Source organism: Jaculus jaculus, chromosome 1 (assembly GCF_020740685.1).
Source record: "Jaculus jaculus isolate mJacJac1 chromosome 1, mJacJac1.mat.Y.cur, whole genome shotgun sequence".
In the NCBI taxonomy this organism is placed as follows: domain Eukaryota; kingdom Metazoa; phylum Chordata; class Mammalia; order Rodentia; family Dipodidae; genus Jaculus; species Jaculus jaculus.
In genome coordinates this window covers 320,257,629-320,329,717 of record NC_059102.1, presented here as the reverse complement: position 1 = coordinate 320,329,717, position 72,089 = coordinate 320,257,629, and the positions used below count along the sequence as shown (strand labels likewise).

The window sequence follows — 72,089 nt, the reverse complement described above, 5'->3', positions numbered from 1 at the left end:
ACATGTTGGAACATGGAATTAGCACAACCTAAGTCTATGCTCTTGGGCCATGATCACTATATTTGGCTCCAAAATAAACTATATCCTTGTTTTTTCTTTTTTTAATCATTAGTTATGGACATACTCAGTGTGTATTCAGCCATGTTGGCACCATCCTTACCCTCATCCCTGTCCCTCCCTCCAAAGGGACCCAATTCATTGGGGATGCCAGTTATCCCTGTAGGGATTGTGGGTCATGTGCATTGTGGGGGTAGCAATCAGTTATGGGTAAGATGCAATGCCTCTGTGCATAATGTCCCAACTTGTGGCTTTAACAATCTTTCTGCCCCCTCTTCTGCAAATTTTCCTGAGTCATGTTGGGTTTGTTTTAGGTCTACTTCAGTGATGGGCTCTTAGGAGCCTCTGGATCTCTGGTTTGGTAGGAGTTGAGTGTCTTCAGTGTCTATCTCCATCAACCTTGTACTGATATCAAGTTCACCAAGAAAGCAGCACTCTTGCTTATTTCTCTAATTACTCCATGGTATCAGCTGGGGCCCTGGTGAAGTGCAACAGACTGATTGTCTCCTCAGGTTCTGTGTCTGTCTGAAAAAGAGAAGCAGATTTTCCAATGGAGATTGCAGTCAGCACTGGTTAAATGGGGTAACCATTGTTAGTTTAGAGAGAATTTAATAGGTGTAGGCCATATTGTAATCCCAAATTAGTGGGAGCTTAATATTGGATTTTGGATTCTGCCTCGTTTCCCAGTTTCCAGCTATGGGTTCCTTTCCACTGAGATTTGTTAGCCAGTCCAAAGCAATTGGTTACTTACCATGGCTGTGTACCACTATTGCAATTTGGTGAGCATCACATCAGGTTGTCTGCTGCTGAGTAGCTTAGATCTTAAGTTGCTGAGACAGATATTGGCCACTTTCCCCCAGTAGCTCATGTAATACCTTCTAGCACTAGATGGGCTATCTGGAGACTAGCTCTCTTCTAGATTCCAGCCAGATTTCTCCATGTTTTATACTGACAGCATATGGTATCTTTGGCAGTAGGGTCTTACCATTAACCTTTGGTGGGAAATCAAGTGTTCTGACAGAAGTCTGTCTTCTTTTGGGAAATCTTGTAGGTCTTTCTGATCAGCAGTTCATTGTGGATGTTAACCACATCCTGGTACTGGGAATTATATATTAGTGCCAAGGGACAAAAAGGAAGATTAAGATAGGCAATATAAAAGAGAAAGGAAGACACACACACACACACACACACACACACACACACAGAGAGAGAGAGAGAGAGAGAGAGAGAGAGAAGAGGAGAAGGAGGGAGGAGAAAATTAAAGTTAGGTTTCATCTTATCTTCTACAGGGCCCTTTATTCAGGTTTTCATTCTAAGGTCCTGATGAGGGTTTAACCTTTTAGTCTGTCTTCCAGGTATAGGATTTTATGGTACCAGTTCCACTTGGGTACAGTTTTTTGTCCCCCCCCACACCTTACCCTCCCCTCCAGCCCCGCCCTCCCCATTGTCCAGAGCATGAGATGCCTATTAGGTATGTCAGCATATTGGGTTGATCCAGGTTAGGAACCACAGATGAGTGAGACCATGTTACAGCTGTCTTTCTGTGACTGGATGAGTTTGTTGAGAATGATCTGTTCTAAGTTCAACCATTTTTCTACAAATTTCATTGTCATTGAGTACAATTTCATCATATAGATATACTACATCTTGGTAATCAATTTGTCCAGTGATGGACATCTGGGTTGATTACAGTTCTTAGCTATTACGAATTGAGGAGCTATAAAAATGGCTGAGCAAGCCGGGTGTGGTGGCGCACGCCTTTAATCCCAGCACTAGGGAGGTAGAGGTAGGAGGATCGCCGTGTGTTCGAGGCCACCCTGAGCTACATAGTGAATTCCAGGTCAGCCTGGACCAGAGTGAGACCCTACCTCAAAAAAACCAAAAAAAAAAAAAAAAAAAAAAAAAAAGGCTGAGCAAATATCTCTGAACTGAGACATGAAGCTTTTAGGGTAAATGCCCAGTAAGAGAATAACTGGTTCTGTTGGTAACTCTATAGTCAACCATTTTAGGAGCCTCCATATTGCTTTCCATAGTGGTTGTAACATCTTAAATTCCTGCCAATAATGAATGAGGGTTCCTAGTTCTTTACATCCTCTCCAACATTTGTTTTCATTTGGCTTTTTAATGTTTGCTATCCTTACTGGGGTAAGGTGGAATCTCATTGTTGTTTTAATTTGCATTTCCCTGATGATTGGGGATGTTGAACATTTTCTTTCTTTCTTTTTTTTCTTTCTTTCTTTTTTTTTACATTTTCTTAAGTGTGTGTTTGCTATATGCATTTCTTCCTCCAAGAACTCCTTGTCCAGTTCTCTGTCCCACTTTGTGAGTGGGTTGCTTTTTTTTTATGGCATAGGTTTTTGAGTTCTTTGTAGATTCTAGAAATTAGACTTCTGTCAGTTGTATAGCCTGCAAAATTTTTCTCCCATTCTGTGGGTAGTCTATTGGCTCTGCTTATTATAAATTTGTCTGTGAAAAAACTTCAGCTTCCTGAGTTCCCAGTGGTTGGGTGATTGTTTACATTCCTAAGCTACGGGGGTTTTGTCAAGGAAGTCTATTCCCACTCCTATATTGTGGAAAGTTCCTCCTATTTTTTTTCTTCCAATAGTAGCAGAATTTCCAGTCTTATATTGAGGTCTTTAATCCATTTGGATTTGATTTTTGTGCATGGTGAAATTTGTGGGTCTAGTTTCATTTTCCTGCATATGGTTATCCACTTTATCTAGCATGATTTGCTGAAGATGTTGCCCCCCCTCCCCCAGTCTACAGTGTTAGGGCCTTTGTTGAAGATCAAGTATCTATAGTTGACCTAAAGTCCGATCCTTTATTCTGTTCCATTGGTCTATACTCCTGTTTTTATGCCTGTACCATGCTGTTTTTATTACTATGGCTTTGTAATATAGCTTTGGATTAGGCATAGTGATTCCTCCAGAGGTGTTTATTTTTCTGAGGATATGCTTAGATATTCGAGGACTGCTGCCATTCCATATGAATTTTGAGATCATTTTTCTACGTCTGTGAAGAAAAATTCTTGAGTTTTTATTGATACTGCATTAAATCTGTATATAGCTTTTGGTAAGGTTGCCACTTTCACAATGCTAATTTGGCCTATCCAGGAGCATGGGTGGTCATTCCATTTTCTCAAGTCTTCCTCAATTTATTTCTTGAGTGTTTTTATGTTTTCATTCTAAAAGTATTTCACATCCTTGGTTAGTGTTATTCCAAGGTTTATTTATTTTTTTATGTGTGTGTTGCTAGTGAAAGTGGGACAATGTCACTGATTTCTTTCTCTGTATTTTTGTCCTTTGAGTATAGAAAGGCTACTGATTTTTGTGCATTGATTTTGTATCCTGCTTCTTTGCCAAAGGAATTAATCAGCTTTAAGAGTTTTGAGATGGAGGTTCTCAGGTCACTTATGTATAGAAACATGTCATCTGCTAATAGGGTTAACTTCACTTTTTCCTTTCCAATTTGTATCCCTTTTATTTCTTTCTCCTTTCTTATTGCTTGGGCTAGGGCTTCTAGTATTATGTTGAAGAGCAGAGGTGCGAGTGGGCACCCCTGTCTTGTTCCTGATGTCAGTGGGAATTCCTTCAGTTTCTCTGAATTAATTATTATTTGGGCTTTAGGTACTTAATGTATAGCCTTTATTATGTTGATATATAAACTATCCATGCCTATTTTCTCCAACGTTTTGATCATGATGTGATGTTGTGTTTTGTTGAAGGCCATTTCTGCATCTATTGAGATGATCATGTGGGTTTTGTGTTTAAGCTTATTTATATAGGATATTACATTGACAGTTTTCTATATGTTGAACCAACACTGTGTTCCTGGGATAAAGCCTTCTTGATCAAGGTGGATAATGCTTTTGATGTGTTGTTGAATTCAGTTAGTGAGGATTTTGTTTAAGGTCTTTGCATCTAAATTCATAAGGGAAATATGCTTTCAATTATTTTTTCTTGTTGTATTTCTGTCTGGTTTTGGTATTAGGGTGACACTAGCTTCATAAAAGGAGTTGGGAAGCTTTCCTTGTTCTCCAATTATGTGGTACAGTTTGAGAAAAGTTGAATGGGGTTTAGTTCTTTCATGAAGGTTTCATGGAATTCAGTTGAGAAACCATCTGGTCCTGGACTCTTCTTTTTGGGGAGGTATTTGATTACCTTTATAATATCAATGAGCATGATAGGTTTGTTTAGGAGATTAGTCTGCTCTGAGTTTAGTTTTGGTAGGTGGTATGTTTCCAGGAATTCATCCATTTCCTCTAGATTATCCAATTTTGTGGAGTACAGGTTTTGGAAATAAGTTGTGATTATTCCTCCAATTTCACTTATGTCTGTTGTCATCTCGCATTTTTCATTTCTAATTTTGTTAATTTGAAGTGTCACTTTTTTTGCTTGGTCAAATTGGCCAGGGGTTTGTCAACATTATTTTTTCAAAGAACCAGCTATTTGTTTCATCAATTTTCTTAATTGTTTTCTTAGTCTCCAATTCATTAATTTCTGCTCAGGTCTTGATTATTTCTTTCTGTCTGGAGCTTTTTGGGTCAGATTCTTCTTGTTTTTCCAGTGCCTTTAGGTGGATGATTAGGCTATTGATTTGGGATCTCTCTGTCTTTGTTATGAAAGTATTTAGTGCTATGAATTTCCCCCCTAAGGACTGCCTTCATTATATCCTCTAAGTTTTGGTATGATGTGTTCTCACTGTCATTCAATTCTAAAAATTTTGTAATTTCACTTTTTATTTCATCTGCTACCCATTTATTGTTTAAAAGTGTGTTCTTCAGTCTCCAGGAGATGATGGAATTCCTGGCACATCTTTTGTTGTTAATTTCTAGTATTACAGCATTGTGATATGATATCATGCAGGAAATTATGTTGGTTTACCTAAATATATGGAGGCAGGGTTTATGGCCCAGTATACGATCTATTTTAGAGAAGGTTTCATGGGCTGCTGAGAAGAATGTGTATTCTATAGATTTTGGGTAGAAGGTTCTGTAGATGTCTGTTAGGTCTATATGAGCTATGGTGTTGAGCTCTTACTTCCCTGTTGATTTTCAACTTAGAAGATCTATGTATTGCTGATAGTGGAGTACTGAAGGAAGTACCTGACTCTGATGGTATTGGTATTTATTTATTTATTTTTGTTGTTAAGTAGGTTTTGATTTATGAATTGTGGTGCACCTGTGTTTGGTGCATAAATATTGATGATTATGATATCCTCTTGTTGGATTAGTCCCTTGATACATAAGAAGTGGTCTTCTTTGTCTTTTTTGATTAGTTTTGGTTTGAAGTTCATTTTATCTGATATTAGTATAGCATATAGCGATGCCCACTTGTTCCTCATTTCTGTCCACTTGGAATATCATTTTCCACCCTTTCACCCAAGAAGGTGTCTGTCTTTAGTGGTGAAGGGGTTTCTTGAAGACAGCAGAATGAAGGGTCTATTTTTCTGATCCACCATGTTAGCTTATTTCTCTTAATAGGTGAATTAAGGCCATTAATGTTTAGTGTAACAACTTGAGTCTTGATTTAGACCCTGCCATATTGTGGTGGTTTATGTGGTTTGGTGCTTTATTGGGCTTTGTAGTTTTTTGCACCTTCTCTGAGTTTGGCTACTGTGATCTGCTTCTTGTAGGTACTTGAGATTGGTTGGTTGACTCTTCTGTGTGGAGAATTCCCTGAAGTACTCCCTGTAGGTTTGGCTTTGTGTTCATATAGTTGTAGAGCTGACTTTTATCATGGAAGGGATTTGTTTCACCATCAATTATGAGGGATACTTTTGTTGGGTGGAGTATTTTGGGTTGGAAGCCATAGGTTCTTATACTTTGCAGTGTTACATTCCAGGCCCTTCTGGCTTTCAGGGTTTCCAGTAATTTCAAGTAATTCTGATGAAGTTACCTTTATATGTAAGGTGTTGTTTCTCCATAGCTGCTTTTTGGACTTTGTTTTCAATGTTTAGAGTCTTTTTTTTCAAAAATTAGTTTTGTTTGCTTTTATTTATTTGAGTGTGACAGACAGACCAAGAGAGATAGAGGAGGAAGAGGAAGAGGAGGAGGAGGAGAGAGAGAGAGAGAGAGAGAGAGAGAGAATGAATGGGCACACCAGGGCATCTAGCCACTGAAAACAAACTCTAGATGTGTGCACCACTTTGTGAATCTGGCTTAAGTGGGTACTGGGGAAATGAGCCTCAAACCAGGGACCTTAGGATTCACAAGCAAGCGCTTAACTGTTAAGCCATCTCTCTAGCCTCAATGTTTAGAGTCTTAATGATAATATGTCTTAGAGAATTTCTCCTTTGGTCCAGTCTGTTCGGAGTTTTGTTAGCTTCTTGTATTTTGATGGGACTCTTTTTTGAGAGGGTGGGAAAGTTTTCTTTGATAATTTTGTTGAATAAGTTCTTCACGCCTTTAGTCTGAATTTCTTCCCCTTCTGGTGCATCCATGATCCAAATGTTGGATGCTGGGATGTTTAAGGGTATCCTACAGTTCCCTTATGTTCTGTTCACAAAAAATTTTGAACTTATTCAAATTTTTGGACCCATGAACTGTTCCTACTGTCTTGTCTTCCAGTTCTGAGGTTCTGCCCTCCACATGACTGACTCTGTTCCTGAGAGCTTCTATAAAGGTTTGGACTTGTTCAATTTGGTTTGTATTTTCTACTGCCTTTTTTTTTTAAAAAAAAATTATTTATTTATTTATTTGAGAGTGACAGACACAGAGAGAAAGACAGATAGAGGGAGAGAGAGAGAATGGGCGCGCCGGGCTTCCAGCCTCTGCAAACGAACTCCAGACGCGTGCGCCCCCTTGTGCATCTGGCTAACATGGGACCTGGGGAACCGAGCCTTGAACCGGGGTCCTTAGGCTTCACAGGCAAGCGCTTAACTGCTACGCCATCTCTCCAGCCCTCTACTGCCTTTTTATGTATAGTATCCATCCTCCTATCAAGTTCCCTTTTCATGTCAATTTTCTGATTTTCTTAATGCTTTTTGAAATGCATCCTTGCATTTATTTGTGTCTTCATTGAGCTTATCCAGTTGATTATTGAAGTCCACTTTTTTTTGTTTTCCGCTCTCCTTCAGATCACTTAACTTTCTTTGGAAGACTTCCTAGTTTTTTTGTTTTTTTTTTCTATTAGGTCTAGTCTAGCGAGGATAGCATTTATACTATTGTTGTACCTTTGTTGATTTTCTGCAAGTTCTACTAATTGCTTAGCCATGGTCATATAGCTTGTGTCTTCATTTTGGGGTTCTGATCCTGTTGTCTCTTCTATGGTTTGATTAGAGACTTCCATTATGCAACTGGACAACATTGTTGGATTTACTTCCATTTGATTTTTCATGTTATTCCTTTTGCACTGTGGCCTGTCCATTACAGTTTGGAAATCCTATTTAATTTAGGAGGAAGCTATAGTTTACCCTTGTAGTGTCTTTAGTGACTATTCCCTTTTATGTTTGACTAGGTTAGGCTTCTGATGGCCAGGGGGTCCCGTCTGCTCAGGCAGGAGGAGTCCACACAGCTCTGGTAGGGACACAAAGACCTGGTGGAGGGGCTTGTTTATTGGTGGGTTGGGGTATGGGTCTTCATGGTCAGGTTTGCAGATAGGATGGAGGGAGGGGAATGGGACAATGTGGTCTGGGGCTGTGGCCCGGTGGGGGAGGGCAGAAGGAAGGGCATGGTCTTGTGATGCAGTGGGTTAAGGGGATGGGACTTCAGGGTCCATCAGCACAGTGAAGCAGGAGGGGGATGGGAGTGAGGGTTCCAATGATGCCAAGAAGCGGGAGGGGGATGGGACTGCTCTGGGGTCTGGTGATGTTGGGGGTTGAATGGGACAGCGCTGGCCAATGACACCATGGTGTGGGGAATGGGGCTGTGGTTCTGGTGGCAGGAAGAGGGAGGACAGCCACAGGGGGGAGAGAAAGAGGAATGTGTGATCTGGCTGGCCTTGATCTGCTGGGTCTGCATGTAGTGCAGGAATGAGCCTGGTCCACTGTGCTGTGGGGAAGCAGCTGGGATGGCAGTCCCAGTTGTAGGAAGAGGGAGTAAAGCCAAAACTATACCCTTTGAGGTAAGAGCTGTATCCTTTGTATCTGTATGTACATGCCATTTTGTTTTCTGTATTCTTTAACTAAAAGTCACATAATACCAAAATGGCCATTTACCCAAAAGAGATCAGATAAGAAGCACTTTACTGACTGAGCCACTTCCCTAAGCTAAAGCAAATATTTTTGAAAATATAAGTAAAATTAGGATAAGCTACATATTTTGAGCTTAATAAGTAGAAATTAGAAATAAACAATAGTAAAATTCATACCACAACCACAAATTTAAACAACCTTTCTGACATAACTACATCTTTAGACCAGAGAAAAAAATAAAGTTTCATTTCCAAAGGAGCTAGACAACAATGAGAATGATATCAAACCTATAGTCACGGCCAAAGCTATGAACAGAAGAAAATTCTTAACCTTGGATGCTTTCTGTATTTTATTTTAAATAAAGGATACAAGTCAGTTAACTAAGCACCCAATTCACAACTTTAAGAAAAAAAGCAATATCTATAAAAACAATGAAGTCAAGACTTGCAAAATTTTTGATAATTATAGTTTTATAATTTTTTAATAAAATAAATAAATGCATAAATTGATGAATTATAAATAAATGATAATGAAAATCTAAGAGCAAAATAAAATAGACATTGTTACTGGGCCCAGGTTCATGGGTCCAGAAGACAGTAGAAATGAATATGAGTCAAGAAGACACAGGGCTGGCTATTGCATGAGGACAGGTTCAAATAAGGATACTGGCTCATGAGCATGAAATGTTCTGGTCATGGCTCTCCAAACAGAGAAGATGGGTACCATGTGTAGGAAGCCTTCCCAACTCATACTGCTATCATCTCAGGAAACAAGGTGCAGACTTGTGGGGTGTCTCCATTCCTGAATTGTTAGTGTCTGGGCTCAGTTGTGGACAGCCCCATGGTCAGCTTGATGGTCAGGATAGGGCAGATTCTCTGGAGGCTGACCCTGGCCTGTGAGCGCATGAGCTTATAACTTTCCTGGATATGAGTCCAGGGTTCCTAAAAGTACAGAAACAGGTACTGCCCTGGTGGGGCTCTTTGACCAGCATCTGATCATTTTTATTTCCATCCTGATTGGTTCTCAACATGAAAATAATTGAAATAATCTAATTGAAAGATAGGGAGATGGAGACTACAGAACTAGGAATAAAAGAAAGATTCCATTTATAGGAAAAATTCAAATAGTTTTAAGAAGCATGTTATGAAGTTTATAATTGAAAGAGAAGGAAGATTTAAAAAATATTTTTGGGTTGGAGAGAGGTGCTTGACTGCAAAGCCAAAGGACCTGGGTTCAATTCCCCAGTACCCACATAAGCCAGATGCACAAGGTGGTGCATGCATCTGGAGTTTGTTTGCAGTGGCTGGAAGCTCTGGCATCCCCATTCTCTCTCTTTCTCTTTCCTTCTCTCAAATAAATAAATAAAAATAAAATATTAAAAATATTTTTATTTATTTACTTATACACAGAGATAAGTGAGACAGAGACAGAGAGAGGGAGGGGGAGAGAATTAATATGTCAGGGCTTCTAGCCAATGCAAACAAACACCAGATACATTCGCCACTTTGTGCATCTGGCTTTATGTGGGTATAAGGAAATTGAACCCAGGTTGTTAGGCTTTGCAGGTGAGCTCCTTAACCACTGAGCAATCTCTCCAGGATAGAGAAGATTTTTGAGGAAACAGAAATGAGCAAAATTGACTCAAGAAGAGATGTATCAGGAGCTCTAAGTCCACCATCAGGAAGAGGATCTAGGGAGGACTCAGGACTGAGAACTGCAGTTCATTACAGTGAAAAGATACAGACTACACTCAGTGAAGAAGAAGGGCATAGAGGACAGAGGAGAGGAGAAGCCATTGACAAGCTTGACCCCTTCTCATGATGTCCTACTGTGTTTCTTACCTGAGTCCAGGTGGCAGTGCGTTTTTTGTTTATTTATTTATTTATTTATTTATTTATTTATTTATGAGAGATAGAGAGAGGAAGAGAGAGAGAGAATGGGTGTGCCAGGGCCTTCAGCAACTGCAAACGAACTCCAGACATGTGCGCTCCCTTGTGCATCTGAATAACGTGGGTCCTGGGGAAGGGAGCCTCGAACCGGGGTCCTTAGGCTTCACAGGCAAGTGCTTAACCACTAAGCCATCTCTTCAGCCCCAAGTGGCGGTGTTTTTACTGAGGCTCAGCCATGTAAGCAGGGAACTCCCATGTGACTCACTTTTTCACAGGTCATACTGATGGAGCATGGTGCAGGGCCCTGCGTGAACAAAAACAGTCACTGACCGTAAATCACACTGTGAGCATCATGGCCCAGCACAGCGTAGGGTCCCAGAATACACAGACACTCTTTTTTAGTCAAGATATCTCAAGGCCTTAGGGATGCTGGAGATAGGCGAGAACTGAAGACTGATGGATGTACGGCTTGGAAAACCTGGGCCAGCTGAGTTAATTCTTTACTGTGTACAAAATAAACCAATTATCCCAAGAGACGTTTTGAAACTTGTCAGGATATAACATTTCACAGGGCACTAGACTTCTGTACATTCATTGATTCCCTTAAATCTTAGAACAGATAATTGCAGTGAGGTTCAAACTTTTCCAATGTCTTCAGAGAGGAAGAAATCCTATTTTTATATAATTTCAGCCTTAAAACACAATATAATAAGCAATGATAGCGCATAAAAGAAAACTATAACTTTTTGTTCTTTGATAATTTCACACATATGTACTGTATTTTAACCATATAGATTCCCCATTACTATCTCTCTTATCTCTCTCCCACTGCCACGGAACCCCTTCTTCCACCTCCCACTTTCTAGTGGATGTAAAATTGAAGAGAATGACTCCCCCTCCCCAGTAACTATTACCTGCCAACAGATCCTCAGGGAGGGGTGGGGGCCTCATCCATGACAGAATGCTCATTTGCCGTACCTTGTGCAGGTCTTGAGCAGGTAGCCACAGCTGCTGTGGGATCAAGGGTCAGTGTCATGCTCAGGTAATTGACTTCCACAGCGTTCTTCCCCACCTCTTACAGTCTTTCCACCCCCACATCCATGATGTTCCCTCAGCCTTGAAAGGGATGCTATAGATGCCCCATACAGGCCTGAACCTACATGATTCACTTATTTTCAGCCTATGGACCAGTTATGAAACTCTGCGTTAACCATGCCCACTGCAGAAAGCAAACTTTTCTTCCCAAGATTTCAAGCAGTCATAATCTGTGAGTATGAGAACGACCGTTTAGAAGTCAGTTTGACAAAGAATCAGTTTAGCAGTACAACAGTAGAAGATTCCTCCCTATGGCCTCCCCAGTCATGGGCTTTTGGCCTGGATTAAAATAATCAGGCATGAATTCTGTCTTGTAGAAATGGTCTCAAATCTAATCAGAAAGTGGCTGGTTACCCCCATAGTAGGCATGCCACTCTTGCAGTCAGTGGGTGCCTCCTTTCTGTCAGGTCAGTGTTGCAGCATTCAGGGTCTGCTGCTGGGTGAGACATTTGTTGACTTTTCTTCCCCAGCAGTATCTTAACACCTTCCAGCACTATGAAAAGTAGGCCAGTAGGAAGTAGGTTTTGAGTTCAATTCCAGCTTGATTTGTCTAAATTCTGCAACCACAGGATGTGGTATCTTCAGCGATAGTCTTACTGTTCATTTCTGGTTGGCAACCAAAAACAATATCAATAGCTGGTATTGTTTTGGGGGCCTCTTTGTTTCCATGACCAACAGTTTACAGGGAGATTTCCCACAACTTGGAGTGTTGTTTTTGTTTAATAAATAATCCATGACTTCTAGGAGCAGAAATATCCATTCATTCAGGGTGTCTCTGTTCATTCTCTTATTTTACATTTTATATAAGATAGTTGTAGATTTTCTTATGCTTTTATACCTCCTAAGGATTTTTGAATATGCATATGGAAGCCCTAAACAAAGTGTTAGCCAATGCAATCTTGATGTATTTAAAAAGAATAATACCTTATGACTCCATTGCAAGAGTTCATTGCAAGAATGCCAGAATGCCTCATCTCAAGATAACAAAATATTATCTAGCAGACTTCATCATTTCCTTATGATTTGATTTTATTTGAAAATTTATTTTTATTTATTTATGTGTGAGGGGAGATAGAGATCGATAGAGAGTGAGAGAGAGAAAAAATGGAATCTTACTGCTGCAAATAAACTCCAAATGCATGTACCACTTTATGTATGATTTTATTTGGGTGCTGTGGAGTCAAACTGGGGCCTTTAGGCTTTGACTACTGAGATATTGCTCAGAGCCCAATTTATGATTATAAAGTAAGGTAAAATAAAATATTTTGTCAACTCAAATAAAAACTATTTCTAAGTTTTTAATAACACAAGGCCAACCATCATCTGAATTTGATTTAGCTATCTCACTAATCCTAGAAGTTGTGGCCATTATAATTCCAGGAAAGAAACACATAAATATTGCAAAATAATTTTGAAGTTATTGTATACATATGATATGACTATATAGTATGAAAATCTAAGGGAACCAATTATAATACTATTATAAACTAAGGAGCTCAGTAATGAAGCTGGATAAAAATGAATAAATATAGATCATTAATTTTCTTAGTAACAAAACTACTGTGATGGTTTGATTCAGGTGTTCCCCATAAGCTTAGGTGTTCTGAATGCTAGGTTCCCCAGCTGATGGCAATTGAGAAATATACCTCCTGGAGGCAGTGTATAGTTGGGGGTGGGCTTATGGGTGTTATAGCCAGTTTCCCCATGCCAGTATTTGGCACATCCTCTTGTTTCTGTCCTCCACCCAATGTTAGCGAGGGGATGATGTCCACCCTCTGCTCACGCCACCATTTTCCCTCCCATCATGGAGCTTTCCCTTGAGCCTGCAAGCAGAATAAACCTCTTTTATTTCTCACTAGCTGCTCTTGGTTGGGTGATTTATACCAGCAATGCAAATCTGAGTGCAACATAAAGTGGTAGTGAGGAATGGGGTTGCTGCTAGACACCTGCCTGTGTGGCTTTGGCCTTTTGGAGCTGATTTTCAAGAGGAATGTGGAAGGATTTGAAACCTTGGCCTAAGAAATGCCTTGTAGTGCTATAAGTACAGCTTGATGGACTATTCTGATCAGAGCTGAAAGACCTGAATGCAGTAAGAACTATGGACTGTGAGGTTTGGCTTATGAGGGTGAGAAAGAGTTTTGCTTGGACTGGGCTAGAAGCATTTTGTGTGAGAGGCTTGCTGTTATTCCCATGTCCTGAGAACTTGTGCAGGGTTGCAGTGTAAAGAAATGGACTGACGTGAGCAGAGAGATATGGCACAGAAAAAAATGAAATCATTTGGGCTAAACTGCTACCCGTTTACCTTCAATTGTTTGAAAAATTACAACCTTTGAGATTGGGCCAACTGTTCTGCATTGGGGCAATAGGAAGAATGTAGACTCCTGAAGGGGACTGAGTGCTCAAGAAGTGTCCTGTTCTTCAAACTCTGCTTTATTCCCCCCTTGGATTAACACATTTTCACCCTACCTGGTATTGTGGAGTATAAGAAATGCAGGAAGGAGAGGGTCATTGAGTTTGCAACACTGTCTTGTGTTTTGGAAAGGCCATGGGTAGTGTGAAGCAGGTTTGCTGGTTGTCTGCATGGAGACCCAATAGAGCCATGAAGATGAACCATGGACTGCAGTGGAGACCCAGTGGAGATGCCAGGACCACAAGAAGCCTGCTAAGGCAAGCTGATGGCCCCAATGAAGTTTTCCAGGACTATGAGTAGCCTAGCTGGAGGGGCAGAATTGAAACTCCAGAGACTTGTTGCTGGTTGGAATTATCAGACTTGGAGATTTGTCACTGGCTAGAGTTGTTGGAGCTATAGAGTTTGGTGTTTGCTCTGTTTAAATCATGTATTGATTGAGTATTTCTTTGCTATACCCAATGTCATCTTTTGCAATGTGAATATTTATTCTCTGCCATTGTGGGTTTTGTGGAGATTTTTTTGTTTTTGTTTTGGTATTATGGCTCAGTTAAAAGATCTAGGACTATGAGGATGTATGAACATCATTAGGATTGATAAAATATGGGGACTTTTGGCCTGGAGAGATGGCTTAGCTGTTAAGTGCTTGCCTGTGAAGACTAAGAACCCTGGTTCAAGGCTTGATTCCCCATGACCCATGTTAGCCAGATGCCCAAGGGGGCACACGTGTCTGGAGTTCATTTGCAGTGGCTGGAGGCCCTGGCACTCCCATTCTCTCTCTCTTTCTCTGCCTCTTTCTCTCTCTGTCACTCTCAAATAAATTAAAATAAACAAAAAATGGTGACTTTTAAAGTTGTATGAATGCATTGCATTTTATATCATGTATGGTTATCAGTTTATGAGGGCCAGGGGCAGAATGTGGTGGTATGATTTAGGTGTCCCCCTTAAACTTAGGTATTCTGAATGCTAGTTCCCCAGCTGATGGCATTTGGAAATTAAAACGTCCTGGAGGCAGTGTATTGTTGGGGGCAGGCTTATGAGTATTATAGCCAGTTTCCCCATGCCAGTTTTTGGCACATCCTTCTGTTTCTGTTCTCCACCTGATGTTGGCCAGGGGGTGATATCCACCCTCTACTCATGCCATCATTTCCCCTGCCATCATGGACCTTCCCCCTCAAGCCTGTAAGCCAAAATAAACCTATTTTCCCCACAAGCTGCTCTCAGTTGGATGATTTCTACCAGCAATGCGAACCTGACTGCAACAACCACCTAGAAATTTTTTTTTTAAATGAGTCCTTTTGTTATAGTAACTAATTCATAACATATGTGTGAATAAAGTTAATAAGTGAGATCAAGGTGAAGAAAATGAAACTTTTTCAGGGATATAACCCAACTTAAAATTTGAATAACTGGAGATGCATATTTGAAGATGAACACAGTATTTTAATGATGCCTGTTCTTTGTAAATTAATCTAATAAATTACAATGTGTCATGTAATTATTAATGTAGACTAACAGTGTTTCTTGTGTAATTTTAAAAAATGGATGTGATATTTATCTTGAAAAATAAATACATAATTTCAATCATGAAGAGCAAAATGAAATTAAAAAATCAGGTTATTATCCAATGTTATTGCTCTTTCCAGAACTTCCATAATGCTGTAATATTTAAGAAGGAGGTAGTGATGAAGTCCAGAAAGATCAAAGGACATTGCTGTGTTCAGAGTATCAAAAGCAGGATATCAAGGCCCATTAACTTCCTGTTCTCTCCCAGCCGGCTTTGCCAATGGGGACTGCAGCTTATCCCACATTCCTCCTACGGCCTTCGCTGTAGCCAAGTGTCTGGCTCTTTCCCCATCCTCCTCTTCTTGCATACTAGAAATGGGGAACGTTTTTGTCAAGTGCCCAGACTGACTAATAACAGAGGCTCCCAACCTTTTGTAATGACATTCTTCTAGTTCTGCAGGTGACAAGCATGGTGGAAACAGCTTCAGAAACAGCTTTGATGTTTCCTTTACTCTGTCTTTTGGGGGATTCCAAACCTCTCCCGAGTACAGAAGTCGAGAACCATTGCAAACCAGGAGCTCTCTCTTTTTAATTTTTAAAAATTTTATTTGCAAGAAAGAGAGAGAGAGATAAAGGAGAGGCACAGAAAGAATGGGTATGCTAGGGTCTCTAGCCATTGCAAATAAACTCCAGAGGCATGTGCCACTTTGTGCATCTGGGTTTATGTGGGCACAGAGGAATTGAACCTGAGTCCTTAGGCTTTGCAGGCAAGTGCTGTAGCCTCTTAGCCATCTCTCCAGCCCAGGAGCTCGCTCTTTGAGGACAGGTGCTGGATTCCTGTGTAACAAATCTATTTTTATTTAGCAGACAAGTAGCTAGGATTGTTACCTTAATTTTAACAAAATCCAGGCACAGCTGTCTGAGTCTGTTGGGGTCCATTGGGCATTTCAACACTGGGGTCTGAATTTGAAATGTCTCCTATAGGCTAATGCTTTGAACACTTGGTCTCTAGCTGGTGACACTGTGTTTGGAGGCTATGGAACTTTTAGGAAGTCAGTTCTGGCTGAAGGAAGCAGCTTACTAGCCGTGGACCTTGAAGTTGATAGCCCAGACATTGCTGTCTACTTCCTGGTCCTCTGTGGTGTGAGGAGCCTCTTCCTTATGTCCTTGCTGTCATGGAACTCTTCCATATGTCACCCACCATGATGGACTGAAGCTCTCTGAAACCATTAGCCAAAACAAATCTTTCTTGTTTCTGTCAGGTATTTTGGCCATAGTGACTTGCAAACAAATACAATCACAAACTGTAGAAATTGATTTCCCATGGGCTTAGAGGCTGGACGTTCAAGATTAGCAGACTTCCTGTCTGGTTAACACACGGGACCTTCTCTCTTGTCCCATGTGATTAAAGTGGCAAGGCAGCTTTGTGGGACCTGTTTGATAAGGTTCCGTTCGTAATGATCTGCTCCCATGTTCTGCCGCCTCCCTAACATGTCTCTTCTCATGCTATCCCATTGGTTGTCAGGTTTCAACATATGAATTTGAAGGGGAGCGTAGATGTACAGACCTTAGCAGGGAAAAAATAATCTACATTTTGGGCTTTGAACTGATGTTCTACAGTGCAGTGACTTCTGAATGCCAGGAGGAAGGAGCACAAATAATTGGTCTAGAGAGCAGACTATAGGAAATAGAATTATACTGGGCTTTGAACTGATGTTCCACAGTGCTGTGACTTCTGAATGCCAGGAGGAAGGGGCATAAATAATTGGTCTAGAGAGTAGTCTATGGGAAGTAGAATGATACTGTGCTCTCCTCGAACACTGTTCCTTGGTGTGTACTCCATCTTTGAGTGTGGGTGGAGATAATAAATCTGATGGGATGTGATTCCAAGATTAGGTTACTAATACATTGGCTAAAAATGTTCTCCTACCTAGATCATTCCTTAAATGGGATACTATTGGTCATTTCTCAACGTCAGAGAGACCCAAAACAGTGGCTTTTTTTTTTTTTTCTTTCTGTCTTTGATGAAGTGATTTGGATGAGCTTATAGCCACGTGGAACTGAATTCTGCCCACAGACAGAAAGGGCCGGCTAAGACCCACAGGTCCAGGTGGGAACACCACTACCCAGCCCCACACCTGGATTGCAGCCCGGTGAGACCCCAGCTGCGAGGCTGTCTGAGCACTACCCAGACTTCCGGAACAATCATGAGGGTTGTGAAAGCTGCTGCTCCTGGGAATTTTCAATGTGGCCTTAGAAATCAAGCACATAGCCTCCTAGTGGGAAAAAAGTGGGGAATGAGGGGGTTTTGTTTTGCTTTGCTTTCTTTTTTGTTGTTGTTTATTTATTTATTTGTTGTTTATTTATTTCTTTCTTTCTTTTCTTTTCTTTTCTTTTTTGATTTTTCGAGGTAGGGTGTCACTCTAGCTCAGGCTGACCTGGAATTCATTATGTAGTCTCAGGATGGCCTCTAACTCACAGCGATACTCCTACCTCTGCCTCTCAAGTGCTGGGATTAAAGGCATGTACCACCATGTCCGGCTATTTTTTTTAAGTTTATTTTTTATAATTAACAACTTCTGTGATTGTAAACAAGATCCCATGGTAATTCCCTCCCTCTGCTTATTTCTACAATAGCTTCTAGTTTCTTGAAATCCTAGTGGTTGAGCATTTGATTCCCTTGGCTCCTGGGGTCTTACTCATGAAGTCTATCCCTATGCCTATATCTTGGAGTGTTCTCCCTGTTTTGTCTTATAGTTGTTTTAGAGAGTTTCAGGTCTTCTATTGAGGTCCTTGATTCATTTGGAGCTGGGTGTTGTGCAGGGTGAGAGAAGAGCATCCAGGTTCATTCTTTTTTGTTTAAATATTTTTAAAAATCTATTTTCAATCAGAGAGAGAGAGAGAGAAGGAGAGAGAGAAAGAGAGAGAGAAATTGTCATACCAGAGCTTTTTCTACTGCAAACAAACTTCAGATGCATGTGCCATCTTTGTGCCGTATCTCCATTCCCTATTTGCATTCTTCTACATGTGGCTATCCAGTTTCCCCAGCACCGTTTTTTGAAAATGCTGTTTTTACCACAGCATGCATTTCTGGCCCTTTTGTCAAAGATCAGGTAGCTGTAGTTGTAAGAACTTATGCCTGGATCTTCCATTCTACTCCACTGATCTATGTGTTGGTTTCTGTACCAGCACCATGCTGATTTTATTACTATAGCTTTATAATATATAGATTATAATTCCCAGGGCCAGAATTGATTTATACCTCACAGTGAACTTTTGGTCAGGAAAACCTATGAGATCCCTAAAACAAGGCAGGCTATTGTCAAAGCACTGGGTCACCTATCAAAGCTAAATAGTAAAACCCTATTGCTGAAGACACCACAGGCCAAGGACCTAGGACATCGAGAGGTCATGCTGGAACTTAGAAGGAAGCCAGCTTCCTGTTGGCTAGCCCTCATAGTTCTTAGACATGCTATGCAAGTTGTTGGGGGATAATGGCCACCAAAAGCATGAACAAGCTACACAATCTACCAGCTGGACAAGACTTACACATCTGTGTAATAGTGGCACACAGCCTATGCAGGTAATCAATGGCTTGTTGATTGGATAAGAGGCCTGTTCAGTGGGAGAGAACTCATGCTTGAGATTGAGAACCAAGTCAGAATCTTATGGCTGGGATGGCCATAGGCTCAAGAAATAAGCTCCCACTAGGCTTTGGCTAAGAAGAGTAGATATACCCATCGAAATGTCTTTTAAGGGACTGGAGAGATGGCTTCAGGGTTAAGTGCTTGCCTGTGAAGCTTGAGGACCTTGGTTCAAGGCTCAATTCTCCAGGGCACACTTAAACCAGATGCACAAAATGGTGCATGCCTCTGGAGTTTGTTTGCAGGGGCTGGAGGCCCTGGCATACCCATTTTTTTTCTCTCTCTCTCTCCCCCTCCCTTTTTCTCTTTCTGTCTGTCACTCTCAAATAAATAAAAATAAACAAAAAATTTTTTTTAAATGTCTCTTAAATAAGTATGCCTGCCACTTTAATCCATGGTTCTCTCACTGTTGATGGAAAATCTGTTTATTTTTACAGATGTTAGTAAAAACCAGGGAGAACCAAGACCCACAGATATGACAAGAAAAGATAGCTAATTACCTAGCATGCGAGGAATCAACTCTTCCACATCTTCCAGGAGACATCCCAGAGGAAGTGGCTATTTAAACATGAGTGCTGCTCTCATTGCTATCCTGACAACCTGCTCCAGGGCGACAGCAACAGACAATGAGAACATGCAAAACTCACCAAAGCAAAAGTCCAGAGGAGGCAGAAAGCTCATTGCTGAAGTAGACTCATAACACACCCACCAAGGCTCAAAGAACTTTGCAAAAGAGGGAGTGGAAAGATTGTAAGAACCACAGGTGGGGAGGAGCATCCTGTGGCAGTGTCTTCCCCACCCAGAGACTGACTGATGCATTCATAACCCCACGGTGAATACCAATAACTCCACCGAGGAGGGCTTTCAGTACAATGGGAGTGGGGAAGAGGATAACAGGAGGGGAATAGGACCAACATGTGCTCTTTTCATACTGTCTAGTATATAATTAATAAAAATGTTTAAAAATCCCATGTTTTCTCATAGATGGATCCTAACCTTTATTGTTTATATGTATGCAAATAAGGGGGTGTTACAGTGGGAATAGTCTATGAAAATAGGAAGCTACAAGAGGGTGGCAAGAGATGATCAGAAAAGAGAGAGTGAAAGGACACATATAGCATGAAAATAGAAAGGAGGCTATGTGGAGGAAGGGCATAAGGAAGGGAGAGAGATGGGATGAGAGGAAGATAAACAAAAACAAATTTTGTTTGAAAAATATCATAATGAAACTCAATTCTTTGTGTGGTAATAAAACATAATAATATAAGAGCAAACATATTTAATTTTATTTTTTGAGTTTGCACCTGAAATTTAGGTATTAATTTAGAGACCCTGTATATACTGAATTTTCTTTCTTTTTTACTAATTATTTTTATTAAGTAGAAACTTTGTGTGGATATATCATGTGTTGGTACCATCATTTCCCTCCCTGGATTTTCTCTTCTACTTTTTATTAAGGGATAATTCAAGCACATAGAAAAACAAGAGAACAGCCTTCTGAGCCTTGTGTCCCTATTTTGACTTTGGTATCCAAAGCTGTGTTCATTTCCTCCCCACTCTGCAGCCCCCTTTCTCCCTTCCACTTTCTCCCTGTCTTGCTTCTCACTCTCCCTCTACAAACTTTCCTCTGAAGATTCTCTTCCTCACCAGTTTGATCCCTGTGTGTGTTGGGATTGTATGACTCTGACAGCCAGGCATATTTATAATCAGTGCAAATGAAGGAGACCAGCTTGGGAGTCATACAGGAGTAAGAAGGAGCAACGCCCTTAGTAAGCTGGAGCACTGGAGGCAATGTGCATGGTTCATTTGCAAATGAGAGCTTGGACCGGAAAACATCTGAAGCATCCATTTGCACAAATGTTAATCCATCCCGTGGATTGGTCATATCTCCACCCTGTTTGGGAGACAATGGTGTCTCTCTTCATGGGTGCTTTGAGGATGGCACAGATGGCTGGAGTCAGTAATTTGTCTTGCACTTGCAGCTGTCTCCCCTGGATCAGGCTCATGATGTTCCTAAATCATCAGAGCCTCATTTAAGAGTCCCATTTAGGCTAGGAGCATTGGGCTGTCATCCCTAGCACTTTTCTGATTTGTATTTCCTGTGGCATTGTTTCATTTCCCTTAACACTAATGTGGACCAAAATCTAAAAGAACAGATGCCAGAAAAATGAACATCTCATTCTGACCGTGATTCTCCCTACTATCTCCTGTTAGGAGAGTAGAAACAAGATTTCCCATAAATATGTGATCAGCATTACTCATAGAAGTCCTGGGAATTAATAGAGGAGTAAGTTGGACACTCAACTCTCCTCAACCAAGGTTTATATATACCCATAAATAAGTGTAAGCAAGTCAGACTTCAGAACCATAGGAGGAATGTAAATAAGGTTCAGAGGGAGAGTTGAGGAGAGTTGAGAATTCATAGTGTTCTCTAACCCTTATCATCATGTGGATAGGAAAACATTGTGGATATTGGAATAGACTGAGCTATCATACCCTATGAGAAGGGTTGGGGCATTGCTTTCTCTTAGCTGAGAGCTTGATACCTGCAGAAATGACTGAGGGAATAAGTGAATTAGTATCTTATTCACCCTAAGAGGTACAAGGGGATAAGAACTGAGGTGGCTGGTTTCTCTGCAGCTGCCACTAAGAGACAATGTTTAAGTGCAACATGATTACCAACAGGTTGATGCAAAGAAATGCCGACAGACAAGACATGATCACACAGGAGTTATCAGCATGAAGTTTTCTGTGTCCTGTTTAAGAGGGCTCTCATGAAAGAGACACAATTTAAGTAGACAAAATTTGGAGCTGGTGAAATGTTTGGGGTGAGAGAAATTATTTTCAATAATTTTTTTCTTTCAGTCCTCTTTATATATTTTTAGATAACTAAATACCTCATATAATTTTTATTTATATGGCTTATTGCTATTAATCTCATCATATAGGAATCAAATCAGAAAAAATTCAATTATTAACCCATTTATAACAGCAACAATCAACTCATTTTATTCTAATACAAAAATTTAAATGAATAATGACTAACTGTAGTGTAAAAATCCTTTATAGAGGGGTGATGGTTTTTATCTTTTTCAAATAATTTCTATGAAAGGCTATATTGCTATCTGATCTTGACCTAGGAGGAGGCTTGGTTGGGGCAAAGTGTCAATGTAAGGATTAGGGTCATATTGGACTTTGTTGATCAGTTGTGCTCAATTCCTGGGCTGAGGATCTGTGAGAGTCACAGGAGTGAGACTAGGGTGAGACCACGTTTAATCCTGTTAGGAGAGTTGAGGATTCTAGTAACCAACAAGGTCTAGCAGGTCCGCCTGCTTAATAAAGTTATTCTCTTTTCTCAGGAGTATTTCTGTTCCTTTCAATCACTTACAAACTTGTCTTTCTAGCCTCTCTTCAGCTACTAGGCTCATTCTTTCTGGTCTGTCGGTAGCAAATCTCCCCAAAAGATTTTGCATGATGCTGTCAGAACAAAAATCCACTCTAGGCTGAGTCGGACTCTGGAATAGGCAGCCTCTCGTCACACTCCTGGATCCTTCCTTCTCTTCAGTCTGAGTCTGGGAAGATGTCTCCTTTGATTCCTGAATTCTTCGCAGCTCCCTTGTGTTTACCCACAATACCTTCCAGGAGGCTGGGGCCAGCTCCTTACAGCTGCTTCTGGGACCACCAGATTCCAAACGTTGAACAGGTTCAACAGCCCAGCAAGTTCAGCTTCTACGGATGTCTGACTTTCCTCCTCCCAGCAGCAGCCTACAGGAGAGGAGCCTTGATGTCATCCCACCTAGTCAACAGGACTCTAGGGGCTGACCGTAGTGGTTCATTTGCAGGGAAGACTTGCGGGGAAAGACTTGGAAATGACCTAGGTAGCTTGGCTACTTCCCCAGAGGAATCTTCCTGAAGGAGCAGGTGAAGAAAGGGGTAGGGCTGGAAGCTTTACCAATGTTTGTTACTTTATGCCACGTGCTGTTTATAAATGAGCACATTCAGTCTCGAGGATATTCTGCGAGCTAAGCTTTTGGTTTTCTTTCTTCATAATGTAGGAAAGGAGAGTGAGGCACCAAGATCTAATGACTTGCCTGAGTGATCCCACATGGACCAAGGTGCCACTGTGCTGCCAGAGCCCCTCTTCTCATGGTGCGAGGCTAGCCCTGCTTCCCGGATGTTAACATGCTACCCGAGGGCAGAACATCCCCAGGCTTGGTGCGAGGCTAGCCCTGCTTCCCGGATGTTAACACGCTACCCGAGTGCAGAGCATCCCCAGGCTTGGTGCGAGGCTAGCCCTGCTTCCCGGATGTTGACATGCTACCCGAGTGCAGAGCATCCCCAGGCTTGGTGCGAGGCTAGCCCTGCTTCCCGGATGTTAACACGCTACCCGAGTGCAGAGCATCCCCAGGCTTGGTGCGAGGCTAGCCCTGCTTCCCGGATGTTGACATGCTACCCGAGTGCAGAGCATCCCCAGGCTTGGTGCGAGGCTAGCCCTGCTTCCCGGATGTTAACATGCTACCCGAGTGCAGAGCATCCCCAGGCTTGGTGCAAGGCTAGCCCTGCTTCCCGGATGTTAACACGCTACCCGAGTGCAGAGCATCCCCAGGCTTGGTGCGAGGCTAGCCCTGCTTCCCGGATGTTGACATGCTACCCGAGTGCAGAGCATCCCCAGGCTTGGTGCGAGGCTAGCCCTGCTTCCCGGATGTTAACACGCTACCCGAGTGCAGAGCATCCCCAGGCTTGGTGCGAGGCTAGCCCTGCTTCCCGGATGTTGACATGCTACCCGAGTGCAGAGCATCCCCAGGCTTGGTGCGAGGCTAGCCCTGCTTCCCGGATGTTAACATGCTACCCGAGTGCAGAGCATCCCCAGGCTTGGTGCGAGGCTAGCCCTGCTTCCCGGATGTTAACCTGCTACCCGAGTGCAGAGCATCCCCAGGCTTGGTGCGAGGCTAGCCCTGCTTCCCGGATGTTAACCTGCTACCCGAGTGCAGAGCATCCCCAGGCTTGGTGCGAGGCTAGCCCTGCTTCCCGGATGTTAACATGCTACCCGAGTGCAGAGCATCTCCAGGCTTGGTGCGAGGCTAGCCCTGCTTCCCGGATGTTAACCTGCTACCCGAGTGCAGAGCATCTCCAGGCTTGGTGCGAGGCTAGCCCTGCTTCCCGGATGTTAACCTGCTACCCGAGTGCAGAGCATCCCCAGGCTTGGTGCGAGGCTAGCCCTGCTTCCCGGATGTTGACACGCTACCCGAGTGCAGAGCATCCCCAGGCTTGGTGCGAGGCTAGCCCTGCTTCCCGGATGTTGACATGCTACCCGAGGGCAGAGCATCCCCAGGCTTGGTGCGAGGCTAGCCCTGCTTCCCGGATGTTAACCTGCTACCCGAGTGCAGAGCATCCCCAGGCTTGGTGCGAGGCTAGCCCTGCTTCCCGGATGTTAACATGCTACCCGAGTGCAGAGCATCTCCAGGCTTGGTGTGAGGCTAGCCCTGCTTCCCGGATGTTAACATGCTACCCGAGTGCAGAGCATCTCCAGGCTTGGTGCGAGGCTAGCCCTGCTTCCCGGATGTTGACATGCTACCCGAGTGCAGAGCATCCCCAGGCTTGGTGCGAGGCTAGCCCTGCTTCCCGGATGTTAACCTGCTACCCGAGTGCAGAGCATCCCCAGGCTTTTATGTCACTCATTTTGTTGTCCGTATTAAAAAGGAATCATTTTGGGGCTGGAGAGATGGCTTAGTGGCTAAGATGTTTGCCTGCAAAGCCAAAGGACCTCGGTTCAATTCCCCAGTACTCATGTAAGCCAGATGCACAAGGTGACACATGCATCTGGAGTTCATTTACAGTGGCTGAAAGCCCTGGAGTGCCCATTCTCTCTGCATCTCTCTCTCACTTTCTCTCTCTCTCTCTGCCTCTTTCCCTCTCTCAAATAAATAAGTAATAATAATAAAAAGGAACCATTTTGAAAACAAAGATCAAATCAAAGATTTTCTTTTTTTTTTACATATATATATATTTATTTATTGGTTTTCTATTCAGCAAATACAGGCAGTTTGGTACCATTATTAGGCTCATCTGTGACCTACCCCCTCCCCACTGGCCCTTCCTTGTTGAGGTATATGGGTCATGCATTGTGGAGTTAGCCCACAGTTATGGGTAGGATAAAAGTCTCTGCATATCCTGACCCAACATGTGGCTTTGACATTCTTTCCGCCCCCTCTTCTGCAAAATTTCCCTGAGCCATGTTGGGTTAAAGATTTTTCTTAACAGTATTCTGTTGTTAGGGGTATTGTCTTTTCTCTCTCTCTTTTTGACTAAATAGGAAAAGAGTTGGAGAATGGTTATTTTTATAAATTGATTCTGAAATTTTTCTTTCTGAGAAGATATTTATATGTAGAAAATAAATCTTTTCTGTTTATATTTTTATTGTTTCAGATTTCTCTAAAAAGTTTCTTAAAATAATACAAGAAAGCAGAGGTGAAATAATGAATACTGATGTAGTCATAAATTCTCCACTCTACATAAAAACAAGTTATCCCTAAAAGATTCTTCTCCTCTTCCTTTCCTACCTGTCCCCCAGAAGAGAGAAGTCATTTCCTGTCTATGTCTTTGAATTGAGATCTGATTTTAGCTCCTACACAGGCAGACACGGTTTCTAATGAGAAGCTCTTCCTGGTAATTCCATTTCTTTTCTTTCCATCCACTTACTTCCCCTTCATTCTGAAACAGAAGGAGCTCTGTGGAAGTCATCTTCACAGGATGTTTCAGGAGCTAATGAGCAGAGAGTTTCCATTTTTGAGTTTCTTCAGGAAATAAAAAAAAATGAATGTACAGCCTACTGCTCCGGCTTCAAGTTTTAGAATCAGAGACTTTCTTATCATTCTTTTACACATACACATCCTCAACAGACTCTGCTCCAGGATTTATTGAAGGATAAAAACTGGGGTAGAGTTTCTAATTGAATAATGGTAATAGGGAAAGATTCAAGGCCATTCTTACACAGTGGCAAGTCTGAGAACAATTAACTGATAGTGGAAATAATAAAGTGGGATGAATTCTTTCTCTTATCAATCAACAGGCACACACAAAGCCATATAAAGTTATTTCACAACTCCGACCCCCCACCTTTTTGTGAGGCTTCACAACAGAACTTAACATCTTACATGATGCCATATCATAAGAAGAAAGATGTTGCAGCTCTGCCGTTATTAACTGCGTGACCTTGGGCAAATTATTTGTCCTCTGTAAGCCTGGCTTTCCTGTTTGTAGATGTGAGATAGTGTCCTTGTGAGGACCAAATGAAAGAACAAGGGCACAGTGCCGAAAAAGGACCCGGGGACTGGGAGTGTAGTTCAGTGGTAGAGCGCTTGCCGAGCATGTGTGAGGCCCTGGGACTGATGATGAGCAGCGACATTCACAAGGACACTGTACTGCGTCTGGCTGGTCGCCCATGAGCAGGGCCCACTGAGTGGCTGCTCCTCTTCCCTGCCGTTAGCTTTAGCTGTAGAAGGGTCAGGAACAGGGTCTGCAAGGAGCTCTTTCCTCCTGCTGCCCTGGAGTTCATGAAGTGGTGCTGGGATTCCGGAGAAGCACGGCCAGTAGCAAATGATGCAGAACAAACGCAATAGAAGAGAATGATTTTGCCCAGTGTCCCTTTCCAATAGGGCTTGTTGCCCCTGCTGTGGGGTGGCTAGTAATCAGCTTCCAGCTGTCAGCTCCTTCCACCTCTGTTCAGCAGCAGAGACCTCCCTGCCTGAGGTTTCCCTTCCTCAGGGCAGTCTGCCCCTGAGGACTAAAAGATAGCAGGAGAACAACGGTCTGTCACCTCTGCCCACCAGGGGACTATTCCAATGGGTGCTGCTGGTTCCTGAGCTCCCCCAGGTCAGTTGAAGCCTTATTAGATCTGCTTTGAGTGCTTTCCTGGTAGAAAAAGCCAAGAGGGGGCTTTTGAAGCACTGCACCAGGCTAAGAAAGTAAACAAAGCCATCTTGACTCCTGGAGGGCCTGGAGAGATTACTACCAACTAATAAGAAGTGGGAAAAGGAAGCAGGGATGGTGGTCCCCATCATATTTCTGGGGCTGCCATCCTTGGACATTCCACCTCAGGGCTTCAGTTTCAATGAAGGTTTCCCCAGGGGTTCTCGTGTGCTTTTCAGGATTTTGGCCATGGACTCAGAAGACAGAATGGTCTCTGTCATTGTGAAGTTTCCGGCTTGTGGTACTGAGCAGCTGAGGTCTACCCGGGCCCCAGATGGCCATTCTGGAACTTTGTACCATGTGCAATCAGGTCGAGCCAATCTAATAAATCTCCTTTTACAGTGATGTGGAACAGAATCGATTATTTCTCTGGAGATCTCTGAGAGCTAAAAGATAAGTAGTTGCATTTGTACCTCTCATCTAGAAATGAACACGGTGTCTGGTAGACTCTGCATTCTAAGCACAATATGTCTCACTCTGGGTGATGCCCAGGTGAGGAAGGAGGTCTGCAGCAGGTCTAGGCTGTGATCTGGCAGCTCTGAGGAAGACCATGGTTCTATCAGAGCTCAGCAGCATGCCAGGACTTGTTTCATTTGAAAAAACATCGTGCGGATCCCATGGTACAGATAATTCCTGTACCCTGCATGGCGACTTTGCTTTGGAGGCTGTGGTGGGTTGAATGTACAATGACACCGTGATCTTGTGTATTTGTGATTAAGCCTTGTGGTAGTTTGAATGCAAGTGTATGTACCCCATAGCCTTAGGTATTTTGATTAAAATTAAGCTTCCCACAGGCAGAAAGCTCACAGCCACCATAGAGAAGCCCCCATTGTTCTCTGTACAAGTTAGGTGGGTATCCTCATCAAAATGTCTCTCAAAATTAGACAGGTGTGGTGGCACATACCTTTAATCCCAGCACCTGGGAGGTAGAGGTAGGAGGATCACCATGAGTTTGAGGCCACCCTGAGATTACATAGTGAATTCCAGGTCACCCTTGGCTAGAGTGAGACCCTACCTTGAAAAACAAAACAAAAAATTATATGCGTATCCCCTTTAATTAAAGTGGAATCAGTTTTATTTTATAGACGGCAGAAAATACTGTGGGGCTCCAAGGTCCATCAATTTGACAAGAAAAAGACAGCCAATTGCCCACCATAAGATGTGCATTCTCTCCCACATTCACCACTGTATACAAGAATCTGCAGGGGAAGTAGTCACAACTCATGCTTCTAATACTAGCCTGACCATAGCCTCCAGGGAAGTAGCAACAAATATAGTGGAGAACTGAAATACATCATAACAGTAATATAGAGTCTTCAGAGAATTCAACACTAAAAGCAAATTTCTGTCACTCCCACAAAGACTCAGGGACTGTTGTCAAAGAGGGTGCAGAAAGATTATGAGAACCACAGAGTGGATAGAAAAATCCTGAGGCATACCCTCCCTCCCCCAGAGACTGATGATGGCCCAAATTACCCCACAGTGAATACCAAGGACCCTACTGAGGAGGGCCATCCCCTGATGGGGGTGAAAGGGCACAAGATTATAGTGGACATAAAATATATACACTTACATAAATTGAGAAAAAGCATGATAAATAATAATAAAAACAAGATTAAGCTTCCTTCTTAAGTCTCCAGCAGGCAGAGCCTTGCTGGAAGAGGTGTATCACCCGGGATGGATCTTGAATTCAGCACTACTAGGTATGGCAAGAGCCAGCTTGAGCTTTGGCTGTTGGCTTTTGTCTCTCTGCTATGGATGTATGAGGAAGTCAGTCAGCCTGTTCCACTATGATGAATGAAGCATATCTGGAACCTGTAAACCTGAAATAAACCCTTTCCTCACATAAACTGCTCCTTGTCAGATGTTTGTCCCAGCAACACAATGCGAACCTCAACAAGGCTCACACTTAACCCTAGCTGGTACAGCTTTGAGAGGCAGAGCCTTGCTATAGGAGATGTGTCACTGATGGCGGGCCTTGGGATTTCATGATCCAGCTCCCAGTTCAGAGCTATCCAGTTCCCTGCTGCTTCCTTCGGGCTGATGTGATGCCCTGCAGTCTGTTATTGCGATGCTTTCCCAGCCACAGTGAAACTTCCCCTTGATAAGGTAAACTGAAAAATAAAAACCCTTCCTTTTGGTAGCTGCTCTGGGTTGGGTGTTGTGTCCTAGCAATGAGATGGCAGCTACTACAGAGGCTGTCCACTAATTCCACACAGCATCTACATTAACTCCTGACACAGACAGGCAGATATGTGACAATGGACCAATGATTACATGGCTATAATTATGAGCAATAGGCTTAGAAAAATATTATATATAGAGCTATCTATGTGTACACACACACACACACACACACACACACACACACACACACACACACACACATCAGGATCACCAAGTGGGGAAGACAGCTTCAAATTGCTGGGATGAACTTCCAAACCCAGGCTCAGTTATGGAGGAAGGGGATTTATTTGAAGCTTACAGAACCAGGGGAAGTTCCATAATGACAGAAGAAGTTGGCCACCTTTCACACATTCAAAAGGAAAGAAAAGCTACTACTGACACCCAAGCAAGCACACTTCAGGAACTCCAGGCAAAGCTCAAGCACTTTTGCTTATCTTTTTAGCTGGAATTCAAATCTGGCCCCAGCAACACCTCCTCCAGTCAGGTAGCTGGAAATCTAAGAAACTTTAATAAAACTCCTGAATATATTGGGGAACATCTATTCGAGCTGCCATGTAGGGCGTAAGCAACCTGCATGAGCATGCACAGAACCCCCCCATGATACCACCATGCAACCTCCACTTTTGCTTTAAGTTTATTGTTCTTAAGTAGGTTATTGTCTTATATCCCCTGGTCCCCATTGACCTAACACATTCCTCATTATGGTTATTGGTGTTCACTGTGGGGTAACTAGGGCCTCTGTTAGTCTTGGTGGGGGGAGTGGCTGTTCCTTGGGATATTTTTACCTACCCTGTGGCTCTTATAATCTTCCTGCTCCCTCTTCACAACAATCCTTGAACCTTGGCAGGTGTGTTAGCTGTTAGCATTGAGTTCTCTCTAGCCTAAGTATTTCTGTTATGATGTAGTTTGGTTTGCTATAGTGTTTGTTACTATTTCACTGGAGGTAGTTGTCAGGCTAGCATCGGGAACAATACTGCTGTTACTATTTCTTCTGAAGTTTTCTCTGGACCCCTGTAAATGGGGTAGGGATGGTACATCTTGTACAGGGCAGCTGGCTGTCTTTTCTTGTTGAATTGAAGGATCTTGGACCTCCCTAGTATTCTCTGCCATTTGGAAAGTAAATGGATTTTTCAACCCAGGTTGAAAGCAGTTTTGATTAAGAGATATATGCATACAATTTTGAGAGACATGTTCAAAAGGATACCCTTTCAACTTGTCCAGAGAACACTGGGGTCTTTTCTCTGAGGGTTGTGAGTTTCCTGACCATGGGATTCTGACTTGGTTCCCAATACCAGTTATGAATTTTATCCCACTGAGCAAGACACATGTCCAGTTAGAGGGCAATTGGTTATCCACAAAGGCTGTGTGCCACTATTGCACAAGTGTGCACTTCTTGTCTGGCTGGTCGATTGTGTAGTTTGCAAGGTCTCCTGCTTATCCATGTTGTTGGTGACTATTGTCACTCAGTAGCTCACATAGCACTTCCCATAAGGGTTTGCTAGGAGAGGACTGGCATTCCTCTCAGTTCTCCCATGGTCCCTTGGTGTCCTGAGATGGCATCCTGTGGTGTCTTTAGCAATAGGGTCTTTCCTTTTAGCTCTGTCAGGTAACCAAGTTCTTGGCAAAAGCCTGCATTGATCTGGGGACCTCATGGATCTTCCTGGACAACTGGTCCCTATGGGGAGGTAATGCAGATCTGGTCCTGGGATTTACAAGCCAGAACTGATGGTTTTAGGGTTAAACTTTTTCCAAGTTCTACTGGGCATTTTGGTCTGGTCTGGGGGTTCTGTCTTGTATACTGGTATCCAGGAGGGAAGTTCCGATCATGCTGACAATTTTTTACTTTAGTTTTGTGTAGTTCCCCTCTCCATCCCTCTTTCCCCAACTCCTGCTCTCCTAGCCCCAATATTCTTTTCCTCTACTAGTTTGTCTGATATCTCTTCCTTTCCTCCCTCTCCATTCCCACTTTTTCCTGGTCTCATTCTAGTTACATGTTCATAGTCCTAATATTTACTCTCTTTTACGCTCCTCTTCAGCTGGTCCAGGTTAGGAGCCACCTACAAGAGAAAACATGCAATGTTTGTCTTTCTTAGCATGACCTTGCTTAGGATGATACTTTCCAAGTCCATCATTTTCCTTGATAATTTCATTATTTAAGCTTTCATTACTGATGAGTAGTATTCCAGTGTGTAAATAAATATAAAACATCTTCATTATCCATTCATGAGATGATGGGCACCTGGGTTGATTCCCATTCCTACCTATGGTGAATAGAGTGACCATTAGCGTGGTTGAACAAGTATCTCTGAAGTTAGAGTGGAGTCTTTTGGGTAGATAGGAGTGGACTAGCTGGGTCAGATGGTAAATCAATTTTTTATCATTTTCAGGAGTCTTCATACTGATCTTCATAGTGGTATAGCCTCCAACTTCTTCATAATTAGTTCATGCCTATGTCTCCTTGGTAAATTGTAAATAATCATGACTTCAAAGAAAAAAGTTTCAATTGTGACTTCTTAAAGGGTAGGCTCAGTCTGTGGGTACAAATCACATGTAGCACTGGGATTACAGTACCACTTAAAGGTGCTTGAGAAACTGAGGTAGGGAAAGTTTTCCCATGGGCAGTTTCAGACTGTGCACTTTGATATCCTTTTTCTATGAAAGAGAGGTCAGGTCAGGATATCTGTATCCCCAGGAGCAGTGAAGAGCTCACATGGAAGAAATCATGACTGAGCTAGCTGTGAGTACTTCTGGTTAGCGGCACAGATGAAACGTGTTGTCACATCAAGGGCATCGTGGCTAGAAAGGGATTACCATCCTATAGGTGAAAATTACTATGGGATAGGTAATCATTCTAAGTGGAATTTATTACCTTGGGCTTGAAGTCGATGAATGGGCATGTGAGGTTCAATGACATACTTAGCTTTTAGAAACTTTGCAGTAGAATTGGAAAACTATAGTAAGTCTAAATGTACGTTTTACAATTTCTTACCTAATTCTATGAGTCTCTCTTTTCCTTACTTGATTTTAGTGAGGGAGCCAATGTTCCTCTGGTTCTCTTGATGCCCTGGTATTGTTTCTTCCACAATAACCTGGTTGACATGTACTATAGGATTTGTTTCTCCTCCCATGTCACTGAGTGACCAGGCTGTCCCAGGTCAGTCATGGGAGGGTAGCTAGAGCCACTATCATCCTCTTCAGCACCCTGTACTGATGCGAATCCTAAGAACATGGCCTTGTCCCACTCCAGCTATGAGGCAGAAAACACTGCTTCAAAAAGATCTTTGTTGTTTGAGGGACTAATTACCCTTATGATGAGAAATTTAGGAGCTCTATGATGTTATGAATCTGAATTAAGGCAGCCATGATGTAGCTCCCTTCTTGCCTTTAATAGCTAGAAAAATTAGAGCCATAATCATTGCCTAATCACAGGAGCTTATTCAATACCATTACACACACCAGCACCAACACTACCCTGTCCATCCTGTGGTCTCCTTTTGTTCTGTGATTAAATGTCCTGTTCATTTTTTTTTTTTTTGTGATGTGCATTAGAACTGTGAGCTGGTTTTAGGGTTTCTGCAAACCCACAGTATATAAATCTTAAATACATAAAGATAAGCCACCTTCCCTCTTCCTACTTCCAAAATAGAAAATAACTAGAATGGTTTATTTAAGAGATAAGGAAATTGAGAGATTGTGAGGAGAGAGAAGTGACCAAATTGAAGATAAATGTTAGGCCTACTGCAGTCCCAGATTAACAGGCTCTGGGTCCCCAAAAGGAGGGATTTAAAGTGAAATAGCCTTTTTCAGGTTGCTTCTGGGACAAGGGGGCTTTCATTCCAATCTGACATTAAAAGGCCCCCATGTCTGCCTTTCTAGCTTCTCAGATCTGCTGACCACCAGACCTGCAGGTTTAAATGCAACACTCACCTCACTGTTTAACAGCTGCATTTCTGAAGGGAAGCATTTTTGACAAGTTGTCCTCCTTGGCAATAATCAAACTATGTTGATACATCAATGTCCTCTGGTGAAGAGAGTTTTAGGAACCTCATTTTCAAAGGGAATGCTAACTACGTTTCCTTTCCTTGGACTGTTAATCTACTTTGATAATCAGTGTTGGGGGGTGGGCATCATCAGTTCCGGTTGTGTTCATGTTGGGGCCAGGAACTTCTGCCCGAGTCTCTCTGTACACATCTTCTATGTGACAAGGTCTGAGACCAGTGGAGGAACAGTCCCAGCTCTATGTGTTTGTATGCATGGAAAGACATTGGATGTGTGTGCTGTCAGAAGCAAAGCACATTGAAGCAGGAGGCATGAGGGCTGCACACATTGCAGAGGCATCAAAAGATGGGTAGAGTGAGGGCATGGTAGCAATATCCCCACAGCCCATTTCTTTTGTGGTCAGATCTATCACTCACATGCCAACAGTGGGTTCTGCCGTCCTGACACATTCTCTAAGCTTTTGGACACAATTTCCGTGACAAATCTTAGAAGTAAATGGTCAGTAGGCAGTACTAGTTTGCCAGGGATTCCTTGAAAAAAAAAATGCTTCAAGTAGGGTGTTCTAATAACAAATTTATTTTCAAACAGTTCTGGAGGTGGGAAGTCAGAGGTGTTGGCCAGTGTGGTTCTTCATAGAACACTGTTGCAGTCAGGTTCACATTGCTGGCAGAAACCACCCAACCAAGAGCAGCTTCTGGGAAAAAAAGGTTTATTTTGGTTTACAGGCTTGAGGGGAAGCTTCATGATGGCAGGGGAAAACGATGGCATGAGAAGAGGGTGGACATCACTTCCTGGCCAACATCAGATGGACAATAACAACAGGAGACTGTGCCAAACACTGGCATGGGGAAACTGGCTATAATATCCATAAACCCGCCCCCAAAATTACACTGCCTCCAGGAGGTGTTAATTCCCAAATCTCCATCAGTTGGGAATCTAGCATTCAGAACACCTAGGTTTATGGGGGACACCTGAAACATACCACCTCATTCCACCCCTGGCTCCTATAAATTGACAACCACCCATGATGTAAAATGCAATGCATTCAGTCCAACTTTAAAAGTCCCCATAGTTTTAATCAACCCCAATGGTGTTCAAACTGAGTCATAATACCAAAAAAAAAAAAAAAACCAAAAAAACACCCAAAACCCATAATGGCACAGAGTAAATATTCACACTGCAAAATATGGCATGGAGCAGAGCAAAGTAATATTCAACCAATACAAGATTTAAACAGGGCAAACATCAAACTGTAGTTCCAAGTCCACCAACAATAGTCAGTGACAAGTCTCCAAGTGTGATATTTCTAACCAGCAACAAGTCTCTGGAGGTCAGATTCTGCCCCTTCAGCTAGCCTACTCACAGTCCTAGAAAACTTCATGTGGGCAGGGCAGCTCTCCTCAGCAGCCACCTCGTGGTCCCAGGTCTCCACTGTAACCCACTGTCCATCCTCACAGCTCCATCAGGTCTCCATGCAGGCATCCAGCAAACCTGCTTCACGCTGCCCATGGCGGTTTTCAAAACACAAGACCATGTTGCAAGTTTAATGACCTTCTCTTTCCTGCATTTCTTATACTCTGTAATAACAGGTGGAGTGCCAATTTGTTAATGCAGGGGGGAATATAGCATGTCCTGGCCAACATCAGGTGGACAACAGGAACGGGAGAGCGTGCCAAACACTAGCAAGGGGAAACTGGCTATAATACCCATAAGCCCACCCCCAAGAATACACTGCTTCTTGGAGGCATTAATTACCAAATCTCCATCAGCTGGGAACCTAGCATTCAGAACACCTAAGTTTATGGGGGACACGTGAATGAAACCACCACAAACACCCTTGCTGGCTTGTTTTCTTGTTGTGTCTTAACACGATCTTCCTCTGTACATGAGCACCCTGAGTATTTCTTCATGTGCCCTAAGGAGATTCATGTGATCTCCTCTTGTAAGAGGCCTACCATAAGAGCTTCACTTTTAACTTATGTATTTACTATAGTTTGTAATATCCCCCTAAGATCCATGAGTTCAAATCTTGGTCCCTAGGATGGTGACATGCGAGGTGTAAGAATGTAAGAAAGTAGGGCCCTGTGGAAGGTCCTTAGATCATTAGGGCCATGCCCTTGGAGGAGATTGTGACCCTTGTCCCAATCTTCCTTGTTGCTCTGACTTGTGACATGAGCAGATTTTTGCTTCTATATGCTGCTGCCATGATGTGCTGCCTCATGGAAGCCCAAGTGTGGCCCTCCTGCATCCAACCTTGGACTAGAACTCAAGAACTTTGAGTTAAAATAAAACTTCTCTTTTAATAAGCTTAATAGCCCAAGTATTTGATAAGCATTAGAAAGATGACTAATGCGTTATGTACATATAGTTGATATAGTTGTATTCTGAGGTACTAGGGTCTAGGGCTTTGAACATATGTGTTTGGAGGGAATGTACTTTAGTGGGACAAGCTACTGTCATGAATTTAAGTTGTGTTCACAGGGGAGGCCATAAGTGTCTGTCAGTGTCTCTCTGGTCTGCTTCACAGTCACATACCTTACTGGAGTCCTAAGTACCCCTCTTGTATGGGACAAAGTACAATTATTTAGAGTAGTATAATTTATATAAATAATTCCTTTTTTCCACTCATTCAAGATCCACATGTCCTACCCCCAGTAGCTAACATTTGCACTGGTAATGATTGCTGGCATGGTTAGATGAGCCCTGAGACTGTGGACCAATCACCAACCATTGTCTTGTTAGGCCATGAGGGGCTTAATTTTTACAGTCAACTTGACTGGATTTACAATCGCCTGTGAAGCATGCCTCTGTGCATGTCTGAGAAGGCATTTCCTGATAGGTTTAAATGACAATGGAGGACCCTACCTGAATGTAGGTGGCGCCATTCCATGGGCTGGGGTCATGGGCTAGATAAACAGGAGGAAGTAAACTGGTCTTGCTCCTACCACTATGTCTTTCTTGCCTTGATAGACTGTATGCCCTCTTAAGCCATGAACCACATTAAGCCCTGTCTCCTTAAATTGCTTTTGTCATGCAATGAAAATAATAACTAATTCAGGCCATCTTTGCTTTTATTGCTTATCTACAGTCAAAACTGTGTGTGGGAATATCACGTTGTGTTGTAATGAGTGCCTGAGTTGCAAATGCCTTCCTCTCTGTCTCTGTTTGTGGCAGTAACTTAGTCTCCATTCACCCTGGCTGATGTCTTAACTTCTTTGCCTGGTGGTATACCAAAATAACAATACCAAAATGACCAGAGAGCAACCACTATTGTCTAGAGAGGTTTATACCATGTCCCTCAGTGCTTGGCCATGGATATCTAGACCTTCAGAACCTAAGTTTGTGGGGACAGGAGCTGGTGACGAAGCACTCACTGCTAGTGGTAGCAGGTGGGGGCCACGTCTACATCTACCTCTTGACTAGCAGTTCATTGAGTTCTACATGTCAGGGACACAGAACCATTGAGGATTTAAGATTATATACTATACCCTGAAGGATAGTGTGTCGGCCCTGCAGGACATGATATCTGGGTTAGTGTCTCAGCCACACCTTAGTGACTGTTCCATCTCCTTGTCATGCCTGTAGCTTATGTGTGGTGTAGTGGTGATGTTGGAGGGCCATTGACCCTAGTCAGTGACCACTGTGGCATGTGGCAATACAAAGTGGATTCCTTAGTCCATGCTGTGGTTCTACCAGATCCCAGTCTGGTAGTCAGGCGTGATTGTGCCATCTTGATCTTGACTTGTACTACTAAAAGTTGGTTATGCAGCGGTGGCAGTGGCCATATTGGTTTTGATGATGGGGAGGTTGTTTTAGTTATCTTCATATTGCTGGGACAAAACACCTGTCCAAAAGCAGCTGATGAGAGGAAAGTTTTTATTTTGGCTTATAATCTCCAGGGGGAAGCTTTATGATGGCAGAGAATAGATGGTATAGCAGAACCAGACATCACTTCTGCCACAGCAGGTGAAAAACAGCAGCAAGTGAACGCTGGTGAGGGGGCACCAGCTATAACACGTCCAAGTCTTTCCCCAATAACACAGTTCCTTCAGCAAGGTTCCACCTTCCAAATTGCCACTAGCTGAGGTCCAGGCATTCAGAACACACAAGTTTATGAAGGACATCTGATTCAAACCACCACAGAAGTCTTGGTCACACTCTGCATAGGCCCATTTTGAAAGGACTGAAGTATTTAAAGACTGAATCCCTCATTTACTGGATGAGTTATTCTTCCCACTTGGTTTTGTGCCCTGCCCTGTAATTGGACATCAGTGTGTAGCACATAGAATCTCACACTTGGTGCCCACATAATTCTACCCACATATCCTTTATCCAGACTCCAACTGATTCTGACCTTGCAACTTTGCTCATTACAGATAACAAACTGGCCAGGTATGTGTTCTATCGGTAGGCAGTAATCAGTGTGTATTCATTCATTCTCTCAGTAGAACAGATGAACAGAGGTATCCTCTGCAGCTCTCCCAGATGGAAGGGTTTTTTCTTCTTACTGTTGGTTGTTAAGAGTCACACCTGAATGAATCCATCATGGAGTAGTTTGAATAGGTGTCCCCTAATAGATGATGGAGTTTTAGTCATGCTTGTAACTTGGTTTCACTGTGGGTGAATCCTAGGTCTAACCCTAAGATGTTTGGGGGTAGGTCTGAAAATTCCAGTCTAAGATATACAAAATGCAGGATCTTTGCCTGGGGTGGCTGAAGTATGCTTGCTTGTGCTGATGGTAATTGTTTTTGTCTCTTTGTGTTTGGATCTGTGAAAGGGGACCAAATTCTTCTGCCATTATGGAACTTCCCCTCTATCTGTAAGCTTTAATAAATTCCTTCCTCCCATAAACTGTGTCTGCTCTTGAGGTTCATCCCAGTGACATTGAAGTTGACTAGTACAGAATTGGTATCACAGTGTGGGGTGTGTTTCATGATAAATCTGACCATGTGGATTTTGGTCTTGGTCTTTTGAAACTTTTACTTTGGATGAATGGACATGGACTTGGTATTTACAACTGAAGATGCCTTCCATAGAGGTAAGCCAAATATTTTGGGCTATTCTGGTGAAAGTTTGCAAATGCTAAGTGCAGAGAGAATTATATTAGGAGGCTTTGCTTATGAACTTTATAAGGGGAAGGGAAAGCTGCAACTCTTGAAAATGGGCTGCTGGCATAAGGGTTGGTTGTATTCTGCTACCCATGCACAGAGATTTTGATTGAGGTTAAATTTGTAATGGACTGATGTGCTCAGCTAAAGATATGGGATTGAGATCGAAGACTTATAATTGGACAAACTCAAACAAGTTTAAACTTTACTGGTACAGAGACTGGTTTTAGGTTACTGAAGCTGCTTTTGTCAAATACATTAGAATCTAGAAGGAGATGGCCCAAGTACTTTACATTGAAACAAAAGAAAGGATGTCTAAGAGAAGACTGGATAGTAGGAATGCACTCTTGAAAGGAGATCTGAAAAAAAGTAATCTTCTCTTCAGGGTCAGAATTTATTTTATCCCTTAATTGCTGCGTCTTGCACACTGGTATTGATTTTGGAAGTTTGAAAAATACGTTGAGTGAGTCATGAAGCGCACACAGTACCAGGAGCTGCTGCTGAGACATGACATATATCCAGGTTGTGATGACCCTGATGAAGAGGCTGGAAAGCCATGGGAAGATGGACAGTTGTTTGCATGTAGATCCAAAGCATTTTTATATACCAGGATTGTGCAAAGGCTACCCACAGAGCTCTGTTGGCCTGGGATGGAAGTTTTCCCTGGATTTTCAGCCCCAGATGGAGGGGAGGAGTTAGGAAATCCAAGGATTATCAGTCACTGGGCTTTATATCAGAATTGAACTGCAGATGTTTGCTTGATGGCTATCGAATTTGCATTGTCCTAGTCTCTCCTTGCCATGCCTTATAGCATTTGAAAATATTTACCCTGTGCCTTTATATGTTGAAAGTATATTACTTGTTTTGATTTTGCTGGATTTACAGTTAAGAGACAATCTTAACTCTCATATGAAACTTGGGACTTCAGAAACTAGTTTAAGTTAAAAGACTATGGGGACCTTTGAAGTCGTACTGAACACGATATACAATGTGAAGTGGTTATGAACTTATTGGCATCCAGGGGTGGAATGTGGTAGCTTGAATGAATGACCCCCCCCCACAATAGATGCTAGAATTTTCTTCAAGCTTGTAACTTGTTATCACTACGGGTAGACCCTAGGTCCAGCCCTGAAGTGTCTGAGGGCACAGCTGCAAATTCCAGCCTAAGATATGCAGAGTGCCCGAGCTTTGCCTGTGTTGACTGAAGTGAGCTTGCTTGTGCTGGCAATGTTTTTTTTTTTTTTTAATCTCTCTACTTGCATCTGTGAAAGGGAGCCAACTTCTTCTGCTGTTATGGAACTTCCCTTCTATCTGTAAGCTGTAATACATCCCTTCCTTCCATAAACTGTCTGGACTGGAGTTTCATTTCAGTGACCCGAAGCTGTTTAATACAGGTAGCAATTCTTTTTGGTTTTTCAAGGTAGGGTCTCACTTTAGCCCAGGCTAGCCTGGAATTCACTATGTAGTCTCAGGGTGGCCTCGAACTCATGGCAATCCTCCTACCTCTGCTTCTGGAGTGCTGGGATTAAAGGCATACACCACCATGCCCAGCATATAGCAATCCTTTTTTTGGCAGCTCACGTCAACGTATTGAGCTAACCTTTTGTAAAAGGTTAAAAACCTTTTGTAAAAGCCTCAGGACTTTTCTACTCATGAGCAGAAAATAGTACTATACGTATTCACATCTATTTCTATTATTATAGTGTTAGATATAGGTGTGACTACATGTAATATTACATTATTAGAGATAGGTGTGAATTGAGGTAAAGGCAATGCTCGAACCTGATAAAACTTATATGCTTCTGGTGGGGCTGATAATGCCTGGTATCAATACATCTTCTCTACTGTATAAACAAATTGCTGCTGGGCCTACATGGTTTCATGAATTGGTTGGTCTGTTAGTATTCAGCTCATGATATAAGAGTTTGGGTCCCATGATCACTTGATGGCCCAAAGTCACAGCTTAATCTCTGTGAGGACCCAGGAGCTGACCAGGAGACTATTCTCAAATAGTCTTGCTCTAAAATCCAGAATCTGGGTTGGAGAGATTGTCCAGCAGTTGAGAACACCTGCTTGCAAGGCCTGTAGCCTGGGTTTGATTTCCCACTACCCACATAAAACTAGATGTACATAATGGCACATGCATCTGGAGTTTGTCTCTAGTGGCAAGGAGCACAAATGTGCCCATTCTCTCTTTCACACACACTCACTCTCTACTTGCAAATAAATAAAAATATATTTGAAAAAAATCCTGTGTCTTTCTGGAAACTGTTGAGACCTTGCTGGACCACTGACATTGATAGCTAGAAATATATGATCTGCCAGCCCTACTACAGAGTTTTTTTTTCTTGCTGTGGACTCCTTTCACAGGTACCAGATTTCTGAGTCTATGAATCAAGATATTGATGGAGTATCTTCAATGTTGATACATGCTGCTTCAAAACTGAAGAGGTGTACCAAGAGCAATACTTTGTTCTAATAGGAGTTACAAGATGCCACACCTTTAAAAAAAGTCACATATTTTTATTTAGTTGCGACAGGTGTGATGGGGATGGGAGAAGAGAGAGTACGATTAAATGAACATTTCTTGACAGCACAAATGAACCCCAGATGCATATGTCACTTTGTGCATCGGGTTTTATGTGGGCACTTGGAAATTGAACCCAGGCTTGCAGGTTTTGTAAGCAAGTGCCTTTAACTGCTGAGCTATTTCCCTAACCCAAGATGTCACTATTTTATTTTGGAGAAGATAAGCCTACATGTCCCCCAAACTTTCACCAAAATGGCAGATCGCTTCATGTTTTCAGGCTTTACCTTCCCTCTCTACATTACAAGTGTGTTGTCAGGGCATCCAGAGAACCTGCCGTTTCCTGCCTACCAGGTCCTGCTAACATGGTGTCATTGAGATAGCCAATCCGTGTGCTGCTCAGTGGAATGCATGGACAATACAGTTATCTTCAGACAATACAATAAAGAAAGCAAGAGTGGTGATAGCTACCAGGAAAAAAAGCTGTAAATGTATGTTTCTATCCATCCCAGGTAAGCATGAGTATTTCCTGGCCTTCCTTTCTGATGGGCATTGGGAAATATGCACTTGCAAGATTAGTAGCCACACGCTATGTCAGAAGATGTATGGGTCCATTCTAGCAAGGATAACACTCAGTATAGGTGCCACAACCCAGCCACTTCTTTCTAACTTTTTGACATTTGGCTGTCATCTATAATAATCTGTTTATTTAGATGGCATGATTGTTGGATTAAGTTACATGAGGAAGTTTACCACTGTTCCAATTTTTAAATCTTAATGAATGATATTAATCTACTGTAGTACTTGGGAGATAGTATCCTTTTATTTCCGTTTGTGTGTTCTTGTTGGATTTTCCTAATGATAACTATTACTTCACAGGTCAAGTTCCCAATTTGAGGATTCTGCCATCTGCAAAGTCTAGCCATCCTTTGGATGACTATGCATTTGGGAGCTGAGTAAATGACCACCATGGATAGACCAGAGTTAGGGCTCCATCATCATCTGCCCTCCGTAGAGCTCCACTCTGATACTGGGACCTGTGTGACTCCGTGGAACTGCTGGTGAGGCTCAGGGAAGGTGTTGTGCCCAGTAGAATTGTCTGTTGGAAAAGTAGAAGCACTGGGGGCATCACTGTTGGGTAGATCGGGTGTGCCATTGCAGGTGACTTCCAGTCAGCACCTGCTCCTGTCCCACCTTGCCTGGGAACCTGCTTGCTTCTTCCTGAGATGGTGCAGAACTTGAGTCCTGGGAACTCTGATTCCAACTCATGAAGACTGCATTCCTTTTGTATAGTGTTCTGCTCCCTTCCCTTGATGTGGCTGTCAGAACTGATGCAGAAACATGAGGAGGGCTATCTGAGGGCTAGTAGGTGAGTGGACCCCTCACTCTCTGCAGTCCATGGGGCATAGATGATTCTTAGTGATGAGTTTTCCAAGTGGATTGAACATTTTAAACCACATTTTCCTTCTCTAACTCATTTTTGCCAGTCCTACTTTTCATCTCAGCCAGGCTCTCTTGGCTGTGAGAAACACAAATGAGCTTAAATTTCCAAGTGGAATTTAATCTGAAGTGTCTATTGCCAATGGAGCAATTAAAATTTAAGACCAAATTGTCTTCTGACAATCCTCTCAGACCTCTGTCTCCTTATCTTTTCTACCCTGTAAAGCTGCATCCTAAGATAGAAAGGCATGTCAACACAAAATAAGTATCGTGCAATTATCCCCCAACAAAGAAAATCTCTGGTTCATGCTGACAGAGACCATGACGTATGTGTTTCTACCTCCAAAGAACTTTGTGTAAGCAAATGCCTTTGTCCTGAACTTGTATTTCATCTTCTACAAGTAGCTTCAGGACACAACCTGTGTTTAGAGAGATTTGGGTAAAGTTATTCCAGGTCCAATCTAGGTGGGTGACATGTAAAATGGGTGTGGGTGTTCATCCTTGGGTAAAGGAGTTTACTCAGTACATTCTGGTAGGCACAGACAGGGCACTCAGACTGAACAATCCTGGTCCCCAATGGAACATTGTGTCTGGAGGTGAAGACACCAAGAGTTTACATAAAGGGCCCATCTAGGAGAAGAGAGGAAGAGTCCAATGCTGATGGTGGTTCAACTTAGCAGCTCCTTGGATGTTTCAGCATAAACTTGTGGTATGAAAATGCCATTATGAAAATCCAGTTGTCCATCTAGTCTCTCAAATTTGCACCTTCATCCTGATGGTCCCCTCAGGGTAAACCCACGAAAGGAGGAGACGTGGGAAGAATGAGACCAGATAAAAATGGTGGCAGCCAGTGTTCCCTGCACTGAGTGAGAGGTAATATGATTTTGGCACCAAACCAGCTGATGATAAAAGCAAGACTTTGTTGGCATCTATCTTCCTTTCTGGCCCTTCAGAAGAGTTCAAAGACCATGAAAAGAATTTATACTTCATCTTTGAGACATTCTTTTATGTTTTGAGCAAATCGCTCCAGGTTTCCCAAATTTTGTTTCCTCTGGCCACATTTCTTTTGGGGTTTTGCCTTTTTTTTTTTTTTAAAGGATTTCTATAGAAATTTCCTATGACTTTATATTCTAGTGTTTTAGGAAATTTTTGGAACACCATATTCATTTTTTATTCTGAATCTTATTATTCTGTGCTGGTTTCTTATTTGTGTTCTTTTGCCTGGACCCATGGTTTCTGTCTTTCTGGATTACTGTTTCATTAAGCCTGGAGACTTGCATCTTTAGTTATGGTTCTGCCTCTAGGTACCATTTTAGTTTCTCTCTTAATTCTTCCCACCATAGCCCTCTTTTTTTTTTTTTTTTAAATCTCAACTTATAGTCCAGACCATTCTTAGATCATCTGCCAACATCAATACCATTCAACAGGGGCCAATAATAGGTTGAACCAAATCAATAAGCATGTGTAGTTAAATTTCTGACAGCAAGACCAGCTCATACAATGTATACATTAGTGGTTGAATTCTTCCAGACTTGGTTACAACTGAAATATGTTTACTTTTTCACATACAGTTGACCTTAATTTTAAAATTTATTCCTTTTCTAACCATAATGAAGAGTTCAGTCTTCTATTCACCTTTCTAAAAACTTCCATCATCCAAGAGCTCAGATCATACCTAAGATCATCAATTCAAACACATCAATTTAGCCAAGTGAGGTTAGAATATGGTAGACTTACAGATAGATTATTAGCCATCATTTTGTAATGGGAAGCTGCTTGGTTTTGTGTGTGTGCATTTTCAAATACAGACATGTGAAAGAAAAAGGGGAGGTGAATGGTAGAACTGTGTGCAATAATAGTACTTGGCAGGGACAGCCACACCTGGGGACTGAGTGCCCTCATTTGATTCTCTTGCTGGTCTACCCTGGCGGGCCCTTGAGTGACAGAGGTTGTACCCTACGATCTATTGTTTCCCTAGTCTGGAACAGAGCCTGGCATAAGATCAGAAGCCAGTAAATATGTATGGTTTGAATGAACTAAGTTATAGAAACCTCCTAGGGATATAAAGGACCTCAATGACCTTTCAGCTGATACCTCATAATTTGCAGAAAGGAAAGTGGGACCAATAAATAGAGTGTGACTGTCACAGCATGATGATGGCAGATCAGAGATCAAACAAGATTGTTCTCAGCCCAGGGCATTTTGCTTCTTCACCTGCTCTGGGTCTGATGACTTTTGAAAAAGTACTTTGCCAAACTATTAATCAGATAGCACAGATTATAATAAAGATTTATTTGGTTTAATCTCTCAGAGTTTAGAATTAGGGGATTTTCAAGCCATTGGAAACAAGTACAATATTTGAAATTGCTCATTTTCTTGTAACAAAGACATTTCCTTAGGGAACTCTACTAGAAATACTAGTTTTTTCTGTCTAAATTGCTTCCTGGTGATGTTGTATATTGCTTCCTAAGCCCTAGAAGTTGGATTAATGGCTCTTGAATGACTTGACATTAAAAGTTTTCTGTGACCCACTTTTATATAAAACATCCTACTTAAAGGTGAAGAAAAATCAGTCAGATACCTAAGTGGAGAAATATCTATTAATGGAAAAAGAATATGTGAACTTCTTCATTTTAAAAGATATTAAAGGGACTGCAAAACAAAATGAAATAATGTGTATAGTAGTCTAAAGCAGAATGCTAACTAGAAATGAAAGTCACTTGAAAGTATTTCATGTTTTTCTTCTTGGTAGAGTCTTGAAATCATAGTGCAGTGATAGTTTCTTGTAGATAATCCTCACTTTCTCCCAGGTTTGGAAGGGTGGAAACAAGAGTGATAAGTCGTGCACATGTGTGTGTGAAAGGGTGTGAGTGATTGAGGACTGGAATGAGTTTTATTTTCAGGTGTGTTCTTTGGGGGAAAAAAAAGGGTTATATCCTTAGGAATAGTCCGATGTTGAATTCCAGCCACCAAATTATTATATAACATTGTGAATATAAACCATACCACACTTCAGTTCAAAACCAAAAAGATGCAAAGTAGTAACGGGAGATCATGATTGGGCTTGGCATCTTCTTGTTATAATCTATCTTGAGATATTTTCTCTCTTTTTCTTCTGTACTAGGGATGGAACCCAGGGCCTTGCAATGGACATAAGGGCTTTACAGCTGAGCTATAACCCAAGCCCCTTTTAGTGTTTTTTTTTTTGTTGTTGTTGCTATAATTCATAACAATCACCAGCTTGATTTGAATGAGAGACTATAGGAATTGAGATAATTATACCATTGTTTTCCCAAAGAACATAAAGTATGCAAATTAGCACTGGGGGGCTGGGAGGTAGCTCTGTAGGTAAAATGCTCTCTGAATCATCATAAGGACCTGAGTTCAGATCTTTAGTACCCACACAAATACCAGGCATGGTGGTATGCACCTATCATCCTGGTACTGAGGATGTAGAGATTGTTGGATTCCCAAAGCAAGTCACATTAGCTGAATCTGTGAGAAACCCTGTCTCAGTAAGTAAGGTTGGAAGGGGTAGAGAAAGGCATTTGACATTAAGCTCTGGCCTTTGCATGCAAACACACACACACACACACACACACACACACACACACACTCACACAATACTGTGGTGTCAAAGTGCTGGTGCATGCCTGTGATACCAGCACTTGGGAGATGAAGGTAGTATAAACTCAAGAGCAGCATAGGCTACCTAGTAGGTTCAAACCACCCTAAGCTAAGCTACATAGTGAGATCTTGTCTCAGAAAACCAAGGCCTGGATATGTAGCTAAATGGTAGATTGCTGGCCTAGCATACACAAAGTTCTGGCTTTGATAGCACTGAAAAAAAAAAACAATCTTGAATTATTACATATACCAAATACATAATAATTTTCTCTTATTTTTTCTGATTTATGATTTTTTTCTAAAGATAGAATGAAACTGAAAATAGTGAGATTGTATCTTTTATCCAGAACAACTTATAATGATCTTTCTTTTAAAATCAGTGGCTTAAAATGGAGTTTCTGTCCATCTTTTCTTTTCTTTTTTTTTAGGTAGGGTCTCGCTGTAGCCCAGAATGACCTGGAATTCACTATGTAGTTTCAAGCTAGCCTCTAACTCATGGCGATCCTTCCCCCTCTGCCTCTCAAGTGCTGGAATTAAAGGTATGCACCACCATGTCCAACTCTATCCATCTGTTGATGGAGGTATGGATGATTTCAGACTTTCACTTTGTGGAATCTACCATATCCTCCTTTAAAATGCAGTTGATAATTATATTTCTCTAGAACTTGTAGGGTGCTTCATAAATGAAAATAGAGTGATATGAATTTTACCTTACAGAAAGATTTTATCTCTGATCACTAGAATGTGAAGTTCCTCCCCATAAAATGTAGTTGACAAGATGTCACTGGTTGAAGTAAGATTCTAGGAGAAAAATAAAAAAAAATAGAAAGGTATGATCTATGTGTCAGGTAAGACACTGGTTTTTAAAAGACTGGAGTTATTTTCAGAAACTTGTCTCAATCAGCAATCACTATTTTTCCCTTTCAACAGACTTCTATTGAAGTTCATGGACTCATAAAACGCAGAGCAAGACAGATCTTTAGAGATGACCACAAATCCTCTCCTTCCCTTTCTTTTTGTAAATCAGGAAGTTTATATATTGAGGTTAATAACTTGTCCAGATTGCAGGTCTAATAAGTTGCTGGGTGTGGTGGTTTGAGTCAGGTGTCTCCCATAAACTTACGTGTTCTGGATACTAGGTTCCCTAGCTGATGGCGATTGGAAATTAGCACTTCTTGGAGGCAGTGTATTGTTGGGGGCGGGCTTATAAGTGTTATAGCCAGTTTCCCCATGCCAGTGTTTGACACATTCTCTTATGTTGGCCAGGGAGTGATATCCACCCTCTGTTCATGCCATCATTTTCCCTGCCATCATGGAGCTTCCCCTTTGAGCCTTTAAGCAAAATAAACCTCTATTATCCCACAAGCTGCTCTTGGTTGGGTGATTTCTATCAGCAATGTGAACCTGACTACGACAATGGGACAAGACACTGTCTCCTCCCTTCAGTTCAGTTTTACCCAAGCTATTTATTCTTCATTTAAAATAAACCCATCTCTCCTTTACACCTGATCTGGAAATCCGAAACCAAGTTTATGGACTTGATACAAAGGTAAAAGACCTCAGAAGGCCAAAATTTTCTAACTTGATTTTTTTCCACATTAATATTATTTCAGGTCAAGTTAAAATCATAGATCTAGAAGAGAAAAATAGAACAAGGTAAGCAGAATTTGATGTGGCAGATGATCAAATCCATAAGCTTTAGACTGATATTTAAAACTGAAGACAGTCTTGGGTGATGGCATTTGAGATACCCACATGGACAGATTATTCTCCTCAAAAGTAGAACCTCAGGAAAGATGAGTTACTTAGAACTTGTCATTCTGGGGTGTCAGAAGAGAAGATTATTTCCAACACCACAGCTTTTGCAAGTTGGTATTTAAGGAAGAATGTGAACCAACACAATGTAGTGATGTTTTTAAAAGCACAGGTTGAACGAAAACTATTTTGTGGTTAATTTGGAGTTAATCAGAACAGTAAATTCATTAAAATACACTGAGCATCTGGATTGATTAAATTTTTAGTAGACAAGAGGTACACATTCACAGAGTGGGCCATTTCAGTGCACAGTGGGATTCAAAGCAGGATGTAGCGTCCTGAATTTGGAACTGGAAACAGCCTGTCAGGTACTCGATGTTAGAAGAGTCTTTGTCATTGGGAAAGACTCTAAAGGACATCCAAGAAGGTATACTGGGGATAGAGAGATGGCTCAGTTGGTAAAGTGATTGTTGGACAAGCATGAGGACCCAAGTTCACATCCTCAGACCCTGTACAGATGCTGGGCATGGGGGTGCGTATTGAGAATAGCAGATACTCAGAAGGTAGAGATGGGCAGATTCCTGGGGCAAGCTGACTGGCTAGATTTGTCAAATTGGTGTGCTCTGGGATCAGTGAAAGGCCCTTCCTCAGTAAATAAAGTGGAGAGTGAGTGAGGAGGAAGACCCCAATGTTGACATCTGCCTCCAATGAATGCAAAAGCATGCACACCCTCTCCCTCTCCCCACATATCCATGCACACCATCCCCCCACAGGCACCAACACAAACATGTATACACACATACACAATCCCCACTCACCAAAGAAGGCCTAGCAGATGTCATTCTGATCATCAGCATGTCTGTAGAAAATCCATGCACAGAACAATATGCCTGCCACCTCTGGCTCATGTGGCAGGATTTGGTGAGCTAGCTATGTGTCTTGAAAGAAAGAAACCCATCAGTTCAATGTCTTAAAAAATGTATTGAGCTAGGCATGGTAGCACAGGCCTTTAATCCCAGCACTTGGGAGGCAGAGGTAGGAAGATCACGGTGAGTTTGAGGCCAGCCTGAGGCTACGTAGTGAATTCCAGGCCAGGTTGGGCTAGTGTGAGACCCTACCCCAAGAAACCAAGACAACAACAACTACAAAAAGCAATGCTTTTGATTGAATTGATTAGGAGATTAGATATGGCCTGATAGAAGATGGTGTCATGTTTCAACATGAACAGTGGTCCGTACCTCAGAATTGGGATAAGGCAAGTGCATCCCTCTCAGCTCAGAGCGCTTGCATGTTACCTCAGAGAACTCCAAGTTTCTTTCTCCTGTAATCGGTACAAAAAAACAGCTCAGCTCTCATTATTGCAATCTCAAAGTCAACCTCATTTTTCTCTGTAAGGTTTTGTCAAGTCATAACAAAACTTGAGTCATAGGTTCTCCTTTAATTTCAATGGAATTAAACACTGTTGGTTTTATGAAAGTTATAGGGCATGTAAAATGTATATCTAACATTAAAGGAGCATTAAAAAACCATAGTCTTTTTGGGCAGAGAAATGTACTGTTTGAGCTCTTTCTGCTCCTAGAAAAGTGCTAAGCCAGCAAAACCAGGAAAATATCTATAAAGGTCATAAATCACACTGCACTGCAAAGTCCTCGTTGCCCGAGTAACCTTTTCCTTCAACCCTCCTACTTTGTACTGACATATAATAGGACAGAAAATAAAGATAAATTTCATGATAACAGGTATCAGACACATTCCCTGTCCATACCCTATATCTTGAATTCCCAGAACTGCTCCTGTCATGTAGATTGTCACAGCAGACAGGTTCAGGGTATGAACTGGTAGCAATTCTACCAAGTCAGGCCCTGTTTCATGGATGTCTGGTACCAAAGGGTCTCCAGAATGGCAGGACAAGAAGGCCCCTGGGTCATCATACCACACACTGGGATTATATTTGCTGAAGTATGAGGACAAGCTGTTGGTAGTTCTCACTGTGGAATTTAGGGGAGCCCAGTCCTTATTGTCCCTGTCCATCTCAGAAGTTCCATTTTGACTGCAGCTCCCCAAGCATGCATTCATGCAGAAACTAGCTGCTTCTTCACCATTATTAAAACCATTAGGCAAAGTTGATTTGTCTGCAAGTACGATTTTTATTGTAAAAAATAATGAGATTCCTTTATGCCACATGAGGATCATATAAATGCTTCCAAATACTTATAATTTGCAGTCAGGCCAGTCAGATTAAGGGAGAAAACTTAAATTCAGCATTAATAAAGCTGTTTAAAATCTTTCCTGAGATGCTAACATTCAAAAATATATAAGGGACTCATATCTTAGTACCAATAAAAACAAATAACCTCATTAAAAGTAGGCAAAAGACCCGAATGTACACCAATGGTGAGTGGATGTATAAAAAGACATACAAGGCTAGGGGTTTGGTGAGTATGTATGAAGCCCTGGGCTCATGTCCTAGCATAGCACAGAGCAAAAAAAAAAAAAAAAAAAAAGGTGCTGAGCATTCCTGGTAATTAGCAAGCACAAGAACAGAACGAGCATGATGAATATATATTATTAGGGGGATTTATTAGACCACAGTCCAATAATGGCTATCTGCATACTGGAGAGTTGGAAAACTCAGTAGTTGCTCAGCCCACAAGGCTGGAATGCTCCAGGAGTCCCCATCTGGCAGTGAAGAACTGGAGAAATTTTGGAGAGCCACTGGTCTTCAGCCAACATTGCAAGGCTGATGAAGCCAGGTATCGATATCCATGAGAGTATCTGTAGGGTAGATGCTTGCACCAGCAAGTAGCCAGGCAAGAGGTTCTGTGTTCTCCCGGGGCTTCTTTCTATACAATCCACCACCCGAAGGGCTGATTCCTTTTGGGAAAGTTCTTTCTTTCTCCAGCAATTTTCCTGGAATACCCTCACAGACCTTCCACTGATCAAACTGACAGCAGAACTTAACCATTCCATGACATATGGACAAGAGGAAGTCCTTGTACCCTGAAAGTACGAATGTCAGTTGGTACAGCTGCTGGAGAGGATAGTATAGAGATTCCTCAAAAATTAGAGCTACGACTACTAGATGGCCCAGTAGCCCTATAATTGGCTATGTACCCAAAGGAATTGAAGTGAACATCTTAAAAAGATGCCCATATTTCTAAGCACACTGCAGCACTATGCATAGTAACCAAGATGTTGAAACAATGCAAAGGTCTACCTACGATGAATGGCTGAAATGAATGTTTTCTAGACATGCAATGGGATATTATTTAGTTTTAGAAAAAGGGGAAGACATTCCATTTGTAATGGGATATTATGAAATGTACCAGACACAGAAAGATAAATGCTATATGATCTCACTTATATATGGAAAAGATGCAAAGGTAAGTTCTGAAGATGTAGTGTATAGCATGGCGCCTACATTAACAATGCTGTTATATACTAAAAGTCAGCTTTGTCTACATGGTACTTTTCACCAGTTTCTTAGCCTAGTGAGGATTTGCCCCCATAAGTGTAGCAAAAGCAGTTGGGAGGATGGGGAGCAGGAGTTTGCCCACTGCTAAGTGAAATGAACCATGTCATGAGATTGAAGCTATGTGGGAAAAATATAATCGGTACCAATAAAGGTCAATTCCCACTCAAAGCCTTGACCTTCCTTTGTAAGTAACAGAAAGAAATATTTCTCTGGTTCTAGAATCTTCAATTATAATATTGGTTTTCATCTGGGTGAGCTCCATTCAGGGCAGCTGTGGCAAGTGCTGGAGACATTTTTGGCTGTCACAACTTAGGCAGTGCCAGAAGCATCCGCTGGGTAGGGTTCAATGCTGCTGCTAAACATCCCACAATGCTCAGGCAGTCCCCTCCCCCAACAAGGAGATGTATGACTCAAAATTTCAGTGGTGCTGAAGGTGAGAAACGGATTGGGATCAGCAATGAGGGTTTGAAATGAAGACACTATCAGAAGACCCCATCATAGGTATTCTACAAACTTGAGGAAGCTGGTGGGGAACAACAGGGCAGGGCAGCTTTAAGGGTTGGCTGCCAATGGAAGCCAGATCTGCTGAGCCGCCTGACCTGCTTGCGGTCTTCAAAGTTTGCTTCTCTGCTTTTCAGGTCCTAACCCCACAGGTGACCTCTGCATCATGAGAGCTATAGGGCAACTACACCCACATAGATACTCACATGATATTGATGTCCTCTAGAGACCGCTATTCTACTTTATAACTGGAAATGTAGTTGTTGAGTACACTAGACACTTGAGTCATTTTACCAGGATGACCTCCCTACAGGGTCACTAACAGATGTAAGCATGTTATGATCACATGACATCTTGGTGAACATACACGGGAGGTCTATACCCACGAGTTCCAGATCTACAGATTGAGCCAACAACAGCTTAAAGTTATTTAAACACATTGTCTATGACCGTTTGTTTTGTTCTTGTCATTTTTCCCTAAACAATATAGTATCCTGACATTCACATCATTTACATGTATCTTAGGTTGTCTAGAGTGATCAAGCAGACTGTAGGATTTGGGTAGGTTATATGCAAATACTATGGCTTGAGGGACTTCAGCATGTGAAGATCTGGACTGTAAAGTCAATGTCCTTTGGTTACCAAGGGGCAACTGTATAGAGAGAAAGAAGGAGAGATGGATTGGACAGTGGCATCTTCCATGGGAAATTTGTGTCTGTGAGTCTACTGTTAGTGGAACAGGCCACCCTTGATGGATCAGTGGGAGATTGAGTGGATGAAATTCTGAGCCTGCCACTCAAAGTGCCACTAGATCAGATCTACTTACAATGTTTTAAAAAGTTAACAAATAAGTAAGTAGTTTATTTTGTGGTATTGAGGATGGCATGAGTTATTAAATTGGTTTATTCATTGGGGATTTTGTAAGATTTCCTTAGGAGAAAAAGTGGTTCTACTATGTGCAAAGTTATCAAATCTTCTGTGTAACTCACTGACGAGGAGTCTTACCCACCTCACTGACCAGTGTTCCTTGCCTGGCTGATTTTCTTCTAGACACTTTAGGCTGAATCTTACTATGGCCACAATCTTCTCCAGACAGCATTTAGTATGCAATCAACAACTATCTAGCTTCCTAAATGTTAGTAACTGGTGTGATGGTTTGAATGTAAATATATGTGCCCCATAGCTTCAGGTTTTTATTTATTTATTTATTTACCAGGAGAGAGAGGAAGAAAGAAAGAAGAAAGGAAGGACAAACCCCAGTTATTAGGCTTTACAGACAAGTGCCTTAACTGCTAGGCTATCTCCCCAGCACTCCCCTTTCTATTTAGCTTTAGGTAATTTTTGATTAGGATTCCTGTTTAATTCTCCAACAGGCAAAGCCTTGCTGGAGGAGGTGTCACCAGGGGCCGGTTTTAAGCTCAGCCTTACTAGCTACGTGTGGAGAGCCAGTCTTGAACTCTGAATGTTTGTGCTTACTGGCTGTTGGTAGCGGCCCTGTGTGATAGATCTATGGAAGTGAACCAGCTTCTTCCACCATGATGGAACTGCCCCTGGATTTTGTGAGCCTGAAATAAGTCCTTTCTTCCTTCCTTCTTCTGGTTCTTCTGGTTGGGTGTTTGTCCCAGCAACCTGGCTAACATTGAATTGTGCTCCTCACAGAAACTTGTTAAGGTCTAACCCCAGGTGCCTCAATAAATGTGGCCTTATTGAGAAATAGAGTGTTTGCAGAAAAGCAGGTGATGATGATTGCTTTAACACAGCATTGCCTTGTCCTTATGGAAAGGGAACATCTGTTTACAGAGGCCCACAGAGAAGATGAAGGCAGAGACAGGAGGGATGCAGACACAAGCTTGAATACCGAGAATGCCAGCAGCTAGGAGATAGGCCTGGCACCCGTTCTCTCTGGCAGCCCTGGGGAAGGAACTTATCCTGCTGACAGCCCCAGCCCAGACTCAAGAACTGGGAGCCAATGCACGTCTGCTGTGGAAGCCACCATCCAGTCTGTGGTCCTCTACTGAATCAGCCTTAGGAAACTAACACAGTCTCCCATTTCATCCCTGAGGTTAGCCCCAGGCCTTCTCCACTGCACATTGGCTGAAGCTCATGCCTGTGATTATGTTTTCCAGAGAGATCTCATTCATCAGGTTTTTTTTTTTTTTTTTTTTTTTTTTGGCTGTTAGCTTCACTCTAATAAGCAGCTTGATTTTTAAATTCTTGAGGGGCAAGGAGTGCACATCTCGTGGCTTCTTCCTTGAAGTGCCAGCAAAGCATCATTTGCTACGGATTGTTTGTCTCTGAAATGATGAAGGAGAGAGTCAATGTGAAAACTGAATGGAAAGCTCTTCAGGGACCGTTAAAAATTTGACCTGCACCAGCCACACTGTCTGTCTTTTCCCTCCAACAGGCCTGCCCCTCGCGCAAGAGATGATTTCATAAAGCAACTCCTGTTGCAATAAGGTGACCTTATCTTCTTCTGTTTCGGTAGCGGGTGTTATTATCACCATCATAATAGTGAGGGAACAGGAAGATCAGAAGTGTCTTAGTTGTTTAATAACCCTGATCTTAAATTGGGGAATGAGTTGGGAAAATAGAGCTTGACAAGGCAACAGTTCAAATAAGTTGGTGCAAGATTAATACATTTCTAATTAACCAATTTCCATGCAGAAGTATTTAGGGCAATAAAGGCTGGCATCCTGAGCTGAAGGCTTATTTGCATTGTCTTCTGAGGCTCTTGGCAGTTTTGTGAATCTTCAGGACTTTAGAAACAGCTGTAACTTATCACACAAGAACTGTTCAGCCTCTTTATGCTGGGCCTCAAGGACTTTCCCTTAAATACCATTAAACCTGACTATCAAAGTATCTCAGTCCTCAACACATAAACCCAAGAGGTCCCTTCTGGGTTCCCTTCCCAAGGAAACACAGTTCCTTGATCGCCTTCTTTTATGCTTTATGTCTTGTAGATTGACACTCCATCCATCAAATGGCTCATGGACCTAGAAAGCATCTTTGAAAATACTCTCACACTGTTTGCTGAGCCATCACCATGTGCTGTCATTTTTTTTAATACCCAAATAGTTCTCGAATCTATACCCTTCTGACAGCCACTGCCGTCTTCCAAATGAGCCACTGTGATCTCTCACTTGCAGGATAACAATAACATCCTAACTAGTGTCCCTTTCGTCCTCACTCTATTCTGAGTCCCCAGCACACTGTAGCCTGAATATACCTGATGCCTGAATATATCTTAGCTGCCTCCCAACCCCAACCCCAACCCCAATTGAAGTGATTCAATTTCTTCTAGTGATTTAGTCAAATATTGGTTGAATTCCTGTGCTCTCAGAAGCTGAAGGGAATAAGCAAAACAGCACAGTCCTTGGCTCCATAGAGCTTAGGTAGAAGTTGAGGATATATGGTTTTATAAAAGGGAAGATTTCAGCAGGAATGGATACTAAGGAGAGGTGTTTGAGTCTCAGGAACTCATTTCAGAGGACGTGATCTTATTGGGAAAGGTTTTCTACAGTATGTGATGGCAGGAAGGTGAGGATCAAGCCAGGTAAAGGGGTAGAGCATGGGAGAGCGGCATAGCAGACCAAATGCTTTATGAAATCATCTCTTGTGTGAGGGGCAAGCCTGTTGGAGGGAAAAGACAGACAGTGTGGCTGGTGCAGATAGGAGAGGCGGTGTGTGAAGCCAGACATTTTGTCATGTGAGTGTGATGGGAAGTCGTGGGAAATGAGTTAATGTATGTGAAGAGCAGACATCCGATCTGTTTGACTTTTGAGATGATTTCTCTGTTTGGCACAGCAGCTCAGAAATGCTTTCTATGTCACTTGTAGCTATAATAAAACCAGATAAATATTTGCTACCAGATCTGAGAGGAGGCATCAGACATGGATTTTTTTTTCAGACATGGATTTTTGTTGTTTGTTGTTGTTGTTGCCAACTTTGTGCCCAGAACTAACCTTGACACTTTATAAAATGAACTTCTGGCTTTGATTCTTGCAGGGCTGGCCTTTTGGCACATGGCTTTGTGTATAATTCAGAATCACCTTCAACAGTATCTCTCAAGTGTTTGGGAACCACAAACCAATGAAAAGCAAAGAACCCTGCTTTAGGTAAATATACTTTTAAAATATCATCACACATTTGAGATATAAGTAAGTCATAATATAAATTTTGAGATTACATGACATTAAAATAGCAACTAATACAAATTTAAATATATCATTTAAAACATGTTTAAGATCTAAAAATATAATGTATATGATTTCACATCAGAAAAGGGAAGGATGTTTTCAACTTTCACCAAATTAACTTTACCCAGCTTGAGGGGAGATAACTTGAGTCATAAATTGATTCCATCCCAACTTTTTTTTCCTTTCTATCCAATTAGGAATTCCTAATTCACAGTTATATGTCATCTTGAATGGATCCAAGTGCTTTGAGGCTCTGTTGGTGCTTGGAATGGAACACAGTGAATTTCTGGACAATTCAAAAGTGTATCATGGGACACAGCACACAATCAATTACTAATTAACTTTCTGGTTTCATGCTGTCCTGGACATTATAAAAGTATTTTGCTCAAATATTTAAATCTAACTTTCGTTTCCTTGGTACATGACTCATTTCTTTCTCCAGTGAGTGAACAAAAACATCTAATATTGCAATAGAATTTAAGTTCTTACGACCTGAGTTACTGAATCCATTAGACAAACTTCTTATAAATCCTGATAAATATTGTGATTTTTGAGTCCTGATGTGACTTGGTCAGGTTATTTATGATTCCAGACATATTTCCTAGATAATTTCTTCAATGAAGGCACTTGGGGTCACAGAAACCATCTTTGCTATAATTGTCACGTTGTAAAGGAATGCTTTCCTATTTCTCCCCTCAGTTCGGGAACTCACAAAAGCACTGTTTTTCCTCAGGAGTTATCAGGGTCTCGTGATTATCATTCGTCATGTTCAAATGTGTGCCCTCAGGAAAACCAAGGACTTCAACAGTTCTCCTTGTTTTTTTTTTCAACACTGGTTCAAGGTCAAGGGGTCCTGTATCGATTGCCATCTATAGAGCAGTGTATGGATTGGGAATTAGGGGCAGTATCTACTCAAGACACTCATTTGCCTCTCCTGAGGACTAATGTTGCATTTTCCAACCCCCAAACTGGGCCAATTGGATAATGTTTATTATTCTAATAATACTGAACTTTAATAGTAAACAGGTGAAGGTGTCCTCTGCTATGGGATACACACTTGCCCGCTGCTAACTGCTGCTTTGTATGTTAGTGGCGTCATTCATTCCCAAAGTGGACTTTTCCCCCAACACATAGCTGTGACACAGTGACACTTATTCCACATTGAATGCCATTACTTTGCTTCAAGTTTCATTTCAGAGAAAAATATGTGCCTGTATCAATTTGAGTCTGTTCTGCATTCTTTCTGAGCGTCATTTCATAAACCTTACTCCTACTTTATAAGAGTTTTGGCAGTCACATAGCTTGTCCTACTTTTGCTTATGGCAAAAAGGCAGCTTTGAATGATGACTGTGGTTCTGGCCTCCACTTTTGGTGACGAAGCTCATTACTTTTGCAGTGAAGAACATCATTGTACAGTCATTTCAGGATATCTTAATTGGTTTATGAGTTGGGAGACTGTCTTTGAAAGTGAAACAAAATTATTCAGTAGTTTTCTACCAATATTTGACAAAGCATAACAAACATTATGCCAGTAGCACAAATCCAACAGAATGTCTGCATGTATTTTACTTCCTGCTCACGTGAATCATTATTAGCTGCTACAGAATCTCTGTTTGTCTCAGAGCATGCACTGCACTGGAATTCTTCACCCCTCCATGTTTACTGTGTTATTTTGAGGTGTTACATTTATGTTCTATTTTCATCTCTATTTTTGTGCATCAGTGCACCCGTATGTGAGCCAGTAATTCCTTTTTTGTCATTTTGGGATGTAATGTATCCAACTGAGAATCAGCAAAAAAATATAAATGAAGCAACACAAGACATTGTATGCTAGTGACAAAAATACTTAAGCCAAAACGCCTTGGGTCTATTTATGGACTGTTAACCAAGAGCATCTGATTTACTTAATATATTTGGTATCGACAAATCATTTAAGAATGCAACAATTATTAAAAATATAAAAGCTTGGGCTGGAGAGATGGCTTAGTGGTTAAGCGCTTGCTGTGAAGCCCAAGGACCCCGGTTTGAGGTTCGATTCCCCAGGACCCATGTTAGCCAGATGCAAGCATTTGGAGTTCGTTTTCAGTGGCTGGAGGCACTGATACGCCCATTGTCTCTCTCTATCTGCCTCTTTCTCTCTCTGTCTGTTGCTTTCAAATAAATAAATAAAAATAAACAAAATTTAAAAAAAATGAAAGCTTTTTGTTAATATTCTAATTTGTGGGCTGGAGCAAAACTCAGCAGTTAAGGCACTTGCCTGCATACCTGATGGCCCTGGTTTGATTCTCCAGTGTCCATGTAAAGCCAGATGTATAATGTGGCACATGCATCTGGAGTTCTTTGTAGTGGCTGGAGGCCCTGGCAAGTCCATTCTCTCTCTCTGTCTGTCCCCTCTCTGTTTCCCTCTGCTTGAAAATAAATAAATAAAACAAGTGTCTTGATACCTCTTTAAAAAAATTCTAATTTATGTTATATTTTAGTGTACAATATATTTGGAATAAGCTTATTTAAAATTTGTTTTAATCTCAATCTGCCGTGAACAACTTGAAAGATTTCCAGGGACTTCTGGAACAGCTGTGTCAGAGTCTGATCTGGTTATGAAGAGTGCATACTGGAGTTCACTGGTCAGATAGCCCTTCAGGACTGAAGATCTTACCTCCACAGACAGTACCAACGGCTGGGCTACTCTCAGGGAACTTCCCTTAGATTAGAGACCCACCTTGTACACAGACGTGGCCTTTCTAAGATCAATGCTGCCAGTAAATGGCAAGAGGACATTGGAGCAAATACACCTAGGTCTCTTCCCAATTTGTGACCATTTTCAAGGTTTCTTTTTTCTTTTTCCTCAGCTTTAGGCCTCCAGCACTATGGTTAACATCTTCTTTTGCTTTGCCCCTATTTCTGGTCCCACATCTCCCTAACCCTGCTGAGAGAGCATTGCTCCTGATAGCATACCTCACAAATTCCTTGTGTAGGTGTCTCCTCAGAGTCCATTTCCCATCAACCTGACTCCTTGTCACAGAAGCATAGAGCTCCCTTGAAGTCTCTGTCACCATCATCAAACCATAAGGTGACATCAGAGGAAGCTGAGACTTTCAGAAGCACAAGTGAAATTCTAGTGGAACAATGAGCAGATCGTAAGGATTTCAAACAACCTTTGGCTGCTCTGCTCTTATACTTGACTCTGCCTTAATGGAGTGAGTGTTAAAAACGGGGGAAACCAAATATCATCATCATCATCATCTTATTAAATCGATAAAAGGGTGACTGGGAAATGTGTTAACACTAAACATGAGCCCTAGGCGGGCATTCCCAACCAGCTACAAGCAATCCTTCCTGCCAGGGTTCTGACCGCTCCTGGAGGAGCCGAGGGAAACTGGGGAGCAACTCCCGAGAGAAATACGAGTTTGTTCAGGCTTCTCAAAGATCTCCCAAACCCACTGGAGAGGGGAATGGAGGTGGCAGGGGCTGAGAATTATTATCAATGTTGATGGGAGAAAATGTCCCCTCAGTGCCCACTACTGATTACTATTAAAGTGTATTTTAGTAGGCAGTTTGAAACGTTAATTAGCAGCCAAGCATGGGGTGCATGTCTGTAATCCAAGATGGCAGAGGCAAGAGGATGGTGACTTTAAGGTTGTGGCTTGGGCTGCCCAGTGAGATCTTGTTTCAAATTCTAAAAAGTCCCACAAAACAAAAAACATTTAAAAAATATTTTATTTATTTATTCATTTATTTGAGAGATGGAGAAAGATGGAGAGAGAGAGAAAGAGAATGGGCACATCAGGGCCTCCAGCCACTGCAAATGAACTCCAGATGCATGTGCCACCTTGTGCATCTGGCTTAGGTGGGTCCTTGGAATCAAATCTGAGTCCTTAGGCTTCACAGGCAAGTGCCACAGCTGCTACGTCATCTCTCCAGCCCACATTTTTTTTTTTTTTTTGGTCAGAATAGCTTTACGTTTACAGAAAACTGAATGGAGAATGTTTCCACACACCCTTCACTTCCATACTTCCCAATAGTTGTTCACAGCTTGTACTGCTGGGGTACATCTGTTACAAAGTTTGTACTTTAAGGGATGGTTCATATTTATGTTACACATACTACATTGTTTGACAAGTAAACAATGGTATATCCATGATTCTAGTGAGATACAGTTTTTCATTCCCAAATATTTCCTCTGGCCATTTTCCAGGGTTTTATCACCCATTTAGAGGTGATTTCTATAATTTCTGATTCCTATCCCTATCATTTGTTTTCACTATTTTCACTTTATATATGACTCAATATATTGGTACAGTCCTGAGTGTCTGGCTTCTGCCCTTCTCTGTCTCAGAATCATTCATGCTGATGCACACATTAGAAGTTCGCCTATTTGTTTAATTGCTGTGCAACATCCCATTGGACAGTGTGTATAAGTTGTTTATCCATTCTCCCATTATTAGACACCTGGATTGCTTAAACTTTTCACTCTGTTTAGTTTCTGTGAATACTCTTTTGATGGACATATGCACTGTTTTCTCAGTGTGAGATATGTTTAGCTTTAGGAAATGATGTGAAGAATTTCACAACGTGATTAAGTTGATTTCTGTTGACAACAGCAATATGTGAGAGAGCTGTATTTTCTCCAACTTTGATTTTTTTTTTTTTTTTTTGCCTTTTTCATCTTAGCAATTCTGATGGTGAGGCATAGTATGTCATTGTGATTTTGATCTCAATTTCCCTAGTGGGGACTGTTTTTTGAGAAAAATTTCAGTATCACTTAAAAGGTTTCTTATTTTGCAACATTGGGGATCAAACCGAGAGCCTGAAGGATTCTATGCAAGTGTTCTACTACTGAGCCACATGTCCTGAGCAATTCAATTTAAAAAATTTTATGTGTGTGTGTGTGTGTGTGTGTGTAGTAGTAGTAGTAGAAGTAGTAGCAGCAGCAGCAGCAGCAATAGTGGGCTGGAACACTGAACCTGGACCAGGAGGATTTATAAGCAAGCACTTTAGTCACTGAGCCATCACACCATCCCAGTCCCTGAGCAATTTATTTGCTATTTGCTACTTAGATGGTTACATTCCTACCCAAGTATTTTGCCTGTTTAAAAAAATTGGCTGTTTGCATTTACCTTATTAAGTACTAGTTTTCTTTTTTTTAAATTTATGATTATTAGCATTCAAGGAATCAGGTTATATTATGTTGTATTTCAAACAAATTTTGTTTTTTGTTCTCTTTCCCCTTATTTTCTCTCTCCCTTTCCAAAGTTGTAGTACTTCATTATGTTTATACAAGCCCTTAGCACATATGCATACATATATGTATGTACAGATATAGATATAGCTTCATAGGAAAATAACGGGAAAGTATATATGAGAATATATGAAAATATGTTATTGTGGTGGTTTGATTCAGGTGTCCCCCATAAACTTAGGTTTTCTGAATGCTAGGTTCCCAGCTGATGGATATTTGGGAATTAATGCCTCTGGGAGGGAGTGTATTGTTGGGGGTGGGCTTATGGGTGTTATATAGCCAGTTTCCGCTTGCCAGTGTTTGGCATACTCTCCTGTTGCTGTGGTCTATCTTATGTTGGCCAGGGGGTGATGTCTACCCTCTGCTCATGCCATCATTTTCCTCTGCCATTGTGGAGCTTCCCCTTGAGCCTGTAAGCCAAAATAAATCTATTTTTTCCCATAAGCTGCACTTGGTTGGATGATTTCTACCAGCAATGCAAACCAGAGTGCAACAGTGAAGTGGTACCAGAAGTGGGGTTGCTGCTAGACACCTGACTGTGTGGCTTTGGCCTTTTGGAGCTGATTTTCAAGAGGAATGTTGGAGGATTTGAAACCTTGGCCTAAGAGATGCCTTGCAGTGCTGTAAGTACAGCTTGATGGACTCTGATGGTCAGAGCTGCAAGACCTGAATGTAGTTAAGAGCTATGGACTGTGAAGTTTGGCTTATGAGGGTGAGAAAGAGCTGTGCCTGGACTGGTCTAGCAGTTTATGTGAGAAGATCGCTCTTATGCCCATGTCCTGAGAAGTTGTGCAGGGTTGCTTTGCGTAGAAATGAACTGGTGTGTGCAGAGGGATATGGCACAGAAAGAAAAATCTTTGGGTGAACTTCTCATTCAGCTGCAACTGAGAGATTACAACCTTTGAGATTGGGCCAGCTGACCAGTGCTGGGGCAACAGGAAGAATATAGACTCTTTTGAAGGGGCCTGAGTGCTCAAGTAGTGTCCTGTTCTTCAAAGTCTGCTTTATTCCCCACTGGATTAACAAATTGGCACCTACCTGGTATCGTGGAGTATAAAATATGCTGGAAAGAGGGTCACTGAGTTCACAACACGGTCTTGTGTTTTGGAAATGGCCATGGGCAGTGTGAAGCAGGTTTGCTGGTTGCCTGCATAGAGACCCCATGGGGCCATGAGGATGAACTGTGGCTTGCAGTGGAGACCCAGTGGAGATGCCAGGACCATGAGATGGCTGCCAAGGAGCTGCCGGCCCCGATGAAGTTTCCCAGGACTGTGAGTAGCCTAGCTGGAGGGGTGGAATAGGAATGCCAGAGACTTGTTGCTGGTTAGAATTATCGGACTTGAAGATTTATCACTGGCTAGAGTTGCTAGACTTGAAGCTACAGAGTTTGATGCTTGCCCTGGTTGTTTTAAAACTTTTATTGGTTGAATGTTTCTTTGCTATGCCCAATGCCATCTTTTGCAGTGTGAATATTAATTCTGTGCCATTATAGGTTTTTTGAGGTTATTTTTTGGTATTATGCTCAGTTAAAAGACCTTAGATTATGGGGATGTATGAACATCACTGGAATTGATAAAAACTATGGGGACTTTTAAAGTCAGACTGAATGCATTGTATTTTACATCATGTATGGATATCAGTTTATGGGGGCCAGGGGCAGAATGTGGTAGTTTGATTCAGGTGTCTCCCATAAACTTACCATTAACCTCTGGTGGGTAATCAAGTGCTCTGACAGAAGTCTGTTTTATTTGTTTTGGGACATCTAGCAGGTCTCTCTGATCAACAGTTCATTGTGTATGTAGACCACATCCTGGTATAGGTAATACAGGACAGCAACAAGGAAGAAGAATAAAGCAAACACCAGAGAAGAAAGAGAAACAGGAGAAATTTGAAGTTAGGTTTCATCTCACTCTCTCCAGGTCTCTTAGATTCAGGTGTTCCCTCTAAGGTTTGCTTGAGGGTTCCACCTTTTATTCCGAGTTCCAGGATATCAGATTCTATGGTACCAGCTCAATTTGGGTTCAGATTCTGTGTCCTCTCCTTTGTAACTTTTATTCTTTTTTCTTATTTTATTGATTTATTATAAAGAATGTTGAAGAGAAATGATGATTGTCAGAGTAAGGGAGATGGCTCAGTGAGTGCAGTGCTTTCTGTGGCAAGTGTGAGAGCCATGTTAAAAAAAAAAAAAAGGGCTGGAGAGATGGCTTAGCGGTTAAGCGCTTGCCTGTGAAGCCTAAGGACCTCGGTTCGAGGCTCGGTTCCCCAGATCCCACGTTAGCCAGATGCACAAGGGGGCGCACGCGTCTGGAGTTCGTTTGCAGAGGCTGGAAGCCCTGGCGCGCCCATTCTCTCTCTCTCCCTCTATCTGTCTTTCTCTCTGTGTCTGTTGCTCTCAAATAAATAAATAAATAATTAAAAAAAAAAACATAAAAAAAAAAAAGCCACGTAGCTGGGCATGATCCCAGAACTTGGGAGGCAGGGCTAGGAGGATTATTATGAGTTCAAGGCCAGCCTGGGACAACACAGTGAGTTCTAGGTCAGCCTAGGCTAGAGTGAGACTGCTTTGGAAAATGACAAACAACAACAACAAAAGCTACTTGTCAAAATCTCTGTGCTGGGGAGGCAGAGGCAGGGACTTTTCTGCCTAACTACTCTAGCTGAATCAGTGAGTTCTTGGGTCAGTAAAAGACCCTGGTTCAATAAATAAAGTGGGGAACAACTGAAGGAAACACTTGATGTTGACCTCTGTCCTTCACATGCACATGCCCATGCATACATGTGTGCCCACACAAATACAAAAAAATGCACGATACACACACATATTCAACAAAAAAAAATGATGATCATTGATACAGGGAATGTGTATAATATTTTACCACTATATTAAATTAATAAAACTATATTCAGTTTTCTGAAAGTTTTTTAAAATATTGAATTAAATTTTATTATATACTTATTTTGCATTTACTGAAATAGTCAATGATTTTTCATGTTTATATTTTGGTGTACACGTGTACTATGCATACTATGCATGATTTAAGTATATATGCATGTGTGTGGCATATGTACATGTATGTGAAGGTGCATGTACCTAAGCACACAAGTGTGGAGGTTAGGGGGACATTGCTAGCCCAGAGATTCTCCTGTCTCTGCCGCACTTAGCACTGGGGTTATAGGCATACACAGCCATTCCTGACTTTCACATACGTGCTGGGGATCTAACTCAAGTCAGCATTCATGGTCACTTTATTAACAAAATTAATTGTCTTAATTGACTTTTAAGTGTTAACCCAATTTCATTAGCCTCCAGTAATAACACTTAGTAACAATTTATGTTTCTCAATTTGATTTTTTCATTGTTTGTTAAGAATTTTTATTACTAATTTTTTTTTCAGCTAGTCTTAATTGAACTGGGAACAGCTTTCCTTTCTTTTTCTTCCTTTCATTTTCATTTCTTTCCTTATTTTCTGAAAGAGTGCATAAGGTTGTCTTCAATATAGTCATAGTAAAACTCTTCAGTGAAGCCATCTAAGTCCAAAATTTTCTTTATGGAAAAGTTCTTTTATTTACTTATTTATTTTTAAACTTTTTATTTACTTGAGAGAGAGAAAAGAGGGAGAGAATGGGGATGGTGGGGCTTTCAGCCACTGCAAACGAACTACAGGCACATGCACCACCTTGCGCATCTGGCTTATGTGGATCCTAGGGAATCAAATGTAGGTCCTTTGGCTGTGTAGGCATGCACCTTAATCACTAAGCCATCTCTCCAACCCCATAAAGTTGTTTTAAGGAATTGATTCCACTTGTTAACTGATGGTAGACAATTCAAATGTTCTGTTTTGCTTTATGTTCATTTTAATACGTTGTATTTTTAAGAAATTTATCCAGATCTGTAGTGCCCACCAAACCATAATCTAAATATTTCTGTCTATGTTCACAGGTTTATCCAGCTCTCAGCTTTGGTCAGAGAAGCTTCTTTCTGCAGTGGGTGGAGGTTACTGCAGAGATCCGTAACTGGTCAAAGTGCCAAGAATAAGGAACTATTTAGTGCTCAGAGAAAAATGGTACATCTATATCACCCCCTCCCTAAGGCTCAAGAAACCTTGTGCAAGAGTGGACAGAAAGAAATGGTGAGAACAAAACAAAACATACCAACCAAACAAGAATAGGAAAGAACATGGAGACAGAAAAGAGGAAACTGGGGGCCTATTCTTGTATTTTTCTGCTCTCATCATTTAAATTTGTCCTGTGATTTTGTCCAGGTCTAACCTCCCTTCTTTTGGCCTCACTGGGCAACACAGTTTGGCTGATCGTGCCTTTGAATTATGCTTCAAATGATAGTTGCTCCCTTGTTCTTCTCAAGATGTTCTTGGCTTCTCCTTTGCTCAATCTTTGCTTCCCCTGTCTAGTAACAACACCACAGAAGGACCAGCACTGGCCTGTGGTCCACAGCTCAGAGGAGCTCTGCTTCCAGTGTCTCTGAATGGTAAGACAATGGATGTCTTGTGCCTGCAGTTCACCCTCCTTACCTCTTAGATGACAGACTTAGTTGCAAAACCCACCCATTTCCCATGACATTTCCCTTCTTTAAAAAAGTATTATTTATTTATTTGACTGCGTATGTATGTTTGTGTATGTATGGGAATATCAAGGCCTCTTGCCTCTTCACATGAATGCCAGACTCTTGTGCCACTTTTTGTCTCCAGTTTATGTGGGCGGCTGGAGAATTCAACCCAGACAGGCAAACTTTGCCTCCAAGCACCTTTAACTGCCAAGCCATCTTCCCAGCCCCCATTTTTCTTCTTAAGGAAGTGTTTACAGCTCTTTTTTCTTCATCTGACAAGCTTACATGAATTAATATTTAATTTCCACTGGGGAAGGGGACCCTGCTAGGGAAATGCACTGTTTTATGAGCAATGGAAATTCAATATCCCAAACGTCATCTGCATTTGTCTTCTCTGAAGAAAGGATAACGACCCAGGCTTTCAAGCAAGATGAGTAACTTTGAATTCCAGCTCTGTGTGACCTTGAACAAAGGGTTGTGTATTAAGCGCCACAGAGCTCCCAGCATGCCTAGCGCAGGATAAGTTCTCTATGGATGTTAGCTAGCGCTATTTTCACTCCCTAACACTTGACTGTCATTAACTTGCATTTCACAAAGGGAAACATCACGCAGTAGTTTTATACTTGACCTTTCTCCCCACCTTCTGCATTCTTCAGTGCCTCTCCAAGGCTTTAAACAAATGGTTCTGCAGGCATTTCACACTTTGGATGTCACAGTATGATATAACTGTGTAGGAAAGATTAATGTGCCTCTGATTGATTATTATATTCCTCCAAAGTAGCTAAGTGATCACTTAAAATGCTCCTTGGGTCAAGGTGAGGTTAACTTATTTATTTTTTTTTAATGGCAAAATGTAGTATTTATTTCCCAGCTATAAGGATGATGGATCAATTGCTTAACTACTTAAAAAAATTTTCCATTTTCTAAATTTTTCTCAAAAGAACCTTGCTTTTTAATCAGAAAACATTCCTTGCTTTAGTTGCTAGAGAGTTACAAGAGAAGAAAGAACAGATCAAGTACCTGGCCAGGGTGGAACTGGGATTTAGAAGACAAATTGGAAGCAAGGCTTTTATGTTCAGACCCAAGGGAAGAAAAGTAAGTTTGCTGAAGGATCAAGCTTCCCTGCTGGTGGGTGGTGAACGCTTCCCATGTGAGGTCCTCCTCCTCTTAGTCCACTGAGGACATGGGCCAGAGCCCTGGGCTGCTGCCCGCCCCGCCTCGGTCCTCACACAAAGCCAGGCAGGTGCGGTGGGCTTCACATACGGGTCCTTCTCCGTTCGCGCGCCGACGACGAGGACGGGGGCCCGGTCCTGGGCTGCTCTTCCCCCGGCCTCAGGCCTCACGAAGGAACTGCTGCGGCATCACCGCGGCTTTCCCCGACGACTTCGTACTGTTTTCGCGTCAGGAGCCCGTCTTTCATGCTGTTTACTTTCGTCCAGTGTTGGTGCTGCGACTGCAGTGCGGCCGTCGGTAGCTGGCTTTTCCCGAAGAACACTCGGCCAGCGGGGCAGGTTTCCGTTCACGTCCGTCCCCAGCCCTGGAATACAGCGACACACGGTAGATTCCTCTGCGTCACTGCCGTAAACCTTACACGGAGGTGCACGTTCCGTTAGAAACTGTGCCCCGCCTTCCCCGCTTAAGTTTCCCAGACGCCTCGTCGTGAAGGCTGTAGGCCCCGTAGCCATGGTTACCTCGGGGCTTCCTTCCGGCACGCGGCCAGCGTTGTGCGCACGCGCGGTGCTCCATCGCCGCCCACTACTGCGCTTTGGGGCCACACACACCGGCTGTCCTAAGTACCCGGGGGAACAGAACAGCGCACCTCAGGGGAGCGTGCTGGGTTTTAGGGAAGGCCACGGCGAGTGACGGAGGAAGCTGCCCCACCCGAGGCTAACCTTTAATTGGTGAGTTGCACCCTACAAATTCTGAATTTAAAAGTGAGTGTGAATTTGACCCCAGCATCCACATGAACAACTGGGCATGGCATGGCCGCACACACCCCTGTCACCCCAGTCCTATGAGGGGCAGAGACCTGAGAGTCATTGGGGCTTGCTGGTCGACCAGTCTGCTGATTGCAAGTGGTAGCTTTGGGTTTAGTGAGTGACTTGTTGCATGGAAACATGTGCATGCATGACAAAGGAAAACACCCTGTGTTCTCTGGCCTCTGCATGCATCTGCACCCATACATTCATACTTGACGCACATACCACACCCCACATGCTGCACATGCATGCACATGTGCATACACACACACACACACACACACACACACACACACACACACACAGTCGTTAGCTATCACCTTGCTCTTTGTTGCAGTCAACTTCACGTTGCTGTCAGAAAACACCCGACAAAGCTGGCAGAAAACATCCGATAAAGAGCAGCCTGTGGAAGGAAAAGGTTTATTTTGTTATTTGCAACTAACTCTTGTCATGTAAGAGCTAAGGAGTGGGGTAAGCCTCGGACACGAGACCTCCATTGTCTTATCAGTCAGAGGTACTGGAATCAGAGCTCTTCTGAGCTCTGGGCCACAGGCCAATGCTGGTCCTTCAGCGGCCTTGTCATTAGACAGAGGAAGCAAAGAGCTTGAGAAGTTCCTCAAGCCGGGGTAAAGGATGGCATAAATACAGCATGGACATCATTTCCTGGCCCACATCAGATGGGCAACAGCAAACAATGCCAAACAATGGCAACGGGAAGCTGGCTCTAACACCCATAAGCCTGCCTCCAACAATACACTGCCTCCAGAAGACTTCAATTACCAAATTGCCACCCGCTGGGAACCTAGCAATCAGAACACCTAAGTTTATTGGGGAAACCTGAATTAAATCACCACAATCCTCTTTACAGGTCTTAAAGGAAAATTTTAGGTTTTTTATTTTTATTTTATTTTTTTAGTTTTTCTCAGTAGAAGAAATAGATTTGTGTCAAAAAGAACTTCAATTTCTTTTATATCAAGATTGACAAATCTTATCTTTTTTTTTAACAACTTCTACTGATTGATTTGTCATGCAAAATTGGCATCCTGTGTTGAAAAAAATTGTGGGGCATTGATTCCTGGTGAGAAGGAGCGTTTTCCCAATTACCAGTGTGTACTGTGGATGTGAGAATGAAGTGGGGCAGGGTGCTGCTTTTGTGTTTGACGACTTTCTCATGTTCCAAGGTCTATCTCCTTCATTAGAGCCTCGTGGGCTTCATCACGCGTCCTAATTGCCCTTGACTTCCCGACTGTGAATGCCAAGAGTCAAGCATCCAAGCACAGGAGCCTCCTCACCTAAAACAGCTGGGGAATCAACTGAGGGAAAATGAGAGATGGAGATCAATAAAGCCAGATGAAAAGTGACATCTTTTTTTCTTTCCAAAAATCTTAGAACATTTTTATGACATCAAATGGTTTTTATGGTATATTTTCTTTTTTTTCCATGTTATTAGTGTCATCTTGACATGCATTCAAACCTTCCTTTTCCCTCTTTTGAGAGATAATATCGAGAAACTGAAATATTAACATTATTGACACATTCAGAGGGAATAGCCTTGCCCTCTTCGTCACCCACTTTGATTTTGACACCCAATGGTATGCTACCAAATGCCCCCCATGGCATTTTTCTTTACCCTCTAGGGCTCCCGTATACTGTATATGTTGTGTTAGTCTTTCTTTACTTAGGCTGGCCTTGAACTTGCTATGTAGCCAAGAATGGTCTTGAACTTCTTCTCCTGCATTCATCTCTCAAGTGCTGGAATTACAGGCATGGAATATCAGATTTGGTTTTATGCAGTCCTGAGGCTCCAACTCGGGGCTTCATCTAGGATAGGCAAGCATTAGGCAAGCATTCTACCAATTGAACCATATTCCCTAATTGTACTGTGTCATTCTTCTTCTTCTTTTTTTTTTTTTTTTCAAGGTAGGGTCGCCCCCTAGCCCAGGCTGATCTATAATTCACTATGTAGTCTCAGATTAGCCTCAAACTCAAAGTGTGCCTTCTATCTCTGCCTCCTGAGTCTTGGCATTCAAGGCATGAACCACCACGCCCGGCTTCTCATTATTTTTTTGTAAAAAATATTTTTATCCATTTGTGAGCAGAGAGAGAGAGAGAGAGAGAGAGAGAGAGAGAGAGAGAGAGAGAGAGAGGGAGAGAGAGAGCGCGCTAGCTCACAAGAGAGAAGGGGGAAATGGTTACCCCAGAGTTTCTTGCTGCTACAAACAAATGCTTGACATGTGTGCCATTTTGTGCAACTGGTTTTTTGTGGGTACTGGGAAACTACATCCGGACTCTCAGGCTTTGCAAGCAAGTGCCTTTAATGTCTGAGCCTTACTGTGTCATTCTTTATCCATGTATATATTTCTCCCTGTGTTGCCTGGAACACAATAAACACCAAGTGCCAGGCTTCCCTTTGTGAAGATGCCCTCCAAACTCTTGGTAGACATGTCCCTTTCTCCAACTGGCCTTTATACCCAGCATCAGGCTGCCTCACTCAGAGATGCCCTCTCGCCTACTTGGACTGGACTCATCTTGATCTAACCCAGCTCATGGACTTCAGTGGGCTTGGATACTAGCGCTCCAGACAAAGCATCCCTCTTGGTTGGGGACCCTGCTTTGAGGATCTGTGGCCCCCACTCTACCTCAACCTTTAGCTTATGGATGAGTTGTTCATGAAGGAACAAGGGACGAAAAAAAGTACTCTAAAGATTTTTAATATGTTTACTGGATTATATGTTGAAATATGCAAAAGAAGAAGGAGAAGGTAAAAAAAAAATGATCACAAACATCCAAAAATGTCCCAGTGACTGTCTAGTATTTGCTGTGTGTTTGTTCTTTTCTTTGCCCAGACATACATATCTTCGTTGAGCCAATGCTTATTCCTAGCTATATATATCTTACATCTTTCTTAGTGTTATATAAATTTCTTAGTCATATCTATGCCTTAAAAAAATCAAAGGGACATGGAGCCTTAAGGAAAGGTTAATTTGGTATTATTTATTTTTAATTGATGTAAAATAGCACATAAGATTGGTACTGAAACTTCACCTATGATAGCAAGACTATTTCTTGTAGATAAAATTCTAGGGCTCCATTTTATTTTGTCATGGAATTTAATATAAGAGTTTTGGCATAGGAACTTTGGCATAGAAGCTTTGACATAGGAAATGAGGTATCTGACTCAGTAACTGTATAAAGAAGGCTAAGCATCATAACATGCTTTGAAGGCATTTATAAAGACAATAACTGTTCAATAAATATAAAATAACATATTAAGTTGGGATAGGCATTGTGGCACACACCTTTAATCCAGCACTTGGGAGGCAAAGGTAGGAGGACTGCCATGAGTTCAAGGCCACTCTGAGACTACATAGTGAATTCTAGGTCAGCCTGGCTATAGCAAGACCCTACCTCAAAAAAAAAAAAAAAAAAAAAAAAGATTAAAATGTTTGATGTGTTTTCCTACTCATTCAAGACAGTAGTCTTCCCAGTGTACAGAGTGAAACATAAAGCAAAGAAAAGGGGCTGAAGAGGGCCTGGAGAGATGGCTAGTGGTTAAGGCAGGCAAAGCTTAAAGATCCTGGTTCAACTCTCCAGGACCCATGTAAGCCAGATGCACAAAGTGGTGCATGCATCCGGAGTTTGTTTGCAGTGGCTGGAGGCCCTGGCATGCCCATTCTGTCTCTCTCACTGCCTCTTTCTCTCAAATAAATAAGTAAATAAAATATATTTTAAAAGGGGGGGATGGAGAGATGGCTTAGCGGTTAATTGCTTGCCCGCTAAGCCTCAGGACTCTAGTTCAAGGCTTGATTCCCCAGACCCACATAAGCCAGATGCACCAGGTGTCTGTCTGTCTGTCTCTCTCTGTCTGCCTCTTTCTCTCTCTGTCACTCTCAAATAAATAAATAAATAAAGCAAAGAAAAATTATTAACATTAAAACATAGCTTAGGTATGAATTTCAGTAGATTTCTATTAGAGTGTAGAAAATAGAAGAGTTTTGCTAGAATTTGAATACTATTGTACTGGACTTGTTTTGTTTTATTCTCTGCGTATTTATAAATATTTAAATATGTGGAAATCAACGTAATGTAATGTGAGTGAAATGTGGTTCCATTTCACTACATTTGTGGTATTCATTGGAGTAGAACATGGGCTCTTGTTACCTGGGCAAAGAGTCTTGAATCCAACTTTTCTCAGGCCACCGAGAAGCAAGGCAGGGAACAGAACTCAGGGTTCTGACCTTAGAGCTGAGCCTGTGAAGATTATAGATCCAAAGTTCACAGCCTGAAGAAGAACTTCTAATGAAATTTCTGGCACAAATGTGTAGGAAGATGTGCATTTCAAAATTGTGACTGGAGGAAATGATTCATCTGAATTCTGTGAGGGAAACTCCCAAAGTATAAAAACAATTGTCAACTATAAATGATTCAGATGGTAAAAATAACCACCCCCAGCCCAGGGGGACCCATTTCACACAGGCTGTCCTCAACAAGGTCTGCGACTGAATGCAGCTCTGTTTCTTTGGGAGGTCCTGGGGAACTCTGCTGTTGAAGGTTTGCCTCTATGTTTCCTCTAGGCACCTCATCATCCAAACTGGTATTTCTTGGTCTCTATTAGGTACACAAGTATTCATATTGCGAAGTATCAGAGCCTCGAGGCTCTTCTCCACATGTCTCCTTTGCATGCTTCTTCCATCTTCTTTGGGACAATGTATCAGTGGACGAGCTGCATGGAGTTAGGGATGGCTCTGGGCATTAGGAAAAGATGCTCAATGTGGGAGAGTTGAAAGTTGGAA

General features: G+C 42.0%; 1 protein-coding gene across 1 annotated transcript; it reads left to right on the top strand.

The window, feature by feature from the left end:
• The first annotated feature begins 22,836 nt into the window (after positions 1-22,836).
• On the top strand, positions 22,837-66,496 carry LOC123458766 (uncharacterized protein DKFZp434B061-like). The gene is made up of 3 exons (XM_045144063.1): positions 22,837-24,376; positions 65,117-65,239; positions 66,297-66,496. The coding sequence occupies exons 1-3, from the start codon at positions 22,837-22,839 to the stop codon at positions 66,494-66,496; spliced, it is 1,863 nt and encodes a 620-aa protein (XP_044999998.1).
• The last annotated feature ends 5,593 nt before the right edge of the window (positions 66,497-72,089 follow it).

What these genes read in the sequence shown, in the direction of transcription:
- LOC123458766 (XM_045144063.1), top strand. Translation starts at nt 22,837, where the DNA reads ATGGACCAAGGTGCCACTGTGCTGCCAGAGCCCCTCTTCTCATGGTGC. An exon ending in GATGTTAACCTGCTACCCGA is followed by an intron (nt 24,377 to 65,116) that starts GTGCAGAGCATC and finishes GTTCTTCTCAAG; the next exon opens with ATGTTCTTGGCTTCTCCTTT. An exon ending in GCTTCCAGTGTCTCTGAATG is followed by an intron (nt 65,240 to 66,296) that starts GTAAGACAATGG and finishes TCCTTGCTTTAG; the next exon opens with TTGCTAGAGAGTTACAAGAG.